This window comes from Spinacia oleracea, chromosome 2, assembly GCF_020520425.1.
Source record: "Spinacia oleracea cultivar Varoflay chromosome 2, BTI_SOV_V1, whole genome shotgun sequence".
Classification (NCBI taxonomy): domain Eukaryota; kingdom Viridiplantae; phylum Streptophyta; class Magnoliopsida; order Caryophyllales; family Amaranthaceae; genus Spinacia; species Spinacia oleracea.
The window spans coordinates 63827177-63899265 of NC_079488.1; the positions used below are offsets into that span (position 1 = coordinate 63827177).

General features: G+C 35.8%; 4 protein-coding genes and 2 long non-coding RNA genes across 9 annotated transcripts; 5 read left to right on the forward strand and 1 right to left on the reverse strand.

The window, feature by feature from the left end:
• Nucleotides 1-14272: 14272 nt before the first annotated feature.
• On the forward strand, nucleotides 14273-16837 carry LOC130467464 (uncharacterized). The gene has a single exon (XM_056835973.1). The coding sequence runs from the start codon at nucleotides 14273-14275 to the stop codon at nucleotides 16835-16837; it is 2565 nt and encodes an 854-aa protein (XP_056691951.1).
• LOC110795587 (serine/threonine-protein phosphatase 7 long form homolog) lies at nucleotides 16676-20369 on the forward strand. Its single transcript, XM_022000604.2, has 5 exons — nucleotides 16676-16833; nucleotides 16944-17859; nucleotides 17957-18044; nucleotides 19174-19605; nucleotides 19697-20369. Exons 2-5 carry the CDS (start codon nucleotides 16949-16951, stop codon nucleotides 20234-20236), a joined length of 1971 nt encoding a protein of 656 aa, XP_021856296.2. The 5' UTR covers nucleotides 16676-16833; nucleotides 16944-16948; the 3' UTR covers nucleotides 20237-20369.
• Nucleotides 20370-23052: 2683 nt separating this feature from the next.
• Nucleotides 23053-28135, forward strand: LOC110777451 (uncharacterized). 2 transcript variants are annotated; one of them, XM_056836889.1, is made up of 6 exons: nucleotides 23053-23228; nucleotides 23302-23776; nucleotides 24635-24773; nucleotides 24901-24962; nucleotides 26999-27142; nucleotides 27743-28135. In XM_056836889.1, the coding sequence occupies exons 1-6, from the start codon at nucleotides 23141-23143 to the stop codon at nucleotides 27759-27761; spliced, it is 927 nt and encodes a 308-aa protein (XP_056692867.1). In that variant the 5' UTR covers nucleotides 23053-23140; the 3' UTR covers nucleotides 27762-28135. The 2 variants fall into 2 exon arrangements, with proteins under 2 accessions (XP_056692867.1, XP_021837747.2); XM_021982055.2 differs by having other exon boundaries at nucleotides 23058-23228; nucleotides 26999-27137.
• A 2201-nt stretch (nucleotides 28136-30336) lies between these two features.
• LOC110777453 (protein FAR-RED IMPAIRED RESPONSE 1-like) lies at nucleotides 30337-32673 on the forward strand. Its single transcript, XM_021982057.2, has one exon. The coding sequence runs from the start codon at nucleotides 30337-30339 to the stop codon at nucleotides 32671-32673; it is 2337 nt and encodes a 778-aa protein (XP_021837749.2).
• Nucleotides 32674-42365: 9692 nt separating this feature from the next.
• LOC130467893 (uncharacterized) lies at nucleotides 42366-50758 on the reverse strand. 3 transcript variants are annotated; one of them, XR_008927892.1, is made up of 5 exons: nucleotides 50628-50758; nucleotides 50345-50533; nucleotides 50092-50160; nucleotides 46189-46263; nucleotides 42366-42582 (listed from the first exon to the last, which is right to left on the reverse strand). It is a non-coding gene; the product is annotated as an uncharacterized lncRNA (long non-coding RNA). The 3 variants fall into 3 exon arrangements; XR_008927893.1 differs by having other exon boundaries at nucleotides 46194-46263; nucleotides 50624-50752; XR_008927891.1 differs by having other exon boundaries at nucleotides 50624-50752.
• A 192-nt stretch (nucleotides 50759-50950) lies between these two features.
• LOC130467892 (uncharacterized) lies at nucleotides 50951-52244 on the forward strand. The gene is made up of 2 exons (XR_008927890.1): nucleotides 50951-51546; nucleotides 52084-52244. It is a non-coding gene; the product is annotated as an uncharacterized lncRNA (long non-coding RNA).
• Nucleotides 52245-72089: the final 19845 nt, after the last annotated feature.

The window sequence follows — 72089 nt, forward strand, 5'->3', positions numbered from 1 at the left end:
ACTTTCACTGATGACTTCAGTAGGTATGGTTATGTCTACCTAATGAATCATAAGTCTGAATCCTTTGACAAATTCAAGGAATTTCAGAGTGAAGTAGAGAATCAATTAGGCAAGAAGATTAAGGCACTGCGGTCTGATAGAGGCGGTGAATATCTGAGCTATGAATTTGATGACCATCTGAAAGAATGTGGAATTCTATCAGAATTGACTCCTCCTGGAACACCACAATGGAACGGTGTGTCAGAACGGAGGAACAGAACCTTGCTAGACATGGTCAGGTCAATGATGGGTCAGGCCGAACTTCCATTAGAATTTTGGGGACATGCACTAAATACAGCTGCACTCACTATAAATAGAGCTCCGTCTAAAGCTGTCGAAAAGACTCCATACGAATTATGGTTTGGAAAGCCTCCAAATGTGTCTTTTCTTAAGATTTGGGGATGTGAAGTATACGTCAAACGATTAATTTCAGACAAACTTCATCCAAAATCTGACAAATGTATCCTTGTGGGCTATCCAAAGGAAACAAAGGGGTATTACTTCTACAATACATCTGAGAACAAAGTGTTTGTTGCTCGAGATGGTGTCTTTTTGGAGAAGGATCACATTTCCAAAATGACAAGTGGGAGAAAAGTAGACCTCGAAGAAATTCGAGTCGAACAACAAACTCTAGAGAATGCTCAAGATGACATTCAGGATGAAACTCAGAGATCTTTAGAAGAATCTGGTGAGAATCATGGTCAATCTAGAAATGTTACCCCGCGTAGATCGCAAAGATATAGATCTCAACCGGAAAGGTACTTAGGTATTTTGACGAACGAGAGCTATGACGTTCTATTACTTGAAAGTGATGAACCTGCGACTTACAAGCAAGCTATGACGAGCCCTAGCTCCAAGCAATGGCAAGAAGCCATGCAATCTGAATTAGACTCCATGTCTGAAAACCAAGTATGGGATTTGGTCGATTTGCCAGATGGCTACCAAGCCATTGGAAGCAAATGGGTTTTCAACTGAAAAAGGACAAGGATGGGAAACTTGAAGTTTTCAAAGCTAGATTGGTTGCAAAAGGTTACAGGCAAGTCCACGGTGTGGATTACGATGAAACCTTTTCACCAGTTGCAATGCTAAAGTCTATTCGAATAATGTTAGCAATCGCTGCATATTACGATTACGAAATATGGCAGATGGATGTCAAAACTGCTTTCTTAAACGGCGTTTTAACAGAAACTGTGTTTATGACACAGCCTGAAGGTTTTGAGGATCCAAAGAATGCTAAAAAGGTATGCAAGCTAAAGAAGTCAATCTACGGATTGAAGCAGGCATCCAGGAGCTGGAATATACGTTTTGATGAAGCAGTCAGTGACTTTGGTTTCATCAAGAACGCGGACGAATCTTGTGTATACAAGAAGGTCAGTGGGAGCAAAATTGCTTTCCTAGTATTATATGTCGACGACATATTGCTTATCGGAAATGACATTCCTATGTTGAACTCTGTCAAGATTTGGCTTGGGAAATGTTTTTCGATGAAGGGTCTAGGAGAAGCACAGTACATATTGGGCATCAAGATTTACAGAGATAGATCTAAAAAGATGATTGGACTTAGTCAAAGCACTTATATCAATAAGGTGCTTGATAGGTTCAAGATGGCGGACTCCAAGCGAGGCTACCTACCCATGTCTCATGGAATGACTCTAAGCAAGACTCAGTGCCCAAAAACACTTGATGAGCGTAGACGAATGAATGGGATTCCATATGCATCATTGATTGGTTCAATAATGTATGCTATGATATGTACACGCCCGGATGTTGCGTACGCACTCAGTGCTACGAGCAGATACCAGTCAGACCCAGGAGAGGCGCATTGGACTGCTGCCAAGAATATTCTGAAGTGCCTGAAAAGGCGCAAAGATGACTTCCTGGTCTATGGTGGAGATGATGAATTAATTGTTAAAGGCTATACGGACGCAAGTTTCCAAACCGACAAAGATGATTTCAGATCACAGTCTGGGTTTGTCTTCTGCCTCAACGGAGGAGCAGTAAGCTGGAAAAGTGCTAAGCAAAGCACCATTGCGGATTCTACAACTGAAGCGGAGTACATTGCTGCACATGAAGCAGCAAAGGAAGCTATATGGCTAAGGAAGTTCATAGGTGAACTTGGTGTAGTCCCCTCCATTAAAGGACCAATAGCCCTGTATTGTGATAATAACGGAGCTATTGCACAGGCAAAAGAGCCTAGACACCACCAGAGAGTCAAGCATGTACTTCGTAGATTTCACCTTCTACGAGAGTTCGTTGAAAGAAAAGAAGTCGAGATAAGCAAAATTGGAACTGATGACAACATATCAGATCCATTAACTAAACCTCTGCCGCAAGCGAAGCACAACTCGCACACTGCAGCTATGGGAATCAAGCATATTGGAGAATGGCTTTGATGTCTCTGTTTAATGTTTTAAAGTTTTAGAGTTTAAATCTTTGTAAAACATTATTGGTTAATCATTCACAATAAATGAAAAGAATTCATTTTTCCATTTAATTTGTGGTTTATTAAATGATGAGTCCCTTCAATTTGACGATATATTCAAGATAGACTGTCAGGACCAGTCCTGTGACTAAGAAATGTCTATCAAGTGAACTTGAATGTCAAAGGTTGAAAATGGTCCCTAATCGGAGTTTTCTATAAAATTGGACGCATAGAAAACGTTAGACGATTAGAATGCAAGATGACTAGTAGTTCTGTTTCTTGAACTATGTGGACATGGCAATGTCATAATCATTTGCATAGATACTTACTTTGGGAAGACTAGTATCGGACAAGACCTATGAAACTTTACTGTAAGAGATGAAAGTCTGTCATAAGTAAATTTCATTAAATTATTAGACACTAAATCCTCAATACCTGAGTGATTTGAGATTACTTGTTTGAGAACTGGTTGCTTTGACGTTGACCAACCGTCGCACCGTAAAAGGAGGCTATAAAGGCAACGCTCAGGTAATCACCTATCAAACGAAGTCTAATCTCAAGATCGCAAGATTGGGATTGTCCTCCCATAAATCGGGATGAGATGCTTAAAAGTTGTACAAGGCCACTCGGAGAGCTAGAAACTGTGAAATGCATGGCCGTGCTCGGATGAATCATAGGCTATGATTATCTGTTTATTTGATCAGTTGAACTCTGAAACCGAGGAACACCTCTGGACATAATAAGGATGACAACTCTTACCTTATGTTCAAGAGCAAGCATCGAGCGACAAAGGAATTAGGAAATGCACACTTGTCCCTAAGGACAAGTGGGAGACTGAAGGAAATAATGCCCTTGGTCCAAGTATGCATTCTATGTTAAGTCTAATAAATGCGGTTCAGTATTAATTAACAAGTTAATAATTCAGTGAGATCAAGTGAGCTGAATGCCTAGCTAGAGGCCGCTTTAGTTCAAGTGGAATTAATGATATTAATCCACAGCTTACTCTTGACTGAACCCGTAGGGTCACACAAATAGTACGTAAACGGATCAAGTATTTAATAGCATTAAATACTCCATCTATGAATATTCGGAACCGACGGATCTTGGTTTCAGTGGGAGCTAAGATCGTCACAGGCAAGGAATGAATACTCCGGAAACGATGATATTGCCGGAAACGGAAATATGGATCGTATCGGAAATATAAATATTATCCAAGTCGTAGATGTTGCCGGAAACGGAAACATGGTACGTATCGGAAAATATTATCGGAAATGGAAATATTGCCAGAATCGGAAATATTGCCGGAAACGGAAATATTGTCAGAATCGGAAATATTACCGGAATCGGAAAATAATTCCGGAAACGGAAATATTAAATATTTGTTCGAAACGGAAATTAATTCCGGAATCGGAAATATTAAATATTGTTCGTATCGGAAATGAATTCCGGAATCGGAAAATTTAATCGGAAGCGCATCGTACGAATAAGCATCGGACGAGGCCTGCCGGACGAGGCCCAGCACGAAGCCAGGCCATCGCCCAGCAAGCCAAGCGCGCCGCACAAACAGCCACGCCAGGCCCAGCGCAAGGCCAGGCCCAGCAGGCTGCGCGCAGCGCGCAGCGCGCACAGCACGCGCAGCGCGCGCGGGCGCTGAGTGGGCTGCTGCTCGCGCGCACGCATGGAGCCCATCGTGGCTGCCGTGCGTGTGTGTGCAAGTGTTTGTGTTCGTGCACGTTTCCTAAAACATGCAGAGTTCGGTTAATGATTAAATTCCTAATTCTATTTGATAAATTAATTAAATTAGAGTTCTTGTAGGATTCTAGGTTTGATTAATTTGTATCTGAATAGGATTTCGATTCCCTTTCCATACCGCTATAAATATGAGGCTAGGGCTCACAATTTATAACACAAGTTTCAAAGTATTCAAAGTGAGTTTTTGAGAGAAAAATTCAGTCACACATTTGCCTATAAAGTGCCGAAAATAATAGTACCTTAAGGGCGATTCTAGTTGATCAATCTTAAGGCGGATCCGGACGTGCTGTGGACTATCTACGGAGGGACGACACTTGGAGTCCTAAAGACTTGTTCTTGTTCGGTTCGGGCGCAGCTAGGGAAGGCACGCAACAAAGAGTATGCATCTAATCTATGCTAAATGATTATGTGTAAATAATATGTTTTCCTGGGTTTATGGTTTTTCCGCATGATTTATGAATTGTCATATGTATCATAACCTAACAGTGGTATCACGAGCCCCTTATTATTTTCATAATCTAAATTGCATGAACATGGTTAAATATTCGGAACCGACGGATCTTGGTTTCAGTGGGAGCTAAGATCGTCACAGGCAAGGAATGAATACTCCGGAAACGATGATATTGCCGGAAACGGAAATATGGATCGTATCGGAAATATAAATATTATCCAAGTCGTAGATGTTGCCGGAAACGGAAACATGGTACGTATCGGAAAATATTATCGGACATGGAAATATTGCCAGAATCGGAAATATTGCCGGAAACGGAAATATTGTCAGAATCGGAAATATTACCGGAATCGGAAAATAATTCCGGAAACGGAAATATTAAATATTTGTTCGAAACGGAAATTAATTCCGGAATCGGAAATATTAAATATTGTTCGTATCGGAAATGAATTCCGGAATCGGAAAATTTAATCGGAAGCGCATCGTACGAATAAGCATCGGACGAGGCCTGCCGGACGAGGCCCAGCACGAAGCCAGGCCATCGCCCAGCAAGCCAAGCGCGCCGCACAAACAGCCACGCCAGGCCCAGCGCAAGGCCAGGCCCAGCAGGCTGCGCGCAGCGCGCACAGCGCGCGCGGGCGCTGAGTGGGCTGCTGCTCGCGCGCACGCATGGAGCCCATCGTGGCTGCCGTGCGTGTGTGTGCAAGTGTTTGTGTTCGTGCACGTTTCCTAAAACATGCAGAGTTCGGTTAATGATTAAATTCCTAATTCTATTTGATAAATTAATTAAATTAGAGTTCTTGTAGGATTCTAGGTTTGATTAATTTGTATCTGAATAGGATTTCGATTCCCTTTCCATACCGCTATAAATATGAGGCTAGGGCTCACAATTTATAACACAAGTTTCAAAGTATTCAAAGTGAGTTTTTGAGAGAAAAATTCAGTCACACATTTGCCTATAAAGTGCCGAAAATAATAGTACCTTAAGGGCGATTCTAGTTGGTCAATCTTAAGGCGGATCCGGACGTGCTGTGGACTATCTACGGAGGGACGACACTTGGAGTCCTAAAGACTTGTTCTTGTTCGGTTCGGGCGCAGCTAGGGAAGGCACGCAACAAAGAGTATGCATCTAATCTATGCTAAATGATTATGTGTAAATAATATGTTTTCCTGGGTTTATGGTTTTTCCGCATGATTTATGAATTGTCATATGTATCATAACCTAACAAGCCCCGCGCCGTACGCCGCCCCAGCGCCCAGTGCTGCCCACTGCATGCGCGAATCTTCAGCGCGCGCGGTCTCCCGTGCTGATTGCACGTCATTTGCTGCTACGGTCTTCCGCACCAAGCATCAAACGTCGCATCGGACCATCCATCGGAAATGCTGGTATACACCCGTATCTCCAAGTACAAACAGATGAATATTTCAAGAATACAAAGTCCAAAAAATACAACGACTCAGGCGTTCAACTCCCAACAGACCAAAGCTCCGGAAAAGTAGTCGAAATTTCAAAATTTTAAGGGCCAGTAAAAAGCTCTTATCCCTAGCAAAGCACGTCCCCAACGGATTAACTCCGGGTATTCAAAAATTCAAAAATTCAAAAAATTCAAGATTCAAAATTTTCGATGCCAAGCTCCGTCCTGAGCTGAAGGCGGAAAAGTACAAGTACAAACCGGAGTCATCACCAACCGCACCGAGGTAGACTCTATCCTTTTTTCTAACGCCTGTGTTATGCAGGTACCGGCGTGCAAAGAGTTGTCTCGATTGCAGAACATCTTGATCATTCTCCGTCCCTTTCGAAATACTTTGACTTGCGCTTTCCTAACCGAACGCTCAGTCAAAGTGGGGGCTTCTGTAGACACCTAATTTGTGTCTCCCCTCTGGGATGATGACGATACCATTATCCTTACTACGTGATTGGAATAACTCCAGGCGGAAATCCCAATTGCTAAGAATACTTCCAAAATTCAAGATCCAAAATCCAACCCCCGAGACCGTTCCCCTTTCGGTTCTCGGTACAAAATACAACTTTCCAAATCCAATTTCAAAATCCAAGTACAATCTCATCTAGTAGACCATCCCATTGGTTTTACTAGGCCCTTTCCACTCAAAATCATATCAGGCAAGTCAAATTCGGGCGCCGACCCACAAAACCGAGCATGTCGGGCCCCGTCCCGTAAAACCGGAATTCAAAACCCGAGAAAGACTTGTTTTTAGAGGCTAAATGATGCCTTAACCTCCAAGAAAATACAAAATGCCAAACCTAGTACTATTCGTACAACAGGTACAACACTACAAGACGAAACAAGGACGGAGCCCGCGTCCTTGCTTTGGCGGCATTCAAGCCACGTCAGCAGCGCACTGCGCTGGTCTAGCGTGCTGCGTTGGCGTGTGCTGGCGCCTTGCACCCATTCCCCCTATAAATACCCCTCATTTTCAGCATAATGAGGGGGAGAACAACAATACAACGTCGTAATTTTGACATTACGCCTCAAAATACAACTCAAAAGCTCCTCAAAAACACATACAAAATTCCTAAATTCAAAAGCAATTGGGAGCTCTTGCCTAAACCTAACTAGGTAAATCCGAATCCCATTCTAATCAACTATGTTTCTTTGTTTTCAAAATGATTAGCAAGTTGGTGTTTTTTAATCATTAAAAACACCACTTGCAACAATCATACATGTTTTCCAAAAATACAAACTTTTTCACAATACAAAATGCAAACTTTGAAGATTCAAGGATGTCCAAAGTTGTTTACAATCACCTCTTTGGACTAGAATCACCTTCAAGTATGGGGTAATCAAAGATGACACCTTTTAACATTTAAAGGTTTAGTATTTTGAGATTCAAAACTCCATTTTTCAATATACAAGTTCAAGTTTCCAAATTTCAAGATCTCACCATGTTTAGGATTGTTCATGGCTACTTCCCAATACTAGGATCCTTTCAAGTTCAAATTTCAATTATTTCAAGTTCAAAACTTCAATATTCAAGCTTTCAAGTTCAAGTTTAACATGCAAAATCTAGGATATTTGGGTTGAGCAACCTCTCCCAAGTTGAGATTTTTGGCTTTGAATTCGTGTCGGGCGCACTTATTTTTAAGGAGCCGCTTGGCGTTCGAATCTCATGTGCCCAAGTACAAATTTCAATTATGCACCTTCCAATATTGCAATTTCAATATCGCACCTTTCAATAGCGCAATTTAAATATCGCACTTTCAATACCGCAATTTCAATACCGCAATTTTAATATCGCAATTTCAATTCCGCACTTTCAATTCCGCATCTTTACTTGCCTAGTCCATTTCTAGGCAATGTGGACCTACTCCCTAGTCCATTTCTAGGGGGGTCTTGTATTTACTAATTCCGCACTTTATTTAGTATTGTGATGTTTCTTTATTTGCTTTATTGCTTTCATCACCGCACATGCTAAATACAACAAAATACAAAGGTTACATCGCGCTTAACAAAGATAATTTCTTGGACAAACCGGCCTTAGGTTCCTTAAATTAATCTTTAAAGCAAAGTGACCACCATACAATATAGATTCTATTTGCTCTAAATACAAACCCACATAGTCTAATCTAGGGTATTTTTTTCGAAAATATTGTGCCAACGTACTTGAATATTTCTAAAGCTCGCGGAATAAGCATTTCGTTCCCGTGCCCGGATCACACCCATCCGTTTCGAGGATTCAAAGCCTTATCCAAAATAGAGTCACTTGCGGTCTTTCCAAACGAGACTTTAAATAATTTTTGGTGGCGACTCCTTCGAGGTACAAAAATTCTATGGTTTTCTAAAGAACCACCCCTCTTGTAGAACGGGAAACAAATTTTGCACAAAAAAAACCCCCTACACCAACCCTTTTGTAAAAGGATCCTCCAGGTTCTTCTCCGTTATCACATATTCCAGAGAAATCACACCATTCACAATAAATTGTCTTATAGACTCATGTCTGACACGAATGTGTCTCTTCTTGCCATTATACACGTTGTTCTTCGCAATAGCTATTGCGGCTTGTGAATCACAATGTATAGGTACATAAGGAGTTGACTTACCCCATAATGGAATGTCTGCTAACAAGTTTCTTAACCAATCAGCCTCCTATGTCGCAAGATCTAAAGAAATAAACTCCGACTCCATGGTAGACCGAGCTATGCACGTTTGTTTAGATGACTTCCATGAAATTTCACTTCCACACAGTAAAAACATACCCACTTTTCGAGCTCACCTTATCACTGTCTGTCACCCAGTTCGCATCACAGTACCCTTCAAGAACCAATGGGAAACCAGTAAAGTTTAAACCCCATTCCATGGTGCCTCTAAGGTATCTCAACAGATGTTTAAGAGCACTCCAATGCTCCCCGCTTGGATTATGGGTATAACGACTGAGTCTACTTACGGCAAAAGCAATGTCAGGTCTAGTGCAATTCATCAGAAACATAAGACTACCAATCACCTTGGCATATTCCTCCTGAGAAACACTCGTTCCATTATTCTTGAATAGATGTTTGTTCGGATCACACGGCGTCCTCAGGGGCACCACATCAAAGCAATCAAACTTCTTCAAGATCTTCTCCACATAATGGGTTTGAGACAACATGTAGCCCTTGTCGATTTTAGTGACTCTCGCACCAAGTATCACATCAACCTCACCCAAGTCTTTCATCTCAAATTTGGAGGACAAGAAGTTCTTAGTTTCATTTATGGCATCTATACTAGCTTTGAATAAAAGCATATCATCAACATATAAGCATATAATCACACATTCAGTACCAAACATCTTTGTGTAGACACACGCGTCACTGCCATTCACCACAAAGCCAAAACTAAGAATAGTGTTATGAAATTTTTCATACCATTGCTTCGGTTCCTGCTTCAAACCGTATAACGATTTTTTCAGTTTGCATACCTTATTCTCCATCCCAGGAACTACAACGCCAGAGGGTTACTCCATGTAGATTTCCTCCTCCAGATCTCCATTTAGGAAAGTTGTTTTAATATCCATCTGATGAACAATCAAATTAAATGCAGATGCTAACGCAAATAAGATACGAATAGTAGCTATCTTAGTCACAGGAGAGTAAGTATAGAAATAATCAACACCAAACTTCTGTGAGAATCCTTGAACCTTTCAACTGAACCATCAATCTTCTTTTTCCTCTTGAAAATCCACTTGCATCCTATGGCCCTACTCCCTTTCGGAAGCTCCACCAACTCCGAGGTCTGATTTGTCAAGATGGATTCAAGTTCACTATTTATTGCTTCCTTCCAGAAACTCGCATCAACGGACCTCATAGCTTCTTCATAGGTTTTGGGGTCATCATTTACTACCTGTAGACACACCATTATTTCATCCAAACCATCCATACTTTCCATCTCCGCGAGGAACGCTGTGAGAAAGTCAGGTCCAAAACTTCTGTCCTTTGCCTTTTACTTCTCCTAGGTTGCACTTGATCATCAACCCTAGAGGAAGTTTCAATATGTTCTGTAGAAGGTCTAGCCTGAGAAGACTGTCCTGCAGGTGGGGTAGCAAAGGAATAATCATTAGTATCAATATTATATTTTAAGGGATCACGAGCTTCGCATATCGAGTGATCATCAACTCTCATAAACTTGTATGAAGAACTGTTCTCCGCATATCCTACCAACACAGTATCAAATGATCTTGATCCTACAGTCGGCCGTTTGAAAGATGGATAACCTACTTTTGCCAAACACCCACACACTTTCAAGTAGCTCAGGTTAGGAGCATAACCCTTCCAATACTCATATGGAGTCTTGTCAAGCCTTTTGTGAGTGACCCTGTTCAACACAAAATTTGCAGATAGCACCGCTTCCCCCCACAAGTTATCAGGAAGACCTGAACTCAAAAGCATTTCATTCATCATTTCTTTCAACGTTCGGTTCTTTCTTTCTGCTATGTCATTCTGTTGTGGGGTATAGGGAGCTGTCACCTCATGAATGATTCCTTCCTTCTCGCACACTTCCTTCAGGTATGTAGACCCATATTCTCCAACTCTGTCAGACCGTACCCTTTTAATTTTTCGATCTAACTGATTTTCTACCTCTGCTTTATACACTAGAAACTTGGACTCGGCTTCATCTTTAGACCTTAAAAGGTAGACCTTACTATACCTTGAAAAATCATCAATGAAAGTGATATAGTAGCGTTTTCCACCCCTACTGTCCAAGTTCTTGAAATCTGCCAAGTCAGTGTGAATTAACTCTAACCGTGTTGTTTCCCTCTTTGTGACTGGTTTGTACGGTTTCTTCACAAACTTTGACTCAACGCATACACCACATTTGTTGTGTCCATCAATTGTCATATTAGGGAGCAGATTTAAGCTCTTCATACGTTTCAATTTTCTCACCCCCACATGTCCCAGCCTATTATGCCACAGATCAATGGACTCAACAATATAAGCAGAAGAAGAACTCTTATTCATGGTAGAATCAAATACAAAGTCAAGAACAAATAATCCCCCTTTCAAGTATCCCTTTCCTACATATTCATCATTGCGAGTCAGAACAAGCTTGTTAGCTTCAATAACTAACTTAACACCTACTTTGTTTAACAAAGCACCAGAAATCAAATTCCTACAAAGGGATGGTACATACAATACATTGTGTAAAGCTAGTGTTTTACCAGATGTGAGCTTGAGAAGCACCTTGCTTTTGCCAAGTACCTAAGAACTGCTTGAATTTCCCATGTAGACTTGTTCTCCCTCTTCAGCTTTCTCAAATTTCACGAACATGTCTTTGTTGGCACAGAAGTGCCTCGAAGCCCCTGTGTCAACGATCCACTCAGTTATGTTTTCCACCAGGTTCACCTCAGAAATCACAGCAGCTATAACATTATCGATTTCTGCAATATGAGCCTCACTCTTTGGTTTAGCTAGACTTGTTGTTGCTTTTCTTGTTCCGACACTGGTACTTGTAATGTCCCTCCTTTCCACATCCATAACACACGCTTGTGAACTTCTTCTCAATTCTCCCTCTCTGCACAAACTTGCCTTTCTTCGCGTTTCCTGAACTTTTTCCCCTGTTCAAGTTACCATGGACTGCATTCTTATCAAAATTAACATTAGGTTCAACAAGATTTGCCCTCACGACAAGTTCATTCTTGGGTTTCAGTGGAGTATCTTTGAGTCGGTTTGCTTCTTCAACCTTCATATGACTCACTAACTCAACAAGAGTCAGATCCCTTTTCTTATGCTTCAGACGGTTCCTGTAGTCAGACCAAGAATCAAGCAATTTCTCAATCAATACATTGGCCTGAAGAATTTCGCACATCTTCATTCCTTCAGCAAGAACTTCAGCAACTAGGGTCTCATATTCATGGACTTGCTCCATGACAGGCTTAGTATCAACCATCTTAAAGTTAAGCCGATTTCCAGTAACATACTTCTTCTTCCCAGCATCATCTGCACCATACTTCTTCTCAAGAGATTCCCAAATTGCCTTAGCCGATTTTTCTTTAACACGAAGATCAAAAATTGGGATAGCCATGTGATACACCATGTGAGCCCTAACAACCTTATTGTCTTTGTCATACTTTTTAACATACTCCTCATTACTCGTGGCAGTTGTACTACTAGTTGATTTTCTAGTTTGAACAGGTGTATCAAGAACAATTATCGTATTTTCAGATGAGGTTTTAGGGATAGGGCGATCATTGAACAACACATAATCGATATCAGCTTGTTCAAAATAAATTAACAATTTTTGAGACCACCTCTTATAATTAGTTCCATCAAGCGGTTCCAATTTTGACAGATCCAACATCAAACGAGATTGTGGTAATCCAGACATGATTTCAATAGTAAAAATTTCGCTTCTAAATTGTAAGAAATAAAGGTATTGAAATCAAATAAATAAGAGAAATTTAATAACTTTACTTGATTGATAATCTCCGGATTACAATAATTGTGCCGTGGTATGAAGGCCACTGACTTAGAAGCGAATTTCGCCACTACCGGTACAGGCTCTCAAGTGACGAACGCTCCCCAAGGTTAACACAATCCTCCTCTAAATTCGTGCACCCGAACTCAGAAGGTGAAACTGCTCAAAAACTGCTTAGATCTCTAATAGGGTTTAGGGTTTGTGTTTTGGGTATATTGTGTTTTTGGGTAATCTCGTGTATATGTGTTTGTAGCTGATCGTTATCAAATACATATACTCCGTAATACGTAGAGTAGTAGGAGACTACAAAGATTCTTGAAAAAAGGAAATATTTCAAGTGGGACCCGCATGAATAGTATAACCACTTGATATGTTTACAAAATCTTCCACCCAATTCCTTGGTCAGTGGCCACGTGCCCTTAGTAATTAGTAAACAATAAGGCAATTGCAAATTTGCGGCAGCGTTCCTTGAGTGATCAGTAGGCTCCGCGGTTGAGTCGCGGTAAAGAAGTATACACCGCGGTGTGCCTGCGGATTGTACTGCTCTTTTATTTTATTTTCCTTCACGGAATTTAGTCCAATTATTTCATGCTTTGCATTATTTCGAGCGATTTCCGTCAATAATGCACAAAGGTAAGTTAATTCCCAAAATACGTTACTTTTTTTGTTAATTCCCACCATACCGTCCACGTCAGCATAGTGAACCGGTCTTTTTTTTTTAAAATAAGCAGCGCAAAACCGCTATCTGAGATAGCGGTTCATGGGGGTTAACCGCTATCTGAGATAGCGGTTCATGGGGGTTAACCGCTATCTGAGATAGCGGTTCCTGTTTAATCAACCGCCATCTCAGATAGCGGTTCCTGTTTAATGAACCGCCATCTCAGATAGCGGTTTACCACTTATCACTTACCTCCAGGAAGCAAATTCAAAAAATCAAAAGCACAAAAAAAACCCCGCTTTGTTCTGCGTCTCTCTCTTTGTCTCCGTCGTCCTGCGGTTAACCCGCCGTCGTCCCTGTTTCTCTCTCCACCGGCCGGCTCGCCGTTAGCCGACCTCATTCCTCGCCCTACCTCCGGCCATCGCGTCGAGCCTCCTCACCCACAACGGATTCTCGAGTCTCTTTCTCACCCTTCTCCATCGTTCCTCCGTTTCGAAATTGTTCCTCAGCCCTTGCCGGCTGTCGGACCTCTTCCTCACCACCACTAGCCGTCGAGCCTCCTCATCAGCCACCAAAGCCGTCGAGCTTCTTTCTCACCCACCACCGGTCGTCGGTGGTTCGAAATCAGGTAAGCCCTAATTTTTTTTTTGAATTAATATATTTGAAGCTAATTATTAATTCAGTAATAATCGTTGCTATGTTTAGGTTTGTTTGATGATGTTATTAGGAAGATCATGCTTATGTTTGATTGATGAGTTTATGATATGATTACCCTGAATTAATTGTAATTTTTTTTATTGTTAACGTATATCTAACCGCTATTTGAGATAGCGATGTTATGAATTATATTATTTTAAAGTGATTATGCTGTGATTTTTATTTTTTTTGAATTATTTCTGATCTTTGATTCGTTTTAAGCTCTTGAGTTTTTCAATTTGGAATTTTAGTCTTCAATTTTTCAAGTTCAATTGAATTGAAATCAGATTATGATGGCCCAAATTAGGGATTTCATATTATTAATCATATTATTTTTTGTTTAGAATATGGAGTTGCCAGACTATCCTATTTATTGTCATTGGGGAGGGGAAATTTTGCAAAGTAGCGGTGATGTTACATATAAAGGAGAAGAGCGAAAATTTGGGTTTGTCAATTGTCAAATGAGTTATGATGAGGTTTTGAGTAAGGTTTATGATCTTATGAGATGTGACTCGAGATATGTGGAGTTGAAGCTACTAATGAGGTATCCAATGATGTCCGGTTCATATGAAGCCATTCCGTTGGATGATGACAATTCTTTAAAAGCAATGTTGATTGCTATGTCTCAAACACAATCAACCACAATGCAATTGTTCATCGAGCAACTTCCAAAGCAACCCGAAACTCAATCCCACTTGGAATCCTTTCATGAAATGGATTCATGGGCGAGTCCATTTCCCTACTTGCCCTTGACAAATCAAAGTGGGTTAACGGGTTCATTTACAAGAATGCTTACGGATGAACAATATGCTAGTGAACACATTTCAGAGCTCACTTCTCCAACTCAAACGCCACATGTAGAAGCTACAAATGGTGATCCATCTATGATACTTTTCGATTCTCTAGATCAAATATGTGTTGATTTTTTTGGAGATGAAGAGGTTGGGGTGGATAGTGATGTTGATGAAGATGAAGATACACAAGATGCTAATGACAAAGCTATAAGAGAAAGCGCTCCATCTCAAATTTTCAACAATGTTGCAGAGTTGGATCCGATTTTGCTTGATTCTTGGAGGACTTGGTCCAACAACCACTCTTTCGATGGTGAATTTGCTATTGGGCAAGAGTTTGATTCTTTGGCGCAATTGAAAGACATAGTCAAAGGTTATTCCATAGCTAAAAATCATTCATTTAAGGTGTTGGAGAGTGAGCCCACAAAATACGTAGTTGAGTGTAAAAGAAAGAGTTCATGCAAATGCTCATGGAGGTTACGTGCAATCAAGGATCCTTGTCTTGCTTCATTCAGAATTGTGAGGTATAATGGCCCCCATGCAAGTAATTGTTTGGGTGACATAAACTCAATCGATCATCCTCTTCTCTCCTCTGATTTTGTATGCAATGAGATAAAAGATCTTATTCGTGCCGATCCTTCTTTGAAAATCCGTGTTATTGTGCAAGCGGTGAAAGTCAAGTTTAAGTATACCATCACTTACAAGAGAGCTTGGTCAGCGAAACAAAAGGCTATTGCAAGCATTTTTGGTGATTGGGAGCAATCTTACGAAGAGTTGCCTAGGTACATGCAAGCATTGAAAGAATCTAATCCAGGAACCGTCGTGGAATGGTGTACCTTGGCTTCTAATGAAGATCCTTCTGTTCACATTTTTTTTAGAGTGTTTTGGGCATTCAAGCCTTCCATCGATGGTTTTAAGCACTGTCGACCCCTAATCACCATAGATGGAACTCATTTGTATGGTAAGTACAAGGGCACGTTACTCATAGCCATGGGTACAGATGCGAATTCTCAATTGTTCCCTCTTGCTTTTGCTATTGTTGAAAGTGAAAATGGTGAGAGTTGGAAATGGTTCATGAAATGCATTCGGCATTTAGTTACTCAGAGGGAAGGTTTATGTGTCATTTCTGATAGACATGCAGGGATTTTGCAAACAATGAATGAGGTCAATAGTGGGTGGGAGGAGCCGCGTGCCCACCATCGATTTTGTACTCGTCACCTTGCCTCTAATGTCAACACTCAGTTCAAGAATGCTTATGTGAAGAACCTTTTCGGAAAAGCCGCAGATGCTCGTCAAAGAAAGAAGTTTGATTACTACTTGGGAAGAATTGGTGAATTGAATGTTGAAGCTCATAAGTACTTGATGGATATTTCTTCTCATCGGTGGTCGATCCACCATGATGGTGGTTTTAGATATGGCGTGAAAACCACAAACATGTCCGAAGCTTTTAATGGGGTGATGAAAGGTGCTCGTTGTTTGCCGATAACCGCCCTTGTTCGGATGACGTTTTACCGAGTGAACTCCTACTTTGTTACAAGACGAGGTTGGGGTAAAAGGAGAATTGAAGAAGGCCACGATTTTGTTGAGAAGGCCACAGCAACAATTGAAATGAACATGGCAAAATCTGGTGCTCACGAGGTCCAAGCCTTTGATCATGAGATGGGGCTATTTGAGGTTACAACTGGACGAGGAGGCAGGGCTTCAGGTAAAGGTGGTAACGTACACACTGTTAACCTTGTAGCCAAAACTTGCACTTGTGAGAAATTAAAAATCTACAAGTTGCCATGCTCCCATGTGCTTGCGGTTTGTCGTTCTCGCAGCTTATCTTATGCTGCTTTCGTTGATCCTTTCTTTACCACTGTCGAGTATAGGCAAACATACTTGAAGAGCTTTCATCCACTTCCTGATGTTCCCTATTGGCCTCATTATACTGGGGTGAGAATAGTTGCTGATGCTAGTAAACGGCGTGGTGTGGGACGCCCAAAGTCGTCTCGATACCCTAATGAGATGGATTCGAGTGCTCGACGCAGTGTCAATGTAAAATCATGTAGCATTTGTCGACGTCAAGGGCATAATAAGAAAACTTGTGCAGCTAGGGGTGGTGTTGGATCATCGGGGTAATAAACTTAGTTTATGTTTCTCTTGATGTGTGATTCTAAGTTTAATTTTTGTGCATATAATTCTTTTGACGTGTGATTTTACGATTTCTAATAAACTTCTTTTTCAGGTCTCATGGAGCCGACGATCCATCCCGGCCCACGTGATACTTCGGTTTTGACGTTGCAGGCGGAGCATAGGAGTGAGGATGTTTGGGGAGGGGGTATGGACAGGCTTTTGACGTGTCGGGAGCACGTGCTTGGTTTAGGAGAGTGGGTGATACATGATCGAGTCTTGGAGTTTGTTAGATTAGCAGGGTTCTATGGTGTACATAGATTGGTTGGTGGTGGATTAGCCTTAGATAGGTCTTTGATCACAGCATTGATTGAGAGATGGAGACAGGAGACGCACACTTTTCATTTGGCTGTTGGTGAGGCTACTATTACTCTGCAGGATGTCGCTGTTTTGTTGGGGCTCAGAGTTCATGGGGCTCCTGTCACAGGGGATGGTACTGGGGTGTGGTCAGCTTTAGTCGAGGAGTTGTTAGGGATACGACCAGAGCCTGGTGATGATGGAAAACCTGTTCTCCAGGGTTCATCATTGAGGATGACTTGGTTGAGGCGACACTTCAGTCAGGGCCCCCCTGATGACGCTGCTGATATTGTTTATGAGAGGTTTAGCCGAGCATATATTCTTGCACTTATGGGGTCCATTTTGTTTGCTGATAAGAGCGGTGATGCCGTGCAGCTCGTCTACTTGCCATTGATTCGCGACTTGCGTAGAGCTGGGAAATACAGCTGGGGGAGTGCGACCCTTGCTTATTTGTATCGACAGATGTGTCGAGCCGCTCGTAGACGATCCCGTGACATTGGTGGTCCACTTATACTTCTGCAGTTATGGTCATGGGAGCATATTCACATTGGTCGTCCGAGGATTTCGAGAGTTCGCGATGCTCCACCTCCTGACCCAGAGCATCCTATTGAGGTCGACGATCCATCTATTCTTGGTACTCAGCATCAGCGTGGAGTGGACCCCTTAGCATGCAGGTAACTTATTTGTTTAACTACTCATTACTACTTCGATAAATCAAGTAATTTGTTAACACTTTACTTTACTAACACTTTACTTTACTTGTTTTGTTAGTTGGCTTAGGGTTCACTTTTCATGTGGCCATACAGCTAGTGGACTCTCTTTCTTTAGGGATGCACTTGACCATCAAAAGGAGACACAGGTATTTAATATCTCACCTTACTAATTACTCAAATGCTTCTTTTGTTTCAAGTTAGGTCAACTTTGGTCAATTTTTGTCAATGTAGGTGCATTAAAGTCAACTAGTTCAACTTTGGTCTAAATTGTCAATTTAAGTCAACTTTGGTCTAAATTGTCAATTTAAGTCAACTTTGGTCTAAATTGTGATTAATTCAAGTTAAAAGCATAAAATGACCTAAATTCAACTAAAATAGCATAAATTGACCTAAATTCAACTAAAATAGCCTAAATTCAATTAGTTAGGTCAACTTTGGTCAATTTAAGTCAACTTTGGTAAACTTTGGTCTAAATTGTGATTAATTCAACTAAAAAACCATAAAATGACCTAAATTCAACTAATATAGCATAAATTGACCTAAATTCAACTAAAATTGCCTAAATTCAACTAGTTAGGTCAACTTCGGTCAATTTAAGTCAACATTGGTCAACTTTGGTCTAAATTGTGATTAATTCAACTAGTTAGGTCAACTTAGGTCAACTTAGGTCAATTAAGTCAACGAACGTCAATTTGAGCTCCCTCGATTCTACTTAGATAAAGTTATGTTAATTTAGGTTAATTTAGGTAAATTTGTGCTATTTTTGTCTTAAATAGCCTACATTCACCAAAAATTGTCTAAAAATTCCCTTAATTCACCAAAAATTGCCTAAAAAGGCTAAAATCGCATAAAATAGCTTCAATTCACCTTAATTAGCCTAAATCCACCAAACATAGCATAAAAAGGCCTAAACTAGCTTAAATTCACCTAACATAGTCTAGAATAGCTTGGATTCACCTAAAATAGGCTAAAATAGCTTAAATTCACCTAAAATGGCATATAATAGCTTAAATTCACCAAAGATTGCCTAAAAAGGCTTAAGTTCGCCTAAAATGGCCTAAAATCGCCTTAAATAGCTTCAATTCACCTTAATTAGCCTAAATCCACCAAAAATAGCCTAAATACACCTAAACACGCTTAAGTTCACCTAACATAGTCTATAATAGCTTAAAATCACACCTAAAGGCTTAAATTCACCTAGAATTGTCCAAAATAGCCTAAAATTGCTTAATTTCACCTAAAATTGCCTAAATACTCACTTTTTACTTATTGTAGATGACTTGGCAGCCATATTCAGAGACGGTACTTGGTTTACTACCCGAGATTTGTAGATGTGATAGAGATATATGGCGCTCAGTTGTACCGTTGATTTGCTTTGACATTGTTGAGTACCACTACCCAAATCGAGTGATGCGTCAGTTTGGATTGGAACAGTCAGTTCCCGCTGCGTGTGACACGAGTGTTGATCTTCATAATGTGGATCGACGGCATAAAAACAAGAAGTTTGAAGAGATGCATCGCAAATATGTGGAGGAGTGGCGTGATCGTGAGAGTCGGATTGTTCAAGGCACTCCTTTTGCCGGTCATCGTGAGAGGATGAAGGAGTATATGGATTGGTATTGTAGCATCACGAGACTCCTCATTACTCCTGTTACACGATCACCCCCCACCACTCATTATCAGCCGTCTTCCTCTGATATTATTTTGGTAAATTAATCCTTGTTCCATTTTCATGTATAATGTTTATATTCATAACTAATGTTGAATTCTAATTATTGTTTCACATTCTTTTTTGTAGTCACATGCATTGGCTGATCTTGCCTCAAGATGCACTCGAGCTGTGGATTCTGCGTTAGAGTTACCTCCCAGTTTGGCCCTTCCTCTCACTCTTGATACGTTACGCAATTTGAGTTCCTCTTGCATTGAGACCTTATCAAGAGTGGGGCAAGAACATATCCTCCAACAATATAATTTAGCCTCGTCTCAGTGTACACCCGACACCTCCACCTCACATGTTTCTCGAGGGCGTGGTTTTCGACCACCACGTGCACGCCCTCCACCACTTACTCCTCCTCTACGCTCTCTAGCACTTACTTCTCCACACCCTCCACCACCACCTTCTCCACGCCCTCCACCACCACCTTCTCCACGCCCTCCACCTCTTACTCCTCCTGCATCTCCGCCAGCATCACAAGTTATTTCATCTCCTCCTTTGCAGCTTCTCACTTACCGGCGACAAAAGGGTTGCTCTCCTAGTCAACGTCCCGAGCCAATTGCCGAGGAGGATGAGTCCTCATTTTCATCGTCCGAGCATTCAAAGAAACAACGTAGAACTTAGATTTGAGCTACATTAGAAATTTTGTGTAATCTTTTGTTCTTTTTGCTAGTATTGGAACTTTTAGAACTTTTAGAAACTCATGTGTCATTATTGGAACGATTGAACTTTTGGAAATTTTTTGTTTGCACTCTTCTATTTTGTTGCATAAGTGTTATGGTTTGGTTGGTTGGTATGATTTGTGGAGGTTGTTGGAGTTGGATTACAGACGTTGGAGTTGGATTATAGACGTTGTTGGAGATCTTGGATTTGTTTACAGGTTGTTGGAGTTGGACTATTTGGCAGAAGATCTCAGCCCATTTTCTGGCTGAACACTGGAAACTGCAAGCTTGGATGCAGGGGGCATTATGAACCGCTATCTGAGATAGCGGTTTGGTTTTGAACTAAACCGCTATCTCAGAATGCGGTTAAGTAGTATAAACCGCATTCTGAGATAGCGGTTTAGTTCTAAATCAAACCGCTATCTCAGATAGCGGTTTAGTGTTGAACCGGAAAAAAAAAATTAGTTTTCTCTCTCCCTTGCTGACGTGGACGGTATGGTGGGAATTAACAAAAAAAGTAACGTATTTTGGGAATTAACTTATCTTTGTGCAATATTGACGGAAATCGCTCCATTATTTCAACAACAATTACTGTTGCATAGTAAAACAAAGACCGTCGTAGCAGCTTCATCTCTAATACTACGGTTTTTGTAACAAACGTTACAATAGGTGTAAAAGGCGTTTCATTAGACATGTTGCAACGCCAAAAGATGCAACGGTTTTTGACATTGCATTAGGTCTAATACAACCTCAAACATGTCTTAATGTAACGGATTCAAGCGTTACATTAGCTATTTTTGTAGCAGCATAATTATATTATTGTTCTTTAACAATAACAACCAAAATGTTTACCTACCAGTGAGTTCTCAAAGAGTGATCAAAGTTCTAGAAGACTTAGGATTCCGAAATATGCCATTTTCATATAATTCACGTTCTACCATAATTTTTTTAATTTTTTTCCTAGTTCAATACAAACTCACCAATTGAAATAATTTTTGCCTTGGGACAAAATCGCCAATTCAATTGGCGAGTTTCTCCGATACGCCGTCATTTCAATTGGCGATTCTATCTTGACGAAAATTGTCATTCTTTGTTGGAAATTGGTCTTTACTACGTCGTCAATTCAGTTTTTAACTATAAATAGTTAATTTAATTGACAATTATCGAATTAAATCACAAATTGAGTTGAGATTTGGTGATGAGACGTTAAAAAAATCCGAATTTATTTTATAATGTGGATGATAGATTAAGAGTTTTATGAAAAAGGAGTATATTTCGAAAATTTTAAAGCTTTTAGCATTTACGTAGAAAATTGATCAATATTTTTTTTATTAACGACATGAAACAATGTGTTTAATTATCAGGGACTGCAAAGAGTTAGATAATTAAGGCTCATTCTATTCGACTTATTTTGTTTGAACTTATATAATCTGAACTAATCTAAACTTAACTGAACTTATCTAAGGTTATCTGAACTTATCTGAACTTATCAAAACATAACTGAACTTATTTTACTTGAAAAAAGTTATTTTGTCTAAAATAAACTTACGAGTATTTGTTTTTGAAAATATCTTAATTTTTTTTGTTTAATCTGAACTTATATAATCTGAAATTAACTTTTTTTTGAGGGATCTGAAATTAATTTAACTAAACTTATCTAGACTTATTTTATTCAAAATAAGTTAAAATAAGTTAAACAGAAGATAACTTAAATGAAATTAATTATCGGCACGAGTGATCTCTTCTCTCGACTCTTGAGTGATAAAAGTAGAGATGGCTAGTGGGTCGGTTTGACCCAGCCCCGCCTGACATCAAAAAGTCTTGCGCGCACAAGGTGTACAAAAAATTTATTGTACACCAAGATAAATTTTATGCAGTTTTTTGTAACTTTAACCTACTTTTTATAACTTTTATATTATAAAAATAAAAAGTTGATAGATAAACATTTTAAAGGGTTAAATGATTAAATTATACATTATTAGTGATTTTGAATAAATAATTTTTATTCAAATGAAAAATCTATACTATATATTAAAAGGCGTCTACAAGAAAGAATACGTGACACGTGGCGCTCTGCTTATTGATCGTTCGCTCCATGTAATCTTCATATACATTAAAAAAAGTGTCAAACATGGTTTTCATAAGGTTTGAACCTCTAACCTCTAGTTTAAACAATAATCCTTTTACCACTAATCTATAGAATGTTTCATGTTATCATTGCAAAAAAAAAAAAAAAGAATTAAGCAAATGTGAATGTTATTAATGTAGTAACCCGGGTCATCGCCCGGGCCCAAAAACTAGTTTATCACTAAAAATAGATAACGTTTACATATATAAATGTAACTTTTAAGCATTTTGACTAAACTTTTACTTCGGTGTACAATATTTATTGTACACCACTTATAAATAAGAATTTGTGCCCTGACATAGCCCGTAGCGGGTCACGTGGGTCGGACCCACTTATGACCCATGACATCCGCCCAACCCGGATATTTTTCAATGTGTCGTGTGTCGAGTTTTCTGACACGACCCATTTTGGCCTAGCCCATCTAACTCGACACAACCCACGTAACCCATGACCCATCACGTATCATGTCCATAATTTCCGACACAACCCACAAGCAGACCCACCCTAACTTCACTTAGGAGGATCATGTGTCAATTATCCCAATTACCAATCCACGCCCCACCAAACCAATCCATAACTCGCCCAACCCGCCACGTTGGGCCATTTCTAGATACGAGTAAACTTGTTTTTGTTTCCGTCGATCTTCATTCCTCTAACATTACTCTTTAAGTCTTAAGCTTTGGCGCCAGAAGCACAGTTAAGCAATAAGCACCACTCTTCTTTGTCGTATCATACACAATGAACATCTCCCAAACCCTAACTCGAACTTCACTCTTATCTTCTCATTTCTCCATTCTTAATCTCCCAAAGCTTCCTTCTCCTCACGGTATTCTCTCTCTTCTCTCTCTCGTTCTGCATTGATGTTTTCCTCTAATTTTCTCCAACTTTTCCATTTTTAGGGTTCCAGCAAAATTGCCGAAGAATACGATGCATACCAGAGCTCTCAATCCCAGAATCCATCGCAATTTCCGAACCCTTAATCCCCAACTCAACCGAAGATTCGGCGGAAGACACAGTGGAGCAATTACTCTCTCCCCAGGACAACAAAATCGTCTCTAAAATGATGAAAATGGAGAGAAAACCAAGTGGTGGTGCTGTTCTACGGGATAATAATGGCCGTTGGTTTCCGTACCTTGATAAATTTAAGGTGAATGATGTTTATTTGAGTAGTGCTGAAGTATTGGAGGCGATTGATCCTCTTATATTGGATGTGAGGAAAGAGAGGTTCAGGAATGTGGTGAGGAATCGGAGTTTTGGTGTTTGTCTTGTTGTTGAAGGATTGAGCGATTACGGAAACGTTTCGGCTGTGTGTCGGTCTGCAGATGCTCTTGGCTTGCAGTCTGTCCATGCTGTTTCTTGCGATAGCTCGAAAAGGTGGTGGAACATCACTTTTTTAGGTGAAAGAGTTTTTCTTTCTTTTGCCTCGTGTTTTTGTTTAAGTACATTTGCTTTGATTTTCGGTCCTTTGCAGTTTTAACACTTGTTTGATAAGTATTTGATCAAGCTATAGAATTTGTTTATGCTGCTACAGTATTTAAAATGCTAGTTCAATTATGAAGGGTGTTCAGTTTTCTTATCTAAAGCCGAGGCAGAATACAGTTTAGTTTGATATATGTTGGAGGAACTGAGTCTCTTGCAACAAAAAACACAGATATAATAAATTGATACAATTTCCTATTATTTTTGTATGTCATGTAATTAGTAAGTATGGAATTGATGATTGCAAGGAGCTAAGGAACGGTCACGTTTAATTGTTATTGTAGGGTACCTTGCACAGTAATCCACAGCTTACTAGACTCCTGTTATTCCAGATTCGAACTGAGATAGGCCCCTGGATTGGAGGGGAGCTCTACCAACAATTGTGGTTGTATTCCTGCCCTGTTGTTAAGCTAAAACAGCTCCTTACTAGCTGATCTAAGCACTTGTTAGGAGATTGATAGAATTGATAAGTAATACAATTGTATAATTTTCTTGCCATTAGTTATTAGAAACTATGGCGTTGTCATGTTATAATTTACATCAGCAGAAAATGAATGCCTTAGGTGAATAACTGTTGTAGTTGTTTTCACGAGTAAGTTGTTAATGGAAATCTTATTTGCTCTTTTAGAAAGAATAAAATATGGCAGTGTTGTGTATCAATTACTTTCAACTGTTTCTGACGTTCTGTAACCTTTTTGTGTCTTGATTTTTAGTCTTAAGTTGTTTTTTTAAGGCTTCTGCTTGTGTGCACAGGTTTAGAGATAATCGACATGTCAGCATGGGTTCAGAAAAGTGGCTGGATATTGAGGTCTGGAACTCAACCCCAGAATGCTTTAATGTTCTGAAGTCACGTGGTTACAGAATAGCTACTACACATCTGGGAAAGAATACAGTAATAATCGATTTTCTTTTTGAGAATTTATTTTATCGCTTGGGCCTCTCTGTCATCATTCTTCTGCATAATGTGGATCTCATTGATTTATTTATGTTCTTTTGTACTTTTCTTCTACTGCTCTCAGGCTTCTATACATGACATAGATTGGTCATGCCCAACTGCCATTGTTGTTGGTAACGAGAACAGGTGATTGTTCTTTATACGCATCAATTTCATGATATAGATTTTTTTTTTTTTTTATACATTTTTCTCTTCTTCTACAGTTTTTTTTTTTTTTTTTTTTTTTTTTTTTTTTGCTTATCAAGGATGATAACATTATTTTCCCTTATCTGATATTTTGCCAGTAAACTTCTTTTTTGCTATCTTCCATGAGAAGATAGGATATCTGATATCCATAATGAGTGTACTCTTGAGTTTTGATTAAGTCTTTTTCAATAAAAGGAACTCATCTTTCTGGATTTTCTGATTTTTCATTAGTATTACTGTATATGTTTATTACTGATACGGAGTATAAGATGACATTGACATTTATCTTCCTGTAAATAACTGAATATGCACTGTGTTACCTGGGGTTTTTTTTGGGTCATTTGAGAATCTTAGTCCTTGTAGCTTCTGTTGTATTTATTATCGTCTGTGATACGTCATGAACTTTTCTAAACTATCGACTAATTGTTGCAAATTGTTAAGATTGAAAATGTTCATTAAAAGGATGACATGAAGGTTTCCTAATGTTTGACATAACCCGGTGATGACATTCCCGCATATGCTTTGTTTTATTATTCCCCTATATGAAGGAAAAAAATGATTGTAAAGTAGTATATTCCCCTATGTTACCTGGACTTGGATACCTATACCGGACACGGGTACGTGGCCAAGTGTCCGACAGCATGTCAGGGTGTCAAGGATACGACATGGGTTTTTGAGTAAAGTGAAGAGTTCATGTAACATAGTACATTCCCTCTAGCATATTCTTTGCTTTATTAATCCCCTGTGTAAAGGAAAAATAATTGCAGAGTACTCCCTTCGTCCCTTTTCTATTGCTCCATTAAAGAAACTTCACTTTATTAAGAGTTGGGTGTAAATAATGCACATGGAGTAGTGAAGTGGTCCCATGAGGAGAGAGATAGAGAGAGAACAAGTGGAAAAACCTACAATTTAAGTTATGGAGCAATCTCAAAGGGACAACCAACAAAGGAAAATGGGGAAAACATAAAGGGGCGGAGGGAGTAGTACATAGACCTTTGTGTTATCTTTTCTTCTACACCAATGAGTATTACTCTATAAAAAGAACGGTGGGCATGTATATTCATTTTACTTTCTTTATATTCTCTATTTCCGGTAAGATTAGATTGTTAAAGTTTTTCATTGTGTAACATGAGAGTATTTCTTGTCATATCCGAAGGATTTGTCTTAAAGTCCAATAGGAGGTTCGACACCTTTCAGGGGAATCTGCGCAAAAGCAATGATTGGATTGTTACTTGAAATTACGAAGAAAGATGAGTACATAGCTGCTTCCTTGCGTGGCGCATGCTACTTTGATATTTTCACTTGAATTCCCCTTATCTGAGCTTGTATTTGACTGTATTTATCTCCTGGAAGGTTATTTGAACTTATTGTACTTGTAAAATGGATCCTGTAGCCCTTATCTGATGTATGTATGTTTACTAGGGTAAAAGAAGAATGGAACAAAAACATAGCTACTCAATAGGTAATATGAACTGTAAAGTTTTAGAGTTTACTCATTTTCTTTTTTTGGAAATTATTAAGCTATTTTAGCATATTTTTAGGGGTAGGTTCATGCTGGTTAGTAAACTGCAAAAGTTTTTTAATCTTGTTGATTTTTAGTATAGGTTGCCTGTGTAATCTATTGTTAGGTGAGTAGGGAATACAATTCCAGCTTCAAGTTTATTGTTTCAGCAATATAATGCCCATTGTGTGTGACGACGGTATGAAAATTGTTCCTTGATGTAATGGGAAGATTTAAGTGCTGCAAGTGATCATGTGTCTGATGTCGCTTGCCTGAGTAATCTATTTTTAAGTGAGTAGGGAATACAATTCCAGCTTCAATTTTTTTGTTTCAGCTATATAATGCCCATTGTGTGTGTACGACGGTATGAAAACTGTTCGTTGATGAAACGGGAAGATTAGGTAATGTCTATAGCTTGTGGACAGTTATGGAAACAAGTATGCTGACATGCCTGATAATATGTGCATTCCTGCAGGGGAATTAGTGAAGAAGCTTTAGAGTTGTCAGACTTGCACTGCAGCATTCCTATGAACGGCATGGTTGATTCTTTCAATGTTTCAGTTGCTGCTGGGATACTGATGCATCAAGCCGTTTTTGACAGAACACTACGCCTGGTGAGGTTGAAATGCTTTAGTTTTCATTGCTTGTTAGGGGCAGTCAAGTAAAATATTTTTGTAATCAGTTTATCACCTCTGCTTTTTAACGGCTGCTTCCATTCCAAAACCCTCTTTAATAGAAAATTATGTTTTATTCATCTAGTTGCTTCTGCTTGCTTTTGCATTCAGATTTTCTGTATGCCAATAGAGGTCCTAATAGTTTTTTAGCAGTTATGTCACTTACGTATAGTGTAGTTTTTTTTATTTCCGACTTTTTTTCTTTTTCTTTTTCGTTTTCTTTTTCTTAATATATTAGATCTTCTTAGTAATTGCGAGCTTTGTGTGTTCAAAAGAATGGTGCTCAGTCAAAAGAAAAATCTGTTTTTCTTGGTGTCAGCAATCATTTTGTCTTAGTAACTTATTCAGTTGATATGTTAGATGATTTTATGTTAACTGAGGTTGTAACTAGTCTAGATATTCGGAAGCTTATTATGAAGGTAGAATTTAAGGTCTTCAGTAGAATTTGATGACGGTGCTTGAAGCTTCTGTTCTGATTATAGAACTGTCAAAATGTTTCTGCATGCAACTGGTTCTTTTGTTTATATTTTTAATCCCATTTGCAGGGGTCTCATGGGGATCTAACATCAGAAGAAAGTCAAATCTTACTAGCAGAATTTTTTCTTCGTCATAGCAAGAGTGCAATCACCATGGCCTACGAGTATGCTAAAAGGAAGTTGTCCAACCCAACGCCGAAGCTTTGATTCATCACCTTGCAAAGTTTCAATATTTAGAGGCAGGGGCATTTTAGGTAGTAGAAATGTAGAATTGTAATCAATTTGCTAGTAGAATGAAGGATAAGATAGGTAGTAGAAATTATTTTTTTGCGAACGATTTCCTATAATTGCTAAAAGCAAAAATTAATTCCCCATTACATTGGTTAAAAAACTATTTCCGATAATACTATCCACGTATGATCGGGTAGAGCGGTTTATAACGACATTTGCGGTTTATTCTTATAGAGCGGTTTTGAGAAGTGAATCGCTAACATCCTTAGCGGTTTTATACGTTGAAATTTTTTCGTCCACTTCACTTTAAAAAAAAAAAACTAACTGCATATATTATACGAAGTACTAATTGTACTCCCTCAGTTCTTTAATGATTGGTGTACTTTGATCACCGCAGAGTTTAATGAAGATGAGTTGATTTTACTCCCTCCGTATTTATTTACGGGATACACTTGTCTTTTCCGGCCGTATTTATTTAAGAGATACACTTGCCATTTTTAGTAACTTATCAACCCCACCATCTAATTAAATAATATATCTAATTTACCCTATGACCCACCATTCTATTAAACAAATAATTTCAGAAACCCACCCAACTTCTCACCTACCAAAATGACATGGTCCCCACTTGTTTATTTATTAAAATATCTACCCAACCCCAATTACTTTATTATTTTATTTCATTCAATTTTTCTTCTTAATACTCGTGCCCGACCAAGTGTATCCCTTAAATAAATACGGAGGGAGTATTAAATAATGAAAGAAGTGGGGGTAAATGTGGATTAAATAATTGAAATAAATTATAATAGAGGTATGGTAAATGGGGTAAGTGTGGATTAATGATTAAATTGTATTCGGTGTAAGAAAGATATAATAAAATAACTAGTTATTGCCCCGGGCGATGCCCCGATGATTATATGTAATTTGATAATTAATCTTAATACAAATTGAGTTAAATTAAAATATATATAGTTTGATATTTAAATATGTACATGTAGTAGGGATGTCAACGAGCCGAGCCGAGCCGAGTATTTGGTTGTTCGAGCTAGGCTAGCTTGATAACAAATTTTCGAGCTCGAGCTCGAGCCGAGCTTAACCGAGCTTTCATTTTCCCTGTTCGAGCTTGGCTCGTTTAAGTTTTTCGTTGTTCGAGCTTAGCTCACGAGTAGCTTGTTTAAGTTCAAGCTCGAGCCGAGTCGAGCTATTAACAAACGGGCTTTTAACAAACTAGCCTTAATAAACAAGCAAGATCGAATTTAAATATAAAATATTATTTTTAAAAAATTACTCCGTATAAAACATAAAAACATAACCATACCCAAATAAAAAGTTAGCACAGTATACTAACTAATACTATTTCATAAATTATAATCTCCTAAAAATCAAAATCTAACGAAATAATTGCAACTTATATTTACTTATAAATAAAAATTTGTCATATGTTTTTTAGAAATTTAATATAAACGAGCTTGAACAAGCTTTTAAACGAGCTTATAAACGAACACACGAACGAGCTTGAAAATGAACATGAACGAGTTGTTCGCGAGCCTAAACGAGCTGAACACTAGGCTGTTCGAGCTAGTATCATTTATTAAACGAGCTTAAATTTTTTGTTCAAGCTCGTTTATTTATTTATTGAACGAGTTTTGACCGAGCTTTGACCGAGCTTGTTCATGAGCTGTTCACGAGCGTATCGGCTCATTGACATCCCTAACATGTAGTTAACATGAGACAAAATGCATAATTTATTTTTATATTTTATTTTGTAAGGTGATTGAATATAAAATTTGGTTAAATATCTTAGTAAACTAAATATATATATATATATATATATATATATATATATATATATATATATATAGAATCAGGATCCGGTGAGAACCACCCCTTAAGATGAGAACTGAGAACTTATCTCAGCCGTCGATCGAATGAATCTAACGGTTGTCAATCCACCCGAAATACCGAAATTACTAAGGGCAAAATTGTAATTGAGCCGCGTTGAATGACCTCCTGCAACTCCTCACTTTTCAGATTTTCTTTCTCTCTCTTCCTCCCTCCTCTCCTGCCAATTCTCTCACCTTCTCTCTCTGTCAATCGCTTCCTCCTTTCTCATATCTTCTTCTTCTTCTTCTAAATTCATATTCTTGGATTTGTTATTGGTTTCTTCCATTGCCCAGGTAATCCCCTTTTCAATATTTATTTTCGAACAATTGAAATTAGGGTTTTTAGTTCTTATTCGTTTGTTTATGTTGTGTTTACTTTTTCTGCTTTTGTGTTTACTTTTCGTCGATGTTGTGTTTACTTTTCATTATTTTTTGTTTACTTTTTGTGTATCCTGTGTTTACTTTTACTCGATGTTGTGTTTACTTTTGTTGATAATTTCTTTTCTTTTGGTAATTTTGTCTTACTCTGTGTTCTGTTTATTTCAGAATATGAACGAGGGTGATGGAGTATTACCTACTTCTTTGTTAAATTCAGTTACAGAGATTAATCATTCAACTAGTAATGATGATACTTCAAGCTTCATCAACTCACCTAGGGTGTGTTACTCCCCTAAAGGATCCAAGGAGTACATTGCAGGTTGTTTGCATCATCTTAAACATAGTGTGGATATGATTTTTGATTCTTTAAAAGAGGCTGAACTTTTTTATAAAGTTTATGCTGCTCACTGTGGTTTTCAAGTGCGCAATGGGACTGACAAAAAGGAAAAACAAACTGTTGGAAAAGAAATTGTTGAAGTGATACTTCTCAAATATTTGCTTTGTACTAAGCAAGGTTATTTTCAACCCAAGCCCAGAAATCAGGATGCTGAGAGTAGTCAAACGCGGAAAAGAAGTGTGACCCGTTCTGGTTGCTCTGCTTGTATTCGGTTACGGTATAGTTCTGGTGGTAAATATGTGATTTATTATTTTCATGAGGGCCATTCTCATCCTTTTTTAACCCCGAGCTCTATACCCTTTACTAAAGAGTCCAGGCAATTGACTCAGGTGCAAAAGCAATATATTTTTAATAATGCCAAAGTGAATATAGGGCATGTTAAGTCCTATAGGATGAGTAAAGAACATTGTGGAAGTTATAACAATGTTCGTACTGATTTTAAAAACATTTATCGTGATTTGAAAGTTTATATAGGCGATAAAGATGCGTTTATGTTCAAGGAAAATTTTGAGAGGAAAATACAGGCTTCTAATGGGGGTTTTTACTTTGATTATTGTGTTGACAACCATAAACATCTTACTCGTGCTTTTTGGGCTGATTCAATCTGTAGGAAAAATTATGCATTATTTGGGAATGTTGTTACTTTTGATAGTACATATGATACAAACAAATATTGTTTATTTTTTCCCCTTTCACTGGGGTTGATCACCACAAAAAGTGTCACTTTTGGTTCAGCTTTGTTGTCCAAAGAAGATACTGACTCTTTTGTTTGGTTGTTTGAGACATTTTTGAAGTGCATGGGTAATTGTGAACCTTATTGTTTGCTCACGGATCAAGATCCTGCTATGTCAATTGCTATAGAGAAAGTGTTTAAAACGACTAAACTGCGTTTATGTATGTGGCATATAATGCGTAAGGTGCCTGATAAAGTTGGCCCTGTTCTTTGCAGAGAAACTAATTTTTTGAAGAAGTTAAATGCAGTGGTATGGGATTCTGATTTGGATCCAACTGAGTTTGTATCCGGCTGGGAAGCTGTGATGAAAGAATTTAGTTTAGAAAATCATGATTGGCTTAGTTATATGTGTAAGATCAAACATAAATGGATCCCAGCTTACTTTAGAGATCTTTTTATGGGTGGCTTGTTGCGAGTTACTTCTCGTTCTGAAGGGGAAAACAATTTCTTTTGTCATTTTACAAATCCACATGTCACTTTAGTTGAGTTTGCTCTACGTTATGATAGCGCGCTTGATGCCCAAAGACATGAACAAGATGAGTTGGTTAAGAAATCCAAAAATCTTCCTTCACTTGTTACTCCTTTACAATTAGAAAAGCATGCATCCTTGTTTTATACACACGCACTTTTTTATGAATTTCAAAAAGAATGTGAGGCAGCATGTTTTGCATGTGGTATAGAGAGTTGCAATTCATGTTATGGTGATGGTGAAGAGTTTTCTGTTGTTTATGATAATGAGAGACGCAAGAATTATGATGTTATTTTTGACACGAGTTCTAATGATAGTACATGCAGTTGTAGAAAGTTTGAGAGTGAAGGGATATTGTGTAGACATATCTTATTTATAATGAAGGGAAAGTTCTTATGTGAAATTCCATCTAAATATTTGTTGCGTCGTTGGTCAAAAGATGCCCTTAAGCAACCAATGTCTAATTTCGAAGGTTGGTCATTTGTGGAAGATTCTTCAAGGAGTGATAGAAAAAAACAACTTCTCTCTGATTGTTGGTCTAAAATGTTTTCTTGTGTGAGTTTGGCTGAGGACACAGAAGATAATTTGTTTGAATTAGTTGAGAAATTAAGTGTGTTTGAGGAGGAATTGAAGAAAAAGCAGTGTGGTGAAGGCGAGGCAACTAGGAAAGACCAAACTGCTTCTGATGCTGATATACTTGAGCTACTTGTTGGCTCAAAGTCTGGGGAGGTTGATGTTCTCCCTCCTAATTTTTGTCTTACCAAGGGATCTGGAAGAAGTTCCAAGAGGCTAAAGAGTGCGAAAGAGAAAGCAGTTGAAGTGAATACCACTGCAAAGAAGGGACGTACATGCAAAGCTTGTGGCCAGTCAGGGGTAAACCACGACAGCCGTAACTGTCCAAACAAATGACAGTGGGTACTGCTTAATTTTTTTCTTTATTCTAATTTCATTTACTTTTACTTTTCATTCATTTACTTTTACTGATTCTTTATTTACTTTCTACTAATCAGGATCTTAGGATGAACCAAGTCCAACCAAATGACAGTGGGATCTTATGGTGCAATGGAATGAGCTACAAAATGAAGGAGGGACAAGAAATAAGGAGCATTTTACTTATTTCCTATAAAAGGCAATCTTTTATTATGGAGTCTTAAGAGAACTCCGAACAGATTTTGAATTTATGCTTTTCAAGTAGGATTATTTGAATTTTAGTTTTATTAACTTTGGATTACAAAGTAACCATGTATTTAGTATAATTTTTTTTTTTTGGTTAAATGTTTTTCTCATGTTTAGTACAATCCTACCTTCTTTGTTTTTAATTTTAATTTTAATTTCAATTTATTTACTTTAAATGATTCTTTGTTTACTTTTTTTGTGATTGGCACTACTTTATTATTGATCAAATTGTAACCAATTTTGAGATAGAATTATTCAGATTAACAAGCTTGATTAATCATTTTATAAAGGAAGCAAGTAGGTAGAGGAAATATTATGTATACAGTTTGGGAGAGACTCAAAGTCATTAAGACCAAACTTAAACAGCTTCATCATAGAGAGTTTAAGGGGATTTGTGAGAAGATAGAACTTGCAAGACAGGATCTGAAAGATGTTCAAATGCAATTACAAACTGATGTTTCCAACTCTGTGTTGCTAGGGCAGGAACATTTGTGTTCAGTTAATCTCAGGAAGTGGCTAAAAATTGAAGAATCAGCAATGAAGCAGAAGGCCAGGTTACAGTGGCTAAAACATGGTGATGAGAACAACAAGTTCTTCTTTGCAGCTGTTAAAGAGAGACACAGGATTAATAGAATCTCCACTTTGGTGGATGATAACAACAGGAAGCTTGAGAAACCAGAGGATATTCAGGAAGAGATCACTCAGTTTTACAAGAAATTGCTGGGTTCTGCTGCTACTCACCTCCCTATGATTGATACTCCAACAATGAGGGAAGGGCCTACACTCACATATGAGCAAAGAATTAAGTTATGTCTTCCTGTGACTGATTCAGAAATTGATATGGCTTTACAAAGCATTGATGATTCCAAAGCACCAGGGATTGATGGACTCAATTCTGTTTTCTTCAAGAAAGTGTGGCCAGTGGTAAAGGGTGATATGTACAAGGCAATTAAGGAGTTTTTTGAGAAGAAGAACTTGCTGAGACAAGTGAATTGCACAGCTGTCACTTTGGTTCCTAAAGTTCCTAATCCTACAAAAATTAAGGACTTTAGACCAATAGCATGTTGTACTGTAATGTATAAAATCATCTCAAAGATCCTAACTGCTAGACTTCAGAAGGTGGTGGGAAGTGTTGTGAGTGAATGCCAAGCTGGTTTCATTCCTGGTAGGCATATTTCTGACAATATTTTATTAGCTACAGAGCTTGTCAAGGGGTATAATAGGAAGCACCTTTCTCCAAGATGTATGCTTAAAGTAGACTTGAAAAAAGCCTATGATTCAGTGGAGTGGAGCTTCCTGAGACAAGTGATGACAGAGCTTGGCTTCCCTTGTCAGTTTCTGGATTGGATTTTTGCTTGTGTTGATTCTGTGTCCTACAACATACTCATCAATGGTAAACCTTGTGTCCCATTTAGAGCACAGAAGGGTCTAAGGCAAGGTGATCCATTATCACCTTACTTGTTTGCTATGGGGATGGAGTATCTCTCTAGAAATATGCAGCAACTGAAAGATGACTCTACTTTCAAGTTTCATCCAAGATGTAAGAGGCTTAACATCACTCACATGATGTTTGCTGATGATTTATTGATGTTTTGTAGAGGTGATCTCCCTTCTGCTTCTCTGCTGTTTCAAAAATTTCAGTTATTTTCTCAAGCTTCAGGATTGGAAGCAAATTTGGACAAAAGTGATATTTACTTTGGTGGAGTGTCTCCACTGATCCAAGACCAGATTGTTACTTGCCTCAAGATTTCTAGGGGAGAGTTTCCTTTCAGGTATCTGGGGGTGCCACTTTCAACTAAGAAACTCTCTTATGTGCAATGTAAGCCTTTGGTGGATAAGGTTCTTGCAAGAACAAAGTGCTGGACTGTTAGATATCTCTCCTATGCAGGAAGACTTCAACTGGTAAAAACTGTTTTACTTAGTCTGCAATCTTACTGGTGTCAGATCTTTCTTCTTCCCAAGAAGATAATTAGGGAGATTCAGAGTTATTGTAGATTGTTTCTGTGGATTGGGAATACAACAGCTTCAAAAAAAGCTTTGGTCTCTTGGAGCAGTATGTGTTTACCTAGATGTGCTGGAGGGTGGAACATTAAAGACATGGAAATCTGGAACAAAGCTGCTGTGTGCAAGTTGCTTTGGGATGTCACTCACAAGAAAGACACTCTTTGGGTCAGGTGGATCAACAGTTACTATATGAAAAACAAATCCCTAACTGAGTTTAAATGCCCTGGCAACATGTCATGGGCTCTTAAGAAGATTTTTGGTAGTTTTCAACTGGTGGAGGATGTTGGAGGATGGTCTGTAGTTGAGAAGAAGGGTTGTTACTCTATCAAATGTATGTACCAATTGCTGAGAGGCATACAGACTAAGGTCCCTTGGAGGAGAGTTCTCTGTAACAATAGTGCTACCCCTAAAAGCAAGTTCATTCTTTGGTTGGCACTATGGAATAGATTGCCTACTCTTGATAGGTTAATTCAGTGGAAAGTTGTGGACAATGATAGGTGTTTGCTTTGTACCTCAGGCACTGATTCTGTTAAGCGTCTGTTTTTTGAGTGCCCTTTTTCTCAACAAGTATGGCAGAAAAGTCTGAAGCTGCTCAAATTCTACAGAGTTCCTGGTGGGTTTCCAACTGAGCTGCAATGGATGATAAACAGTAGCAGAAGAAGTGGTGACAGGCACAAGTTATTACTGATTTTCTTTGCAGAATGCATTTACTCTATTTGGCTTAATAGGAATGATAAAGTTTATAATCAGCATTGTAAATCTCCTGATGAACTGTTTAAAGAGGTTCAATTTAGAGTAGCGGCTAGAGCTAGTGACAAACTGTCTGATATGCTTCTTCAGTTAAGAATCTAGGCAGTATTGTTTTGGTGTGTTTGGTGATCTGTAGGCTTTGAGGCTTGCTCTTTCTTGTAAAAGGCTGTTGGGCCTTCCTGCTTTTGGTAATAAAATCTTTAATTGCCAAAAAAAAAATCTTTTTATAAAGGGAAATTCCAGTAGTTGCCCTCAATTTTTGACACTTAGTTTTGGTAGCCAATAAATAACTGAAACTCTCGAACTAGCCTTCTTGTTTTATTTAATACTCCAACTTGACATCAATAAGTTTTTTCCATATATTTTGGGTGAAATATCCAACCATAGTTCTCTTTTTAAATCTCTTCATCACAAATGGCTTACAACCTTCACTATGACAAAAACCCCAAAAGAAAAGATTGGTCAAGGCCAAAGTAGTTGTTTTTGGTGGTGTTGGCGACGCAAGAGTTTGAAATAAAAGTGATTGGCATAGAAATCAAAGGCATATCACGTATGAGTACAAGATTGTTAAAGAAACACTAAAAGTAAACTGGATTAATTTTAAAGTAAACTCGTTATCTTCTTTAGTAAACAAAATATATTTAGGGAGCAGATATAGCTCTAGTCATAGCTCTAGTCAGGTTACTTTTTAATAATAGTACTTACAATCATCTAAGTCAACCAAGTCAACTGCCTATATGATATTTACTATTTTTCTAATATATTGTTATATTATAATCACAAAAAAAATCTTCATTTGACGCTTTATCTCCTTTCACCGCTTCCATTTATCTCCTTCACCACCTATAGCATTAAAAATTAATAGTTTGTATTAGTTTACTTCAGGATGAAAATAGTAAGAGTTATTAATATAAAATAATGCAAATTTTTTTTAAGACATGCTTTAGGAGGCGAAGGAGAATTTTGATAGACAATGTATAAAATAAATAATTAAGCATATTAGGAACAACCATTCACAAATAGTTAAATATATATGTTTTTCAACTTCACCTTTCAAGCTTGTATGCATTTCAACTTCAGTCATCCTCTTCCTCTTCTGCTGTTGATACATTCCTTATAGCTTGTACCTTTTAACAAATTTTATTCAAAAGTAAACTTTAGATACGTTTTTATCTAAACAGAACATAACGTGTAATCTTTGTTAAACACATAATTGTAACAATAAGCAAGCATAAATCTCACCTTCTTTGATTCCCAGTCTTCAACTCTTTTGATTAGTTTGTCTTTCACCATATTCTTATCATGCAAAACAATCTTAATTGTACAATGTATTTGAAAATGTGTGTATCTTTCAACCTCCTGAAATATATAAAGGAATAAGAAAAACAAAATCAAGTCTACAACAAAAAATTTCAACAACACAATAATAACATAATAAAAGTAAGACCAAATATAAGTGCTACTTACATTTATAATTCGTCCAAGTTCAATTTTATCAACTCCGTCATAAAATTGCATATTCATTATCAAATACACACATTTTCTTCTTTTTTCTGGAACGGTAAACCAAGAAACCTCAAGTTGTAGGTCAACACTTTGTTAGCTTTTGGATGCTTGATATTCTTCAACAACTTCTTCATTTGAGCAACCTGGACAATTTTAACTATTTTGTTTACTTTTTGCGAACGTAAGCTTACTTTTGTATAGTTTTCATTTACTTTCAGTCTTTAACTACATAATTCATTCACAAGTTCTTAAAAATAGAAACCAATCCACAAATCAAAATGTCAACTCTGAAATAGTTGACCAGAAATAACAAAAGAAAAAGCAATAGAGGCAGTAGCTCATGTTTAGTGTAGTTCGCTCTACGTTCAATCCTTACCATGGCTTTTATGAACTCTAAAATTTCTGCCCATTCTTCATTTGTTTCGTATAGAATGCTATCCAAATGATCAATTGTCTCATTTTTGAAGTTTATCACAGCACAAGAGAAGTGATCCTTAAGCAATAAAGGAACAAAAACCTGTGCGCAAGTGAAAAATGCAAATGAAAGTAATTTCGAAAAATAGTAAACAAACTAAAAACATTTACACTATCAATAAAACATTAAAGAATATAGATTTCTTACACAATCACATTTTTTAATGTCATTGAACTCCAGCTCTGCTTCGACCCAATCCTCCCAAATCTTCAACAACGTTGCCACACCTTTCTTTCCTTTCAAATTTATGCAATTCTCAAGTGCTTCCTGCAATGTATAAATTTGAATATAAAATATCTTTAGATTTACATTTCAGACGAAAAACTAAAGTCTACATATTTTATATTATAAGAGTGTTTATGTAATTTACCATATGATCCAGACTAAAATAGAATCTCTTTGCATCATTTGCGTCCTTCTCAATAGTAGCATCATGGTAATTCATATAAAATGCCCAAGCTGTGACGAGGTTAGATGTTGGATTTTTCAAATTCAACAAAGAATGGAAATCTCCTCTTGTTACTTCAATGGACTCTCCAAACCATGCTAATGTTTCACTGTAAATTAAAATTTGCTTCTGTAAGTTTTAACAAAACAAAAGTAGGCAAAAGAACACTTAAAGTAAATGTAACTACTTAAAAAGTAAACCAAATATTTTTAAAAAATAAATTACTCATCACAAGGGACTGTAAAGTCAAAATTCTTCCATATGCTTGGTATTGACTTGGGTAAGGGCAACATGTTAGTCTTGTTGACCTAGTTATTAAGGCCTAACTAAAATCAAGTGGTTAGAAAGTCCAATTCAACTACGCTAGCCTTGTGCAAGTATATTTGGGCAAATCTGCATTATTTCAGTCAGCCTAGTTTAACAGTATAAACAATTGATTTTGACTTAATGTAAATCAAAAATTTCAGTAGCATAATTATTGTTTTGTGTTTACACATTGATCATCATGAGGTTGACAACCAGGATTCTGATCCCTAGCAGGTCTGTGATCCTACGCCGCATGGTGAATGGAATGTTTTCTAAAGAAACATTAAAACATTTCATTTACTTTAAACACAACAACATTTACTTTAAAATCAAATCAATCTACAAAAATCTATTTTAAGTTTTTAACACCTCATAATTCAATCACACTTATTCTAACATGCACAACCCTTAGAAACTAACCACAACAACTCACAGAAGATGAGGAACCACATTTACATTCAACCACGCGTCCATCCATACACCAGGCTACACATAGCGCTAACAAGCATCAAATATTACCATTTACCAAAATACGAAAGACTATAGAACACTAGAATTATATTCTTGACTGCAACTTTGTCATGCCACCACCTTTTGATATGTCCAACAAAGCTCACAGAAAATTCACCATGAAAACTGAAATAATTAAAAACCTAAAAATGTATTTGAACTAAACTTAGAGTCATTACCAAGAAACACAAGAAAACACTAGCAGCAGTTTGTTACCAATTTACTTTCATAGATATTTTGTTTACTTTCATAGAGATTTTGTTTACTTTTTATATTAGTGTTACATATACAGCCAACATGATAAGAATAAGAAGAATATAAGAGAAGAAAAACAAGAACAAGATATTGAGGCAAGAGGAAAAGAAAGAAGAAGATGAAAAAAATTAAATTTTACCTCATATTCTTTTTGTCTTCGATTGCCATATAATCTAACATTTTTTGAAACTGTGTTGACCATTCATCGACAATCCATTTGCTAGCCGCATTCATGAATCTTGATAGGAAGGTAAAGGAATGCCTCTGATCATCTTTTTTCGGATCTTCCCTTGTCCTTTTGCTTCCCTCTTCAATTTTCATTTTTCCAGTGATTTTGAATTCTTCTACCTTGGCTATCAACTCATTTCGTATGAGATTATAATCAGATGTCGCAAGATTGGCGCATATTAGAGCTCGATAGAGCTTCCTGGTATTTTCCAGTCCCAGATCGCAACTGTAATTCTCTCCTTTGAAAGATAACAAGTGCATCATCAAAAAGATACCACAATCCATTGTGGTTCTTTTTTCTGCTTTCCAATCAAAGTCTACCTCTTCATAAGTGTACTCCTTAACATCTTTTGCTTTTGGGTGTTTCATGTTTTGAAACACGACTGCTATTTCTTCTGTCTACAAAAGCCAAAAGTAAACAGTTTATACTTAAAAGTAAATAAATAATTTAATTTTGTAAACATCATTTAATAAAAGAGAATATAAAAAAATACATTACCACCATTGACTCCCAGAGAATATAAAAAAAATATTACCATTATTCAATAAAAGAGAATATAAAAAAAACAAACAGGATGACAACATATCACCAGAATTAATCAATTAAATACTCTATATCCTAATTTAGATTTCTGGCAATACAGAAGTTGAGTGCGCAAAAACTACCCATTATTGATTTCTTTCTGTTTTTGTTATCTACCCAGATAGAAAATCAATGCAAATTGTCCTAATGAAAATCAATGCAAAATCAACAAACAATCAAGTGCAGAAAAAAGAACAAAATCACACCTTGATAACAAAATAGCACACAAAGTTCAACACATAGTGGCATTAAGTAAACTGTTTATACTTGAAAGTAAATAAGTAATTTTAATTTGTAAACATCTTTTAATAAAAAGAGAATATAAAAAAAAAACATTACCACCATTGACACCATTTCACGATAATAAACAGAGGTAGCATTTTTGTATCTCCTGTTATCCAAGTATTGTATTTTCGAGCTTATACAATTGATCACAACAGCACTATAATGTTTCTTCAGAAGAATAGGGACAAATACCTACAAAAGAGATATTACAAAAAAAATCATATACTATGAAGGATGGATAATACAAAAAAGAAACAATATGATCAATTATATACATACCAAATCAGTTTCCTTGAATGCGATTTCATCATTATACAACAAAAGCCAATCAAACCAAGCTTTCCTCAATTCCTCCAAATTCTTTTCGATGTTTCCATTTTTTATATCCAATGCTAATTCAAGATTTCTCTGCAAAAATAATAAATTAAATAAGTTCTTTTTTATGCATTATAATATTTGTTGAAAAGAAATAGAGAATAGGTGATTACAGTGTGGTCTATGCCAAAGAAGCATGATGGTTTTTCTTTGTGCTTGACGCGATTTAAAATCAAACACCAACATCCAATAACAGATGAATTGACCATTGTAGATGGGACAGATGGACTCAAAGACAGCATGTCCTCTCTTGTAAGCAAGTGGTCATCATCGTAAAGCACAAGAGGTTCACTGCACAAAAAGTTAAGTTAATATCTTTAAATGTAAACAAAATATATTCAAAAGTAAACAAAATGAAGGAACTTACTCATGCATTTGTCGATTTTGCATGAAACAGTAATCAGCCACTTCTTGTTGTAATTGATTCATTTGCTTCATCTTGCTTTTGTTGCTCTTCATGCACTTTTATTTGAATTCAACTTCAACCCCAGCTTCGCCACAGTCCAATGAGCATGTTGTATACAGAAAAAGATCATTCGAACAGTCACCTTCATTATCATCTTGCACATCATCATTATCGGACTTTGTTTGAATCTCTCTCATAGTATTTGGTTCCTCATTTGGTTCCTCATTTGGTTCCTCATTTGGTTCGTCATTTGGCTCATTTGTTTCCTCATTTGGCTCATTTGTTTCCTCATAGTTGTTCATATTAGTTATCTCAGTCTCATTGTCATTTGTATCATCATTATAATCCTCATGTCTTTCAAACTCCTCCCAAGAATCCATAAACACCTTAGATGCATCGTCAAGACACACGTGCATCCTCACCACCTCATCAAATGTTTCTTGGACTTTTGGATTAGATAAGATCTTTTCAGTTTGAGACAAGACCGGTGATTCACTTGATTTTATTGCCAAGATTTTCTGTTTCATTGAATCCAGTCGTTCTTTGTGAACAATTGTAAAGAACCTAGTATCTCTCTCACTACAAAAAAACGCGGCACATTGTGACGCTTTTTGGGACAAATTGCGATGGTAAAGAGTGTCGCTATTTCACATAGAGACGCTTTGGGAGAGGGTCGCTATTTTCATTGCCGCTATTTACCGACGCTTTAGAGCGTCGCAATTTGCAAAATATCGATGTATTTCACCGCCGCTATTTGGGATGTAGGGACTCTATAGATAGTCGCAATATTTAGACTATAAAAAGCGTCACTATTTGCACGCTTATAGACACATTTCTCCGCCACAATAAAGCATATAGGGACGCTTTAGACACCCGAAATATATAGACTCTTATTAGAGTCCCTACATGTTTACTTTCGTACGAGTTCTCCTCATTCCCTCCAAAATAATTTAGACCCTTTGGAGCGTCACAATTTGCATCATATTATATATATATATATATATGATATGATTCATATATATATATAATATGATGCAAATTATGCCTGAAGGCCAGTTTGGGCGAAGATAATGGAGAACTTATTCGTGATAAGTAAAACAAAAAGTAGGTTAACAGCACGCACATATACGCCAATTAATCTAAAATCATAAATTATTTATAAAATATATATTAACCATAGATGATAGTAATCAAATACTCTACTCCATTATCATAAAACACCGTAACGTCGTGCTTTGATTAATTTAGAAAAAGTGATATATAACAATATAAATCATCAGTACATTAAATGAATTTCCAGAGTCTAAACTGAAATAAAAGGAATATGTCAAAACAAAAACAACTTCCTAACATCATTTTTTCTACAAGATAGTCCAAAACTAAATAAATACTACTTTCCTGACTACGTACAAACTAATTACCAAGTAAACCTATTGCTATGCTAGCTTAGCTTCAAGATAACTTGTTGATCTTGATCTACATATACCATTACCACTTGAATCATCAATAATCTGCAAAGAAAATTTAATATGTAAAATATATATATATATACAAAGCATGATGAACACATTTTAAAATCAAAGGAAAATTAACAATATCATTTGAATCACTCAAATTATATTTTTCAAGGTAGATCAAGCAAACACTTATTCAATCTACGATCTTTGAATAATGAGATAAATTATAGTTCAGCAAATTCAATCATACATGAACATTATTAAAAAAAAAAAAAGGTCCAAGTATCTCCGCGGAAAATGAAACAAAGAAAAAAAAAGTCTAGGTATCGCAGCAAATTCAATCTTCCTATCCTGCTCTTTATGGTATCCTTTACAACTTTTACAAGAGAATCAGTATGTATAACTTCAAAATTCCAAATTGCATCACTTCTAACTCTCCATATTGGTATTACTAAGGCAGGAATAGCAGTTTACTGCACCCTTTTCTGGAATCTAGAGCCTTTGTAGTCCTTCTGTAGCCATTTCAGCAGGTATAACAGATCATTTCTTGAAGTTCTTATCCCTAGCCACTGCTTAATTTGGTCTGAAGCAGCCTTGATGTAGACACAACTAAAGACAGGTGCTTAAGAGTTTACCAGCGGCCTAGATCTCTATTTTAACATTCTAAGCTAGAAATTAAACATAAATATTGATACTCCTACAGACAAAAATTTGGTGTGCGTCTTTGTGATATTGGGGCTGCTATCCACCTGTTGTAGCCCTTGTAGACGGGTTTTCATTTCTCATGTTTATCAGTCTGTTTAGGTTAAGATAGTGTTGGTAATGATTTTTAAAAGGATTTGGAGAGTCCAGCTGTGACAAATACTGAATCTTAAAGAAATTAGCTTCTACTTCTGTCTAGTTTCCCCCCCTAATACGTTGTTTGTAAGGATAAATCATGGCTGATACCTCTAGACTCAGTTGAAGAGTAAAAGACAGATAGAAAGATCCAAGAAACTTCTGTATTGAGCAACAAGACATCAGATAGACTGTTCATATAGCTAGTATGGAGCTGCTATATAAAGATAAGTGAACAGACCAAAAACAAAACAGACTATAGAAGTCAATCAAACAGAAAACAAGCTTTACTATGCGCAACTAAAACTTTTTATAGTAGTTGATTTCAGACTTATCTCTCACTTATGGTCAGGGTTCGACTGAGCTTTTATCAGGAGAGTAAGTTGGTGCTGTCTTGGATTGGCTTACACATTATGATGGTGATTTGGTACTTTGTTGTGGTCTGAGCTCACGATCGAATTTGGAGCCTAATCCTTTTTAGGGGGAATTTAATGACCATGGTTAAGCCATACTTAGTGTCATTTGAAAGCTCCGTTAAGCCATATTTGGTGTCATTTAAAATTATTAATAGCTTCATTCAACATTCCTATGTTTATTTCAGATTGTTTATGTGTTGTGGTGGTTTGATACTTTAAACTTTGAACATTGATTTTGTTTGCAGCAACTATATTTGCTTATGGACAGAGAAGAAGTGGCAAGACATATACAATGCGAGGAATTATAGAAAAAGCTGTAACAAATATTTACAACCACATAATGAATGTAAGGTTCTGATCATAGAAAGTAAAAGCTCAGTTTAAGCATAGTATGTTTCGTCCTATAGTTGATATGTCAAACTAATCGCTTGTCCCATGATTACAGACCGCGGAAAGAGAATTCACTAGCAGGATTTCTGGACTAGAAATCTATAACAAGAATGTCAGGGATCTTCTCAATTCTGAATATGGTCGCACCCTTACGCTAGAATCTATGACCGATTAGTGTGCTGGAGGGGAGAGATTGGTTTCTATGCACAAAACAGCTAAGTTGGGTCCACATAAGCTAGAAATTCTCATTTGTTTTGAAAATAGTAACTCGCCCCTTCCCAAAACTGTAACAGAAATACAAAAACATGGAAACAAATGCATACACGCCCCAGTGTAATTCGTAAATAACATACATGACAGTTAATGAAAGATTACGTCAACAATATTACGGTGTATATGCAAGGACTAAATAAAGTATTAACATGGTGCCATGAGAGAAACTACTACAAATTGGTCACAAATCTAGATGTCATATACTGAATCCTTAGTAGCACAAAAATATATAGAACGTGAGTCCATTACCAACTAAAACACAATAGTGCTACACTGCTACATGCACATACAATTTCACTGGACAAGCTACCTAATGTCACTGTCTGTATCATCCTTCCATTAATGTGTTGCACAGAACTGATCAGAACAGAACGAATATGAACAGAAATGATCAGAACAGAACTGGTGTGAACATAACTGATCAGAACTGGTATCATCTGAACAGATCGAAATAATCAGAAGTAATCTAATCAGGACTTTCTTGTAAAAAATGATTATGTTTTGCACTATGGAAGGTGTGAATGATGGTTTAGATTTTGTTACTTGGGCACCTTGACAATAAGTTTAGCTCTGGGATATGGAGATGCTTCCGGAATTTAGTTTGACACTGGTTTGTTTAGTTTTGGGTGAGCCGGAGAGTGGCAGTTTGGCACGATGTCATAAATCTCAGAATTTGAGGACCGAAATTGAGTATGTTGTTGTTAGTTTTATGTGGAGCAGGCCTTTAAATGATATTGAATCATCAAGAATGGTTGTAGTTCATGAAGCTGGGAGTGTGAAAGAGCCACCTACTAAGAGATATTGTTCTGTGCTCCCAAAGATTCTATAGAAGTGGTGATTAAGAAAGCTAACAACCCAGATTTTAATTTGATTTTTTAACATGAAAGATGATGAGGTTTTTAACCTGATACTTCACTTGGTACTCTAATTTTGTAGCATTGTACTTAAACGAATAACACATACTTCCGGATTCTCTAAACCTTTGAGAAATAAGACCTCATTCTTTATCAAAGCACTAGATACACCACTAGTGGATATGGTTGTCTTTTCATGGTGGATTTTCTTTGGAGGGAAAGCGGGAATACCACGACTACTTTAGAGCCGTTCATTTCTTCTTATAGAACCTTTGAAGTCTTGCCTACATTTGTTTTTCTACACTTTGAGGAAGAAAAACATTTCTCTTTAGCCTTTTATATGATAATGGGGAAGCTCTAGTTTGAAATAGAGTACAATCCACTCCAGATAATTCAAGTAAAACTGATTTTGAGATTGAAGAAAGATTTGAACTTCTTTTGGAATGAGAACCATTTCTTATCTGGCTTCTTTTTAGCGTTGCAGGAGCGTCATTATTTAACTAATAGAAACCATAGTTTGTTAACAACCCAGGCCACCTAATACCAACTTGTGTTTAAGGTAATATCAGCATAAAACCTTATTATGATAATACTAAATCTAAGCTTCTATCTTTTCAAGGTAGACGAACTGTATATGGAAATCTCTGCACAAGGGATTTTGTTGTTCAAGTACCCATCGTTTGTTGCTTGACAAACTTTAAAACAGGAAAATAACCCAGACCTAACACCAACTCGTATTTCAGCATAATACCTTATTATGATAATACTAAATCTAAGATTCTACTTTCTAATCTCACCATCAATTATAAATAAACGACAACTATAAAGCTTATTTCAGTTATCAGTTTATCGATAAAGCATGAAACACAGTCAACTCAATATGAAATTACCTTACTTTTGGCAATAGTGTCAAAGTCTCATGTCTTGGCCTGCTTTTCACCATTGCCACCAGAATCATCAGCAATCTACAAAAAGCATTTTAATATGTAAATTAAATATGCCACACTTCAGGTAATGATACATACACGTTAAATCGGTTTAAGATTTTCACATAAACAAGAATTACAATGAGCAGAAATTCAGATCAGATTTTAGGTAAAGTTAGTAATTAATCGAACCATAACACAAAAGACTTTGAAGATGTAAACAAGGACATAACCACATATGCTATTTCCTTATCTCTGGTTTTGTCTTGCACAAAAATTAAACATTTAAGAATTTATGTTGTACAACATTCAGTATTGAGATAACAATAACCCTAGATTGAGCCTTGTAAGCAGTTACTATGAATTCGGGAGGAACAAGTCATAGCACCAGTGTCCCCTTAGGTAAGGGTAAAGACATGGCTTACTAACATGCAAAGAATGACACTTTTAGGTAAGGGTAAAGACATGGCTTACTAACATGCAAAGAATGATAGACTGATAATATGGAGTTATAAAATGTAGAGGATAGTTATCAAGCTTTCAGTGTCCTGATTCACTCCCAAGAGCTAAAGCTAAAACGACACTTTATTATTCTAGATGCCCTCTTCTTTTTCTATCTCTTATTTATAGAAAATTTTATTCTCTTTTTCCTTTAACTAACCAACTATCTTCCTCTTAATCTACCCTTAACAAACTAATTATGCAATCCCTACACTAATCGTTCCTATTAGACTAATGTACGAAACCCAATAGCTAAGATAAGACAACACAATAAATTAAAAAATGCTTACTATAGTTAAAGCTATTCCTCATTTTAGTGGCTTCCCATCTTTAAAACATGCAATGATGTAACACATGCATTTAACAGTTTTAAATAAAAACGCATGAAGTGTAAGCAATTAGCAATTAATTAATAACATAGGTGCAACTAAAGACCGGTCAAAGGGGAGAATTATCACTCAACGACTTGCTGTCTAACCACTATTTTAACAAGAAAAAGATTGCACAAAAATGACATACAATTAACAACATTGTGGTGTTGGGATTAAAGATCCGATCAATCACATATTCTTTGACCATCATTAATTATAGTATCAGATGTTTAAAAACCATATTATAATGGATAAATTCTAAGCAATAAAACAAGTTAGCTATAATATGTCATAGATTGGGTGCGAAGAGGATATGGGAAATCTAGATTGAGGAAAGGAGTACTCTGGACTACTACAGTTGCAACAAATATCATGTTTGGGTTATCAGAACAAAGCTTCATGGCACAAAAATGATACAGATATAGACAAAAGTATAAAACACTCTCACTATACTGTACCGAATAGACTTAGCAGATATATAGGGAGGAAAGTCAGTTGAAGTGATAGGTTTAGTTTAGTAATTTGAAATGAGTTTTTTTTTTCTAGCTTTATTTAGAAGTTTTATACCAAGTTTTAGAGTGAGTCAGAAATTAGTTGTCACATTGAAGGTGTTATTTGAACTAGTAATTTGTGTCCGCATAATGTTGGAACTGATATTTTTAGTAGAATTTGGACTGGTAGAAAGATACACTGCATATAGTTTCCTTAACATTACCTTTGCACTGATCAGTAAATATTCCTACTCATAAACTATAGTAAAATGTATGTCTCGTGCAATTGTCACCTAAATTAATCAAAACGTCTTATTTTTGGAATAGAGGGTGTACAATCTTATGGATTTGAGCATGATACATTATGCAAATTGCAATACAAATACTCCACTTTCGAAAGAGTTCCATATAAAATACTCGTAACTAATGAGCAAGACTTAAGACCAGTAATAAACTAATAATCCAATAAGAAAGATAATTTTTTCTCCGATAGGATTATGCAGCTGATAATACAAAAATGTTAATCCCTGACCATGCTGTCAATAAAAAAAAAGTACACAAGTAGTTGGTTTATTTGCATTATTAACATCAATTACCGATTAAAGAGAGATTCAGCTTCATTTTCCAAGGCATGTTTCGAGTTCTATGATCACTTGCCTCAAAATTAGCTCCATTTTCCTAATTTGAAATGATTTTTGTTTTTTTAGCTTTATTTAGAAGTTGTATACCAAGAACATGCACAAAACAATAGCATCACTTGGATCAGTCTCCAAGGATCACACCAACTCAACTTCAATTCAAGCTTAAAGAATGCAAATTTCCTCCAAATAAGACTAAATTAAAGATCATATTTTAGGATCAAACCAGTTGGTTTTGTACTTAATAAAAGACCTTGTAATGGTTAGTGTTGTTTATGTTTTCTCTGTTTATCTGTTTTTTGTTATTGTTTCTTAGAGGTTTAGGTTGAGGAGGCCTCCCTAGAAGGCTGGTTTTCTAACCTCATAAGTAAATTAAGGTTGTATTGAGATGTCAAAATGAAAATACTATACGCAGGACGTCAATGATGTGCTTACTGCCATAGATCATGTAATCGGGTTAAAGCTGGCTGACCCTCCCAAAATTGCAGTTTTTGGTGGTTCCCATGGTGGATTTTTAAGTGCCCACCTTATTGGTCAGGTACACATAAGGTTTATTTATTTTGGGCTTTCATGACATTCATTATTGATCAAATGCATCTCTTCATGGAGACTATCTTTGGCTTATACCAGTTCCGTCTTTCATAACCTTAACTCATGTAATCTGATATTTCTTTGTCTTTCATGTTATATGTAATATTCGTAGAGATGCTAATTTTTTGTTTAACACTACCTCAAAATTAATGGTCAAACGTCTACTGTGAAATTTCTCCATCATATTACTTTCCAGTTTTCATTGTTTTTAAAAGGAAGTAATGATGCAGCTTTTGAATAAAGATTAAATATGGTCAGGAAAGGAATTAAAGAAAGGGATAAGATATCACATTGCTTCTTTGAATGGAATGAAATATTTACTTGCGTACCAAAAATACCACTTGATTACTAAACTACAATGTAGGAGATACAAACTTAAACACGAAATGTGAAACACAATGAAAACAAAAGCAATTTTATACATATGCAACATATGACTCAAATTAAAATTGACAATCATCGAAATCAAACCTCTTGCCTAAAACTGAATAACAATTTTTTTTATTAATCATCAGCACCACCAAACCTTAGTGGCACAAAGAATCTACATGAGAGTACCGAGCGAGAACAGCTAAAGCCAAAAGAGGGCCGATATGAATGGTAACTAAAACAAGAAGAATAAATTCCTAAAAAGTCTCAAAAATATCAAGACGGCATATGCTATTAAACAATTAACCACACCTGATGTACAAGCAAGGTAAACAGGATCATGGAAAGAAAAAACCGGACAAAAAAAGTAAAAAATACCACAAAGAGTTGAAGTTACAGCTTAAGACCAAACCCTTTCCAAAAATAAACCACACTCAACCCTCTGCATTTAGAAAAGTGAATCATATATAGCTTATAATGGAAATAGATTAAACCAAAGGATAACTAACTAGTGTTCTCAGTAAGGCAGATAATGTGATTTCCTGTTGCTTGAAATACCAATGAACCTCTTCATAAACAAGAACAAGGTTAAGGTAATATTTGACACTAAATTTTGTATTGTGTTGCGATGTGTAGGCGCAAACTCATATGGACTTGGGAACATTCTTATAGGAATTGATTCAGTCCACATTAGAGTAAGAAACAACATAAAATTTGAGCAACAACAAATTATCAGGTACTAGCAGGTCCTGTTGCGATTTTTCAGAAACTGCATATACACTATGCACTTCAATAGCATTGAGTAAACGGATAAGCTCGCAAAAAAACTTGATGGAGCAAATAAGAAAACAAAAAGGTAGCCAAAAACCAATTAAGATAACAAATTTCGATTAGATTTTTGGTTACCTCTAACTGGAGCCCCATCCCTCAACACACATTTGGAAAGTGTCTGGGTCTCAACATGAGTGTATGCACCTGATCCAGTGGAAACTTTCAAAAACTAGAATCCAGATCAATTATACAATTAACCCTAACTCCAAAACATAAAAATAATATGTTAAATTGTCATATAGATTTGTTAATTGCCTCAAAAGTTACAAATCTATCGAAAAGAAAGATAAATCATACAAATCAAGGCAACCAAAGTGAAAAAACAAACCTATAGAAAGTTATTGGAATGGATTTTGAACGAATTGCGAAGGTAAAGAGTGATTTATTTGTAACTTATCGATCTTGATAGCTCGAAATAAGCCTTGACGTCAACTGCAATTTCTTGTTTCGCGAATCGGCCGCCGACCACTTCATTATGCATCGGCATCATCGATTAAGCGTATCCCAATACGTCAAGCTATTGAACAATTATGGCATTCTTAAATGTTAATACTTGCAGGAATGCAATTGAATAAGTGAACTGAAAACCGAGAGAATGATTTGGTACCTACAGGGGTTCGAGAAAGACAGGCGACGCGAATTACATATGAAACTTTGAAGCGTCTGCGAAAGGGGACGGTGGAAGGCGGTGGAAAGAGGTCCGGCAGCGTCGGGGATTGTTGGATGAAAGGAGATCTGCCATTGTTGTTTACTCTCTCTCTCTCTCCCTTCTCTTTACCAACAATTGAGGTTGAACAGTTGAATGGTCAACCGTTTAGGGAATTCGTGGGAGGTGGGGGATTGGGGGTAGCGTAAATTTGGGAGTTGGTGGTAGACCTGTCAAAAATCGACCCGACCCGAAAACCGACCCGAACCCGACCCGAAAAAAGCGGGTCCTGAACAAGATTTTCCAACCCGTAACCCGTTTTTATCCGAACCCGAATAACCCGAAATTTTCGGGTTAGAAACGGTTCGGGTTCGGTCTGACCCGTCGGGTTTGGTGATTAAATGAAAATTTTGAAATTAAAAAAAAAAATGAAAAAACAACCTAAAAACCCTAAAACTAAAGTATCAGACTTCTGGAGCCGCCGACCAAACACCCATCTCACTTTCTCTCCCTCTCATCCTCTCATGATCTCATCCTTCCGAGCTCTATGAGTCTCTGGTGTATCGGCAAGGTGACGGTCCGGTCGAGCTCTCATCCTCCATTCTATAAGCGAGGAGGTTCTCCAGCAGGTTGCATTCCCTTTCTTCGTGGTAAATCAATTTTCTCATCCTCTTCATCTCCCACTACTTAAGAAGGTAATCCCGTTATTAATTTTATACTTTAAGATAGTTATCAATTTATCATTGATGGTGGTAACTGGTAAGTCAGTTGAAATTTCTAGCGAGTTCTAGTCCATGGTTGATTTTTTACTTGATTTATTCAGGTCGCCTTAGTAGTTGAAAGGGTCGTGAACACATGAATTGCTAGATTGACATAATCTCCAGGTACCCAGTCACTGAATTAAGCTATAATGTTCGTTTAAATGCTTAGGGGTTGTTGAATCAAGGTTTTCTTGGACTGAAAATCGATCAATTTTTTACCGCCTAACTGTTGGTTGTGGACAGACTGTATTGATCCCTTTTATCCACACAGATTACATCATAATCAAAATGCTTACACGGTCCTTGTTTATTTGCATTTTGTCGATTTAAATGTCATGTTGCTATACTCATTTAGCCATTTTTTATTTAGTTTACTGTATTCTTTAATTGACACATGTTACTATGAGTGATGTGCAAATTCCATCTATACGTGGCTGATGAGCCACATTTTGGTAAGAACAAATGGATCAGAAGGAAACCTTATGATCCCCTTTTCATTACTATAGTCTATAGCCGTTAAGACTAGTGAGAGGCAAGATATATGTGTGAGGGCACAATACTGAATATTATTGTTTTTATGGAATAGCCTTTATGCTTGCACACTAATATTACTGTATGTGTGAAAAATTCTAACTTTGATCATTGTCAATTCTACTGCAGGTTTCTTCAAAGTAACTCTCATGTCAAGTACCAGTTTGCCTTTGACAAGGATCTTTGTTAATTTGGTTGATACTTGATAGGGACAGGGATAACATTTGATTTGGATATTTGGGTTACAAATTTACAATGAAATTTAATTTAATGATTCATAAATTCATATTGTTTCCCAGTTTTTGTAACCTTAATTAATGGTGATTAATTTGACTTATAGAAAATCTCGTGGAAACAGAGATGGAGTACCAATCTACCATGGAGATTTCGTGCATGCACGTAGTTAACCACTGAATTCAATTCTTAATAAAACGTTGGTGATATGATAAGAGTTTAACTTGTAATTTTTCTGTTATGGTGCATTTGTTCAACCCGAACCCATAAAAAAGGTATCTAATAGTAAAAAAAAGGCGTTATAAAAAAAGGCGCTAAAAAAGCTTTAAATCCGTTGGGTCAACCCGAACCCGAACACTCTGGGTCCTGAACAAGCATTCGTCAACCCGAACCCGAAAGTGACCGACCCGCTAAAATCCGAACCTGAAAGTGACCGACTCTGACCCGGCCCGACCAGACCCGTTTGACAGGTCTAGTTGGTGGTGTTTCCAGAATATTTTTAGGTTGAAAATTCTGGATTAGCGGGGCAGTGAACAGACATGTGGGAAACACGTGTATATTTGCACCAATAGGGACGCTGTTATTGGTCCATTTGTATTTCGACGTAGAAAAGCGTCTAAATATGTAAACTACAAAATCCGCGTACAAAATTTATAGCGACTCTTCTCAAGAGCGTCGAAGCAATTCAGTCAAAATTTGTATGTAATTCTTGTAGTGTCTGTAAGAGCATCATCTCTTGTTGCATTTTCTATATTTTGTGCAAAAAAAATTTATTTCAAAAATAAGAATTTATATGAATATTATTACATATACAGTTTAATTTTATTTGAATTTATATGATTATCATTACAAATAAGTATTTAATTTACTTTAACTTTTAGAAAGAATGTATGTACAAGTGGAAAAATCATCCACCAAAAAACCATCAACCAAAAAAACAAACCTACCAACAAACAAGAAGAAAATTTCCAGAAATTTTAAGAGGTTCATTGTCCGAATAATTTAAACAAAAAATCGCAATAAAACAAAAAAAATAATCACAGAATAATGCAAGCATAAACAAAATAAACACAGAATAGTGAAAGCATAAACAAATAAACACTGAACAAAGTCAAATTCAAAGCCAGATTCTTTTACTTTTTTTTTACTTTTATCATGTTTTCTTTTACTTTTTAAAACAAATTATTTACTTTTATCATGTTTTTATTTACTTATAAACATTACCATGATTACCAGTCTTGTTTCTCAAGAATATCTATTTTCAAGCAATACAGTTTGCCACCTTGCTTATGCATTATGTTTTTTTTTTTTTTTGTAAACTCTCTTTAATTATTGTATTTAGCCGATGTCCAAAAAAAGGGTGTAATTTTTTTTTTTACATCCTGATGGTTTCACGTCTCTAACAGGATCATTACCAGATTTGTAATTAATATGGAGTAGTATCATACGGAGTGACGTAGGTGACATCAATACCTAACATTTAAAAAAGAAAACCAACTCCAATTTAAGGACAAGTAAGCAAGATTATTTTGAAGACACATGGCGTACACATAATCATCATGCATTTTACTTTGCCATGTGTCATTACCTTATTTCAATCCTTTTTACTAAGCCACGTGCATGTACAATCACCACATTGTTCAATGCTTCCACCTTTTCATCTTCCTTCAATATTGAATGCATAACTTCAATGTTACAGAAATATGAAAAGAAATAAACTTCAATGTTACAACTTTAATGATCCCACCTTTTCATCTTTCTTCAATATGAATTGAAACGGCAACATGTTTTAAAAAACAACCAATGAGCCATTTAATACATAATTGAAAAGACATCAGGTTTTAATAGATTTTGCAGTTAAGTGCTCGGTATTTATCAGACCACATCCAATCTTCTATTTTCTTTTCAATTACGTTCTCTATTCTATGATCTTCATCCTCTTTTAATTTTGTACTTTAAGACGATTTACATAGTTATATATTCATTTTGGTTTGCTTATAATTATCCCATCTACATCACATGTAAGCATAACTCCGTTCTGTAAATTTTTGGTTGTTTTGGCCTCAGATATTATCCAATAATTCGTGTATACTCAAGATGGTTAAGAATTACTCTGTAATTTTTTTCGGTTCTTGAACTCATTATAACCAAGGTATTTCCCTAATTCGTTCAATGTAACTTTTTTTTCATTTGGTCATTTAAATGGTTCAATCTTCAATCATTTGATTACTGCATCCATTTTGCTAAAATCGGGCAAAATTGCCAAACATTCTTCAAAAAATTTCTAAGTTTAGCTTTAACAGAGTAATCATTTTTTCCCCATTCAAGGATGGTAAATATTTTTACTATTTTTCCTGATTATGTTATACTTTGTATTGTTTTATGTTTTTACCAAGTTAGAAATTTCTTATGAGCACATTTTTGTGTAAATTTATGGGAATTAATAATAATTTCAATATTGTGGAAATTATATATGTAGTACGACTTATTTAAAAGTTTTACTTTTCTTATGAGAATTTAGGTTCACGGTAATTTAGCTTGCTGAAAATATTATATAGTATTCGCTCTTTAAAGTTTCTTGTGATAAAAACAAGTCAGTGGCATACATTGAATTCAAAGACCATAATTTAATAGTTAGAATAAACATATCCTTTTACTAAAGTTCTAAATATCTTTCATAATTCAGTCTATATTCGGAATATAATGACACATTTTTCAAAAAAATATTAACTACTACAGGGGAAAGAAAGTATTTACAAAAGGAAAAATAATCAACAAAGACAAATACAATTTTAAGCAAAAATTCCTATGGCATTACCTTTTACCAGGTTAAAAATCAATTGCACTTACAAGTATCTCCGACCTCATCTTACAAGTATCTCCGACCTCACCTTCATCTAGGCAGGAATACTCATACAAAGAACAAAGGTAATAATTCTGTAGTCTGCAAGATTATATGGCTATATGCAATATGATCAAAAGCTCAAATCCCGTAACCAAATGTACCAAAAGCATCAAGGACTATGAAATCGAATGAGTCTTTGATAACTGAGTCTAAAAAATATTGTTACGGAATGACACACACTACCTACTTCTATAGTTCTATTGAATAAACAATACAAGTTGGTGGGTAACTTACCTTGTGACTTGGAGGTCACAGGTTAAGCCCCTTAATTGTTTTTGAGGGAACTTTTGTTATACATCATCCACAAGATTTGCCTATTATTAGGCTTTTGTTGACTGATATAGTGGGTAGCTAATAAAAAATTATGTTTTGTTTTTTTTAACATTCTTGCACAAAGTATTGTCTAATAAATATTACATACATGTTTTTGGAACATTACATCCACTCATACAAAAGAAAATTTATAAAAATAATAGTTATGTTTTATGTTGTAAACTGCTTACCCCAGGTGAAGCTCGTGCTTTGCACGTGCCAAAAGACTAGTTGTTACAATAAGGGATAAAAGGGATCTTAAAGTAAGGAAGTTAGCTAAAAATCCTAAGAAATAAAACTATCGATCAGGTATGTAAGTTATCCTAAGTTACCTACATGTATAATGACTAATAAGCCAGATATCAAAGAAGAAAATGGTCAGCCCGATAAACCGACTGTAAAAACAGTTAGTTCAAAACACACGAGAATGTCCATATTTGCACATATTGCTACTGCTAGAAAGAATAAATTGAGTCTGTAGTTCAGAGTATAAATTTAAGATTACAGTAAACTCTGACTTTTTTTACTTTTATCATGTATTCTTTTACTTTTTTACACAAATTATTTACTATTATCATGTTTTTATTTACTTTTTGGTATTAGAATAACATTATAAAAAAAAACTCAAGTATATGAACTACTTACATCTTCTGCTTTTTCTTGAATCTCCTCGTTTGTCATCAATCCTTCCGGGAGGTTGTAAATTACTCTCTCCATATGATGAGACTTATCTTCCAAGTATTTAGTAACTCTCTTTTCATCTCTTTGAATTTCACGTTGTATTGAAATTCTGCTCTTGATATCATCGACACTGGATATGTCTCTTTGTCAAGTTCACCTTGACCAAATTTCACAGCAGCCTCTTCATTCACTCTGTTTCTTATCCTTTCATTCCTCCAATGTTTAATCAAAGGAAGATCATATGGCTCACAAATCCCTTTGAACTTTAGGCGATGAAAATATGCAATTTGCAACGCGATCATGCAACCACTCACTCCCTTACGTTGTGCAGTATTGTTTTTGTTCTTCTTTAGTCGATGAACATCATCGCAAAGATTGTCAAGTACGAACTTGCACCAATTTAATATTGGAATTTGTGCCACATTATCAATCCACTTGATTATTTTTGTATCAATTTTCCGATTGGCAACCGGTGCCAAGAATGTAGAAGAGGCATACATCACAAAAAACTTTCTGAAATCATCTCCACCTTGCTTCATCGATTTCATTTTGAACTCCAAATTATTCACATTTATGTTTGAATTGGCGGCCACATTGAGTTTCTTTTTCCAATCATCGATAATAGTCATCTCTTCTTTGTCAACTCCTCGATGAATAACCATTTCTCCACCATTGACTTTTGGCAATAAGAAAATATCTTGAATATCTTCTTCAGTGAGTGTAAATTCCTTCATCAAATCATTTTTAAGCATCCGATTCCCTTTTTGGAAGGAAGAATTTTTGTTTGAATCACAGTCACTTGAATCTTTAGAAGCCCGCCAAATCCAATGTTATCAACATCCACTTTTTGCTCTGGAGTTAAATCGTGTATGAGATCAACAATTGCATTCGGTCTGCAATGTGTATTTCCGATAACTAGCTCACCGTCATAGTCAACATTATCATCATCGATGTCTATGACTACATGCTTCTCTGACTTAAAGTGTTTAATAGCATGCCCTTCTATCTTCTCCTTCTTTGTTTTCTGTCTTTTCATTGGAGACAGTTTTACTTCCGAATCTTCAGAGTTTGTTTGAATATAATCTTCATCTTCATCATTTCTTTTCTTTTTACCTGTACCAAATAAAGCCACGACTTAATTAACAGAAGTATATAATTAACTCTGAAATGTTAATGCAACTATTTTAAAAGTAAATGGAACTTATTTAAGGTAATTCACATTTATAAAATCTCAAGTTCCTTGAAAAGTAGAAAAATAACTTAAAAAGTAAATGGAAATAATTTGTTTATATCAAACATCTTTCACAGTCAACTGTATTAATCATACCTCACACAATGGTCAATATATTATCAGGGTTAGCAAGGTTGTACCAACAACTAAGACAGGAAGGGATTTACCAGCACTGTCAAACTATGCAATTCAAAGTAGTAAATTAAAGCGATAGATCATTCATATATTTGTTCTTGTGATATTGATGTGGCTTTCCAGATTTCCAGTCAGATAAGGATTGCAGTTAAGGAAATAGGTGCATTTCAGCCAATATAACTTAAACTTTCATTTCATGTACGGAGGGAGTATTACCAAACGATACAAGGATAACTCTATATTCCACTAATTATTCATATTATACTGTCTACGCAAAAACTTCTCTTCTCGGCTCTCACTCTACATACCAAAGTTTACATATTATTTTAATTTGCTGGTATTAACTTAACACATCCTGTCAAATTAAACGAAAACTTTATGACTCGATCTTTTAACACACAAAACAGATTAACTGCCCAACAAGTAACACAAGTCAACAATGGTAACAGACTACCCTGGCCTGATCAGTAAAACAATCCTTGCTAAACTCGACACCAACCATGCAAAACAAACAACAAGTGGTGGAAGCTATGCAACCATCGTAAACCAATATTAGACTGCACCACCACCTAATCAACTAATTAAGGTCAACATCCAACAATTATGAAACCAACATCATAAAATCAACCTTGGTTTAGGAAAAGAAAGACAATTAGCACATAATTATTATTAAGTTTACTTTTGGAGAGATTTAATCAACTTCTAAATAGATATAGTTTACTTTTGCAAATTTATTACCAAACTATAGTAAAAAAAGATGAAGAACCATCCCTTAAGACAATTAGCGTTTAATTATTATTAAGTTTACTTTTGGAGAGATTTAATCAACTTCTAAATAGATATAGTTTACTTTTGCAAATTTATTACCAAACAATAGTAAAAAAGATGGCATATTCAGGTTCCAACTGATTGTAACTATGGTAAACTAGTTTCAAAATAGCATACATGATGAAATGGGAATACAATTAGCATAAATATACCCTACAAATCAACCATTCTTCAATGAAATTGAGCAACAAAAAAATCCGAATCAATTACTTGTGTGATAATCAAGAGCAAAAATTACCTAGTTATAATGATTTAAGTTACCTAGTTACTCGTCCCTTGTTAGAATTTTTAGATTTAAAAGTAAACATATGTTTAGATTTCTTTTTTAGTTTTTTTGTTTAATTTTGAGCCTATATCATTTACTTTTTTAAATTTTGACACTAAAAGAGCTTATAACATTAATATGAAGATCTCAACAAATTCAACAAACTATTCAGTGCTAACAATGTAGATAATCTTAGTTTTCAAAAGTAAACAAACTATTATTTTAATGGTAAACTTTATATTATCAAAAGTAAACAAAAATTAGGCTACATTACCTTGTTTTGGATTTTTCTCCTTTTTTGTCATTTTTTCCTGTTAAAATAAATAAACACAAATAATCAAACACAAAAAATTATATCGAAAAATTTCACAACAAAAATTTACTAAAATAAAAATTAAGAAAAAATCAAAACAAACAACAATAGTTCTGAAACTAGTAGGAGAGAGAAAATACCTTAGTAGTTCATTCGCCGGAAAATCGAAGCTCCGGTAACGGAAAATTCAAATTTCAAGCTGCGAATTCTTCAAATCAGTAGGATTGAGCAAAATTCGTAGAAAGTTGAGTAGAAATTTTTGCAGAAATTTTAGGAAATTCGACATTAAAAAAGAAATCAACAAAATTGTAAGAATTATGTAAACATACCTCAAAATTTCAGCAATCTTCGCGAGATATTACGATATACTTCCTGTTTTTCAAGTGATTTTGAAAAAAAAATCCGTTTGAATTCTAGTGAGGAGAGAGAAATTGACGTGAGGGAGTGAGGAAGAGTGTTGGTTGAAGAGAGAGAAATTGACGTGAGTGAGGGAGGAAGTGTGTTGGTTGAAGAGAGAGAAATTGCAGTTCGTCATTAATGCTCGAAATAATCTCAGCTATCTGTTTCATCATAATCCAACGGCTGGGATTTGTTCTCATTATAACCTAGGTTCTCATCTTAAGCTAGGTTCTCACCAGAACCTGGTCATATATATATATATATATATATATATATATATATATATATATATATATATATATATATATATATATATATATATATATATATATATATATATATCCAATGAGAAGATCACTAAAATGAGAAGAATGAGAAACGATCTTAACCGTTTAAGGGAACTAAATCCAATGGCCCACGATCTAACCGACCAAATGAAAATAAGGGCAGATTAGTAATTGTCATCGATTGAATGACCTCCCTCAGAATGCCCATTTTTCAGAATTAATTTTTTCTCTCTCTTCTTTCAGTTTTCTCTCTCTTCTTGTAAATCCTCTGCTATGCTTCTTCATGTTCATCAACTTTGTTGATTTTCCTTGCAAATTCCTTTAGCTTCTTTGCGATCCTCTTCCAATTGTTCAGGTACGCATTTGATTTTTTGGATATTTCTTCTGTTTTTTCTACTTTGAATTCTCTCTCTTCATTCAATTAGTCTGTAGTTGTTCTTCGACTTTTCTGATTATTTTGCTGATTAATTTGTTGTTGTTCTTCGATTTTTCTGTTCATGTATTTGATTTGTGTTCATCTAGTTTTCGATTACTGTTTTTTTCTCTTATTCGTGTTTCTTATCTTACTCGGTTGATATGTTCGACTGATTTTTATGAGTTAAATTTTTGAATTAGTATTTGGTTTTAGGTTCATTTATTAAAATTTTGTTTGATATTGTTGAATTGGTAGTTTTGTTGAAGTTCATTGGATTGATTCTTTCGAATTAGGTTTAATCGCGGTCTCAAGAACAGCTTTGGCTTGCATAATAGTAGGGTGCATAACCGTGTATGGCCCTAGCTCTCTTCAAAAGCAAGTGACAGCCCCTGCATTTTCTTATGTTGTGATGGTACTTATCATAACCAATGCCACCTTAGGGGACACTATTTGTGGTCCTTGGCTTGCGTTTTATGAAACTCTTCAAACTGTTTGTCCTGCTATCCTGATTTTCTGGATGATAGGAGGACCTGCTAGCCTAACTCTGGCTTCTACCTCCTTGGTTTTGGCTATTGCTGCTTTCTTTATTGCCTTGCTTAAATCCACCCATGTTGTTGCTAAGAGGATTGCTTTAGGATAAGTTGTTATCATTTATGTTGTTGGTTACATCAATGCTGAACAGTATAATTATGTCATGCATCCTCTCCGTGTTTCTGCTAGCACCGCCGTTGGTGCCTTTGCTTGTGTATTGGCCATGCCTTGTAATCCGACTGTAGTCGTTGCAATCACACCTGACCCTATTGGAATTCCTGAAATAAGGCTATCGCTTTGCGTAATTTCTGTCCTCTTATATGTTGTGCCCCAACTCTTCTCAGTATTAGACGGTGTTTGTCTTCTTGTTTGAGAATGTGACTCGTTCTCTACTCTCAGTGGAAGTACAGGGGTTGATGGAACCCAATGCTCTTCCTTTGGTGTTCCTTGAGGGAGAACTTTTGCATTAGCTCGTGTCTTGAACGTACCATGTTTCCTAGCTGCTGTTGCTAATATGTTCTTTCTCCTTGGTATTAAGACCAAAGAAGTATTTGAAGATGGTGATTTCCTGTAATAGCCCTAATTTTTGAAATCCGTAATTAAGTATTAACTATTATTATTTTTAATTTAAAGCTGCTCTTAATCTTGCTTAAAAATTTGTTTTGAGAATATGACTATTGTTAAGATAATATTTTTCATTTTTGATTCAATAGTGTGAAAAATCTGATTTATGAGCTTTAATATAAAATTACAATATTACCCTTATTACTTAAAATTGATGTCATATTCTTTATAGTTTTTCCTATTCATGATTGATTCGTGTCTAGTGGAGGATTTGCCACCACTTGCATAGTTGCATTGTTATCATAATATCATGCATGATGATCATCATCATCATCCTTTCCTTACCTCCCTACATTTAAAAAAAAAAAAAAACAACTAAGTTGATGAAATGGAAAAGGTCTCGCATCCTTCTGTTCGGTTTTATACCGATGCCTTGTTCCACAAATTCGTATACCACACGTTCATATTTTGGCCATAGTTCCTTCATGAAAGTTGTAGACCTTAAAAGGCTAATCAATTTAGCCTCAAGAATCATTCAATTTGGAGATGTATTTTGGGAGATACGCCTTCTTCTTGTCACTACTGCTGCAGTTGTTGTTTTCAGAACTAGCTTCTGTTTGTGAAGTTTTGAAGATCTTGCACTAATTTTTCCCTTCTTGTTTCTAAACAAAACATTTAAATCTCTTTGCGTAGATGAGTTTAGGCTCAAACATCACTCAATTTGGAGCCGTATTTTAGGAGATATGCTCTTCTGAAATCAGTCGTTGCTGCTGGCTACGAGTTGTTGTTGATGCCTCAATTCATTGTTGTTGCGGCCTTGTTGTTGTTGATCTTTCCTCTGATTTCTCAACTCTGATTTTATTAGCGAAGTAGAATCCTTGTTAAGATAATATATGGAGCTTATTAAAGAGTTGAGTTCATGCATATATTATGAAGATTGAACTATGGATGTATAACTGGGAGTTCAAGCCAAGGAGTGTCGGGTATCATGAAATTGGAGGTGATGATCGGATTATGAACCTGAGATTTTACTATTGGAGTATTATTGTTGTATTCTTAAGGTACACATTGTCCATCCACCTTTGTAAAATTTATGACTTGTGTTTCCTAGATTTTAAGAATTTTGTGCATTATGTGATTTACATTTAAGAATAAGACTTTTGAATTAATTTCAAGTGTTACGTTATTATGATTTGGAAATTGTGATTTCGTAAAATATGTGGGATCTTTATATTATTATCATTGCAATGAACTCAGTGTTTTTGTGTTTTGAATCAAAATATTTTGATTGATTTGAACATGAGGCTTGTGACCATGCGGTTGTGAGATTTGTGAGTTTGATGGTGAGACATTTTGATAGATTTGAACATAAGACTTATGCCAATTCGATTGTGAGACTTGTGAAGATTTGGTAGCGAGATTTATTAAGGTTTAGTTACATATTTGGGGGATGTGACCCATGTGAGATTTATAAAGATACATATATTTGTTGAAAATGACATGGGTTGTAATGTAATCGAAATTCCATACTCTAAGTCGGCTTATGTTAGCTTCATTATATTTAGTGCATTTCGAAAAATACAGTTGAATATCAGGATGGGTAATCAAGATATAGGTATTACAAATTTTGAAATAAGGTACGGAGTACATGATTAGAGAACTATGAGTGTGACGTACATATATTAACCTATGTTTGGATTAATATGGTTTAGCAGGGACTATTGGTGGAATCATAAGCGATATATATCTTCCTCTATATTCTTTTGTTTTTCTTGAACTATTATTTGAGCGATATAATTTTATAATAAGATCTATAAATTATTTTTATGAGATTATTATTTTCTTCATTTATGTTATGATTAAAGTTATCGCTAAATGATGGTTTCACCAATATACCAGTTATTGTATGATTTTAGTTCGAATATGACGAAAATGATTGGTTACAACGAAAAACACTTTTGAAATAAGTTTTATGATTTGGATAATCATAGGAAGTAAACTAATTGATCTTCTGGAATCTAGTTTTTGAACTACTTAATATATTATGTATTTTAATTAATTACTTGATTTTCCGAATTATGAAGTATGGCCTATATTTAGCAAGTTATCCTTTATCGAGTTGGGAAGCTAAATTTGTTATTAAATTATTTCGTTTGAGATCTTTATATGGTTTTCTATAAAGAGTATGTTTGAAATTGAAAGACCAAGATTATTCTTGAAAAAGATAAAATAATATAAATAATTTATATTTCAATACGATTAAATTGTGGATTTATATATCGTTTTATACTTTAACCCTAATGAGAATTACTTATAAGATCTATGTTACAATGTTGAGAACGTAACCATGTGCGATTGAGCATGAAGACAAGTTTGACTAGAACAGATTGAGCTATTAAGCTTTTTTGGGGTATAGTATTTTATTGAGAAGCCAGATTCATTTAGGACTACTTATAAGTGATCAGATTTTATGAAGATTATGCAATTAAAGGACATGAGCTTATTATGCTAATGGTTTAGAGGTGTGATATTTGTATTATAAACCAAATTGATTGAGCAATTGTGGACTTCAAATTAAGGGTTTCTATGGATTAACAGTGAGTTTGGAAATTTGAGCTGAAGAGTATGATTTGTGATAAGCTTAAGAAATTTGAATTTCCCTAAAGTTTAATTCGTACTCGGGTGCGGTTAAGAGTGTAGAAATTTATATAATACTATGTTTAAAATTATTTTCCAAAGCATCACGTATACAGAATTTGTGAAAAGTTATGAGTAATTCATTTTGATCTTTAAGCGAATATATTGAATTTTGTATAAGTATGGTTTGTGCCAAGATTTTTAATTGTGTTTAATTCAGATGTGATTTGGTTGGTGATACAAGCCTTTGAAGAATTATATTTGTATATTTCTTAAATTTGTTAAATTAGTTTTCAAATGTGTTTTAGTGGGGAAGAAGCCGTTAACAACGGCCATGAACAACACTTGTGTATTTGTGTGTGATCTGTGTAAATGCACATCTGTTCATCTGTGTAAATGTACATATGTACATCTGTGTGAGAACATGTCCTAAAAGTCTTTCAAGCATGTGTGAAAAGGTGGGTGACGACCCCTAAAAGTTTGGAGATAGTGGTTCTTCAACCCATCTCTATTCGTGTTCTCTTCCCCGATTTATATATATGTTTAAAAGATAAAATGTGTTTGATTATGCTAGAAGTAGCAAATATTGTGAAGTTTGTTAATGTGTGTGATTTGAAATGTAAATGATTTGCCAAAAAAAGCAAATATCTCCTAAATCTTTGATCTTGTGCAAGCTTTGAATTATCAAGGATTTCTAAGAAATACATTTTTGATATTATTTCCAAAATAAATTATCGAGAGAAAATCGTACTGAGTTTATTGTTTCCAAATTAAGGAATGTATATGTGTGATTTGGAGGTGAGCCTCAACATGAAGATTTTCTCCATGTTATATCGGGAAGCGGAGAATTAGTCTTAGTTAAGTTGTGTTAGTTGTTTAAGCTCAGGTAGACTCTGAGATACGAGTTGAGAATTTGTGATGGATTCATTTTCAAAGCATATGAGATTAGTTACATTGAAAAATGGATTTGAGGACTTTTGAAAATATAAATCTTACGATCTTTAGGAATCACCTGGTGATTGAGTCCAAGCCCTTGCTTGATTTATTTATCAATTATGAACATCAAAGTTTTGTTCAATGTTTCAAGTGCTTTAAATTATTGCAATTTGATTACTGAGCTTAATTTGAATATGATTTGATTCGTATTGAATCGGTTTTATCTTTGAAATAAATAACTCACGAAATTATGTTTTAAGCCACTAAAATGAGTTTTAGGTTGGGCAATGTGTACTCAGTTTCCCTGACTTTGTTCTTTGAACCTGTCCTGGTGGGGGCAGATTCTTATTCGTGATTTTACAGGTTTAGTTAATGCTGGAAGTTGAATCAGGGATCACGAATGCAAAAAGAGATATATGCTAGATGAATTTCATATATAAGGTTGTAATAGTTTTTGTGTGAATATTCTTAAGTTAAATATGAAGAGTCATTGAATATTATGGATTAATTCCTTGTGGGTTAAGAGCTAAGTTTGATTAATGCTACTAAGTAATTCTAATTAGCAGCTCGTTAAGAGCGGGCTGTTATAGGTGGTATCAGAGCCAAGGTTGATTTTGGGTTTGCTATGATCTTCATATCATTGTATATGAGTTGAAAATGAGTTTATTGATTTGATAAAGAGTTAATAAGTATGTGAGTTTTTATTTGGGATGTTCAGCTCAATTTCTTAAATGAGTCAGGAATTGAAAGGAAGATTTGAATTGTTCATAGTTTACTTGTGAAATAACTTAGGGATATGAAGATTGGAAAGCAAAAGATATATGTTTTGGGAATTGGTGAACCTTCATTTAACCATGTGGAAAGAAGTGTCAAGGATTGAGGATATTAGTATGGTTATGCATTTGGAGATGATGGATTGAGGATTATAGATTTCGTTGGTTGTTTTGAATTGTTAAAATTATATTATGGAATAGATTGTTTGATCTTAGGAATTAAAGTCTTAACGAAAAGATTAGGCTCATTCTAAAATCTATTGTTTCATTTCGCCATCTCCTGATCGATTGTTTCATCATATTGTCATAATCAATCTATACAATCCCTTCCTCCTAAGTTAAATTGAGTATAGTCTCATGCATTAATCTCCAATATATCCATTGTGCTCAATTCGACTCATATCTGTAAAGAAAATCGAATTATCTTGGTTTATTTCCTACACCGTGATTTCAAATCATGACTTCAAATTAATATGTTTTCTTCAATTGATCTAAATTTTGTATTTTGAAGTTTCGAGGACGAAACTTATTTTAAGGGTGGTAGTATGTAATAGCCCTAATTTTTGAAATCCGTAATTAAGTATTAACTATTATTATTTTTAATTTAAAGCTGCTCTTAATATTGCTTAAAAATTTGTTTTGAGAATATGACTATTGTTAAGATAATATTTTTCATTTTTGATTCAATAGTGTGAAAAATCTGATTTATGAGCTTTAATATAAAATTACAATATTACCCTTATTACTTAAAATTGATGTCATATTCTTTATAGTTTTTCCTATTCATGATTCGTGTCTAGTGGAGGATTTGCCACCACTTGCATAGTTGCATTGTTATCATAATATCATGCATGATGATCATCATCCTCATCCTTTCATTACCTCCCTACATTTAAAAAAAAAAAAAAAAACAACTAAGTTGATGAAATGGGAAAGGTCTCGCATCCTTCTGTTCGGTTTTATACCGATGCCTTGTTCCACAAATTCGTATACCACACGTTCATATTTTGGCCATAGTTCCTTCATGAAAGTTGTAGACCGTAAAAGGCTAATCAATTTAGCCTCAAGAATCACTCAATTTGGAGCTGTATTGTGGGAGATACGCCCTCTTCTTGTCACTACTGCTGCAGTTGTTGTTTTCAGAACTAGCTTCTGTTTGTGAAGTTTTGAAGATCTTGCGCTAATTTTTCCCTTCTTGTTTCTAAACAAAACATTTAAATCTCTTTGCGTAGATGAGTTTAGGCTCAAAAATCACTCAATTTGGAGCCGTATTTTAGGAGATATGCTCTTCTGAAATCAGTCGTTGCTGCTGGCTACGAGTTGTTGTTGATGCCTCAATTCATTGTTGTTGCGGCCTTGTTGTTGTTGATCTTTCCTCTGATTTCTCAACTCTGATTTGATTACCGAAGTAGAACCCTTGTTAAGATAATATATGGAGCTTATTAAAGAGTTGAGTTCATGCATATATTATGAAGATTGAACTATGGATGTATAACTGGGAGTTCAAGCAAAGGAGTGTCGGGTATCATTGATCGGATTATGAACCTGAGATTTTACTATTGGAGTATTATTGTCGTATTCTTAAGGTACACATTGTCCATCCACATTTGTAAAATTTATGACTTGTGTTTCCTAGATTTTAAGAATTTTGTGCATTATGTGATTTACATTTAAGAATAAGACTTTTGAATTAATTTCAAGTGTTACGTTATTATGATTTGGAAATTGTGATTTCGTAAAATATGTGGGATCTTTATATTATTAGCATTGCAATGAACTCAGTGTTTTTGTGTTTTGAATCAAAATATTTTGATTGATTTGAACATGAGGCTTGTGACCATGCGGTTGTGAGATTTGTGAGTTTGATGGTGAGACATTTTGATAGATTTGAACATGAGACTTATGCCAATTCGATTGTGAGACTTGTGAAGATTTGGTAGCAAGATTTATTAAGGTTTAGTTACATATTTAGGGGATGTGACCCATGTGAGATTTATAAAGATACATATATTTGTTAAAAATGACATGGGTTGTAATGTAATCGAAATTCCATACTCTAAGTCGGCTTATGTTAGCTTCATTATATTTAGTGTATTTCGAAAAATACAGTTGAATATCAGGATGGGTAATCAAGATATAGGTATGACAAATTTTGAAATAAGGTACGGAGTACATGATTAGAGAACTATGGGTGTGACGTACATATATTAACCTATTTTTGGATTAATAAGGTTTAGCAGGGACTATTGGTGGAATCATAAGCGATATATATCTTCCTCTATATTCTTTTGTTTTTCTTGAACTATTATTTGAGCGATATAATTTTATAATAAGATCTATAAATTATTTTTATGAGATTATTATTTTCTTCATTTATGTTATGATTAAAGTTATCGCTAAATGATGGTTTCACCAATATACCAGTTATTGTATGATTTTAGTTCGAATATGACGAAAATGATTGGTTACAACGAAAAACACTTTTGAAATAAGTTTTATGATTTGGAAATTCATAGGAAGTAAACTAATTGATCTTCTGGAATCTAGTTTTTGAACTACTTAATATATTATGTATTTTAATTAATTACTTGATTTTCCGAATTATGAAGTATGGTCTATATTTAGCAAGTTATCCTTTATCGAGTTGGGAAGCTCAACATGTTATTAAATTATTTCGTTTGAGATCTTTATATGGTTTTCTATAAAGAGTATGATTGAAATTGAAAGACCAAGATTATTCTTGAAAAAGATAAAATAATATAAATAATTTATATTTCAATACGATTAAATTGTGGATTTATATATCGTTTTATACTTTAACCCTAATGAGAATTACTTATAAGATCTATGTTACAATGTTGAGAACGTAACCATGTGAAGGAAATAGTGCCCTTGGTCCAAGTATGCATATAATATTAAGTCTAATAAATGCGGTTCAGTATTAATTAACAAGTTAATAATTCAGTGAGATCAAGTGAGCTGAATGCCTAGCTAGAGGCCGCTTCAGTTCAAGTGGAATTAATGATATTAATCCACAGCTTACTCTTGACTGAACCCGTAGGGTCACACAAATAGTACGTAAACGGATCAAGTATTTAATGGCATTAAATACTCCATCTATGGATATTCGGAATCGACAGATCTTGGTTTCGGTGGGAGCTGAGATCGTCACAGGCAAGAAATGAATACTCCGAAAACGATGATATTACCGGAAACGGAAATATGGATCGTATTGGAAATATAAATATTATCCAAGTCGTAGATGTTTCCGGAAACGGAAACATGGTACGTATCGGAAAATATTATCGGAAATGGAAATATTGCCGGAATCGGAAATATTGTCGGAAACGGAAATATTGTCAGAATCGGAAATATTATCGGAATCGGAAAATAATTCCGGAAACGGAAATATTAAATATTTGTTCGAAACGGAAATTAATTCCGGAATCGGAAATATTAAATGTTGTTCGTATCGGAAATGAATTCCGGAATCGGGAATTTAATCGGAAGCGTATCGTACGAATTAGCATCGGACGAGGCCCGTTAGACGAAGGCCCAGCACGAAGCCAGGCCATCGCCCAGCGAGCCGCACGCAGCAACGCACGCCTCGACCAGGCCCAGCGTAAGGACAGGCCCAGCCAAGGGCGCGCGCGCGCAGCACCGCACATGGGTTGTGCGCTTGTCGTGGGCCGCAAGGCCTGCGCGGGTGCACGGCTTGTACGATGCGTGTGCGGGAAATCCTAATCCTATTAAGATTCGTGCGAAGATTAAAATCCTAATCCTATTAGATTTGCTTTGTTATTTAGAGTCCTAATAAAGTTCTAATTAACAAATCCACATCCTAGTAGGATTACAATTCCTTTTCCATACCTCTATAAATAAGGGCCTAGGGTCATTATTTGTACACACGATTCAAGTATTCAAAGTGATTTTTGAGAGCAAAAATTCAGTCATATAATTGCCTACAATAGCCGAAAATTCTAAGTACCTTAAGGGCGATTCTAGTTGGTCAAGCTTAAGGCGGATCCGGACGTGCTGTGGACTATCTACGGAGGGACGACATTTGGAGTCCTAAAGACTTGTTCTTGTTCGGTTCGGGTGCAGCTAGGGAAGGCACGCAACAAAGTGTATGCATCTAAACTATGCTAAATGATTATGTGTAAATAATATGCTTTCCTGGCTTTATGGTTTTTCCGCATGATTTATGAATTGTCATATGTATCATAACCTAACAGTGGTATCACGAGCCTCTTATAATTTTCATAATCTAAATTGCATGAACATGGTTAAATATTACAAATTTGCAAGAATTAAAAGGGGTGATTAATTTTCGTAATTGTAAATTAATTGCAAATTGCGTTTATTTAATTATACGTACGCAGTTTTTCGGCAGTTTCTTCGTTACTCATCCAAATCGAGTGATTTTTGTGTCAATTCCGCATGTAAAAGGCGTTCTCAAATTTTGACAAAAATAGTACTTTTCGGCCGAACCCAGAATTCTCAAATTCGAAGCCTAACTATGACTTTTCGGAGGTTTTAGTTTTTCGAATGCAAAATTTCGTAAATTTAAGATGTTAAATTAAATATTTGCGATTCTTGTTGATAAATCTTGAATTTTTGATTAACCTACTGTATATGTTTAACAAGTTTGAATGCCTAGCCTTGTTAATTATGCAATCTAATTTGTAATTATGATTAATTTGTTGAAAATCGGAATAATTTAGAATTAATTTGATTTTCATAATTAGTTATAATTTAATTAGATACCTATGATTAAAAACCACCATAAAAATTGTAAATTTATGTTAAATTTTAAATTTTTATGACCTAGACTTGAATCCATGTTAATCGGAAATCAATTAAATAATAAATTTTCGATTTTTCGCCCTAAAATTATGAAATTAATATTATTTATTAATTTGTCATTAATTTTGAATATAAATTTTTAATTTTTATGCGACTCGCTCATATAACTTGCACGCACAAAGCAATGGAAGCTACGTGTTACCCTTAAGGGGTGTTGTATAGTGCGGGCATGCGACGACGAGCAAGGGAGCTCGTCGCCCATGCGGTACGAATGCAGCGAGCAAGGGCATGGTGCACGAGCACAAGGCAGCAGCCCTGCCTTGTGTCGTGGGCTGTGAGCAATGGGCGTGTGGGCAGGGGCGAGAGCAAGGCACGAGCAGTCGCGTGTGGGCAACAAGCGTGCTGCGCCACAGCGCGCACTGCCTCGCGCAAGCATGCGGAGCCTCGCGCGCAGCGAGCGCAAGCTCGCGTGCCACGAGCGCTACGCACAGCGTCGATGCCTCGCGCGCAGCGAGCGCCAGCTCGCATACTGCTGCCTCGTGCGATGAGCGCAAGCTTGCGTGCGGGAAAGGCAGGCGCGCAGCGAGCGATGGCTCGCATGGATCGAGCGCTGGCAAGCGAGCGCAGCGAGCGATGGCTCGCGTGCATCAAGCGCTGGCGCGCGCAGCTAGCACCAGCTCGTGTGATGCCTTGCGATGGTGAGCAGCAGCTATGCGACGCAGCGCATGGGCTGCGCGCACATGGCCAGCGATGGCTGTGTGCGTGTGGCCCATGGGCGTGCGTTGCGTGGGATTGTTGCGTTGCGATTAGATCGTTTTGAAATTTTGATTTGAAATTTTCAGTTTACGTAATTTTAATTAATTTTAAAATTAATAATTTAAATTATTTTCTTGGATTTTAATTTTGAATATTGTAATTATAATAAATTTTATTTATTCTAATTATTTTACTAAAATTAAAATCATGAATTAATTTAAATACGACTGAAATTAAATTAAACTTTTTGGATTCAATTATAAATTTATATGAGCTTTAAATTTTAATTAAATTTGTATGTTTCCGGTTAGACTAGAAATACATTTTTATGTTTAAAATTAGTAAAGCATATGAATTTATTGGTTTAAGTGGGAGCCTTTTTTAGTCATAAACTCTTGATTAGGTCTACAAATCCTTAAGGTTAAAACAACTTGATTAGAATTAATAAGGACTGAATAATTTGTAGATTATTGGTGCCCTTGATTAATTGCTGCAAATGTTTATGTATGCATAATGTGTTTTACTAACCAACTATGTGGGCCATTCATGATAATGAATGAGTGAATGATATATATTGTATATGTACTGTTTTGCAGGTCATGAAGTGACTAGTATGGCCCAAATAGGATAGAAAATATGGTATGCGTACCATTAATTTGAATGTAATTGGTTTAAAGTACCAAAGTTGTTTTTCAATTCAAATATGGTCTGCGTACCATCAAATAGTTGTAATTAGTTTTAATTATAGCTTATCCTATTTGAAGAAAATGGTGCCTCCCACGGAGATTTTGAAGACGGACTTTGAAGTTAAAGCTTCAAGATGAAGTCGGGCCATACTAGATCACATTTATCTTATGCATGTTTTAAGTTATTTATTGCTTTTAAATATGTCTTAAAATGCATGAGATCAAAAGCTTGATTATGTTGCATGATTAAGGATTTTAGTTCACCTAAAATCTAACCAACATAGTAAGAGCCTTAAGTTCCAAACTTAAAAATTGAGTTAAAAGGTGCCATGCCAAAATATACACTTGCTTGGATATCCTTTACATCAATCTAGTAATAGTTTTCGCTCAGTGAGGTGTTACTTATTGGTCCTAAAGGGGCAAGGTACACAAATAATTGTG

Coding starts and splice junctions, on each gene's coding strand:
- LOC130467464 (XM_056835973.1), top strand. CDS start 14,273: ATGGAGTTGCCAGACTATCCTATTTATTGTCATTGGGGAGGGGAAATT.
- LOC110795587 (XM_022000604.2), top strand. CDS start 16,949: ATGGAGCCGACGATCCATCCCGGCCCACGTGATACTTCGGTTTTGACG. Junction 17,860..17,956: donor GTGGACCCCTTAGCATGCAG/GTAACTTATTTG, acceptor TTGTTTTGTTAG/TTGGCTTAGGGTTCACTTTT. Junction 19,606..19,696: donor CTTCCTCTGATATTATTTTG/GTAAATTAATCC, acceptor TCTTTTTTGTAG/TCACATGCATTGGCTGATCT.
- LOC110777451 (XM_021982055.2), top strand. CDS start 23,141: ATGAACATCTCCCAAACCCTAACTCGAACTTCACTCTTATCTTCTCAT. Junction 23,229..23,301: donor AAAGCTTCCTTCTCCTCACG/GTATTCTCTCTC, acceptor TTCCATTTTTAG/GGTTCCAGCAAAATTGCCGA. Junction 24,963..26,998: donor GTTGTTGGTAACGAGAACAG/GTGATTGTTCTT, acceptor GCATTCCTGCAG/GGGAATTAGTGAAGAAGCTT.
- LOC110777453 (XM_021982057.2), top strand. CDS start 30,337: ATGAACGAGGGTGATGGAGTATTACCTACTTCTTTGTTAAATTCAGTT.